Source organism: Alligator mississippiensis, chromosome 11 (assembly GCF_030867095.1).
Source record: "Alligator mississippiensis isolate rAllMis1 chromosome 11, rAllMis1, whole genome shotgun sequence".
Classification (NCBI taxonomy): Eukaryota; Metazoa; Chordata; order Crocodylia; family Alligatoridae; genus Alligator; species Alligator mississippiensis.
The window spans coordinates 10,125,923-10,198,011 of NC_081834.1; the positions used below are offsets into that span (position 1 = coordinate 10,125,923).

At 41.0% G+C, this 72,089-nt stretch overlaps 1 long non-coding RNA gene across 2 annotated transcripts; it reads left to right on the top strand.

Annotated features, from left to right (window-relative positions):
- The first annotated feature begins 4,982 nt into the window (after positions 1-4,982).
- LOC132243972 (uncharacterized) lies at positions 4,983-35,811 on the top strand. Of its 2 annotated transcripts, none has more exons than XR_009455541.1 (3): positions 4,983-5,062; positions 28,303-28,496; positions 33,165-35,811. It is a non-coding gene; the product is annotated as an uncharacterized LOC132243972 (long non-coding RNA). The 2 variants fall into 2 exon arrangements; XR_009455540.1 differs by having other exon boundaries at positions 28,303-28,492.
- Positions 35,812-72,089: the final 36,278 nt, after the last annotated feature.

Genomic DNA, 72,089 nt, shown 5'->3' on the forward strand with positions numbered 1-72,089 from the left:
ACAAAATTAAACAAAACTAAACTGGCCTAGTTATTTCCATTTTTTCTCTCAAAACATATATTCCAGATCTCTGTTCATTTTTGTTGCTCTCTCCAGAACTCTCTCCAGTTGACCAGCAACTTTCTTGAACCATGGTGCCCCAAACTGGACAGTACTCCAGCTGGGGCCTTCCTTACCTGTGCTGGTATGTCATCACACATGTATATTTATTTGCTTTATTGATATTTTTTTGATTTAATGTAAGCTCACTCAGACCTTTAGCACAAACTTTGCCCCCTCCACCCCCATGTTGCAAGTACTTTCACTACCAGCAAGCAGATGCTTATTCACATACAGTGCTATCTCTTCTGAATAATGTCTGCACACTGGTTCAGCAGTACAGGTGGGATTTTTGCATTCCAGCAGCTTTGCGGGATAATTTTTCTAACTTCTTAGGTGGACAAAGTTCTCTTCAACTCTTGGTGTTGCAACACAATGCTAGAGACAAATCTCAAATATAAGCAGTGCTCAATCCATTTGCAGTTATGAATATTTATTTCCATTGCTGTAGCCCTAGGATCCCAAGTATAACTGGTTGTGGTTTACAAAATAGTACATACCTCAAGGTACCAGCATGGCTTATGAATGCTGTGATACTGGGGCATATGGAGTCTCCCACAGGAGTGCAGGGGTGGCCCTCCATGTACTTGGTGGTGAATCTGAAAGTGGACTGGAAGTACTTCTGGTCCACTTCCACATCTGCCTTGGAGTGCTCTGGGGGCCGGCTTGGCGATCGGCCATGGGGGGACCCCGAGTGTCCCCCCCAGACCCAGGAGACACCAGCTGCCGAGCTGAGGGGCCCCCTGTGTGCTCTCCGGTGGATGTGGAAGTGGACTGGAAGTGCTTCTGGTCCACCTCCGGGTTCGCTGCCAAGCACATGGAGGACCCCCTGCACTTCTGTGGGACACTCCATGCACTCCAGCATCGCAGCACCCATGAGCCCCTGCTACTTAGAGGTATGTAGAAAAAACATTTAAAGCTGCATCTACGTCCGAATCGCCAAATCTTTCCGAATCTCTCCGAATCGATTTGGAGGGCTCTGATTCAATTCGGAGAGATTAAGGAGTCCTCTGATTCAATCGGGATTTGGAGATTTGGATGCTGAATCTCCGCTGAATCAAATCAGGTACCGAAGCGTTGCACAGCCCTAGTACTTACATTTACTTGGGCTATGCTTGTCCTTAGCATGCCTGTAATGGCAGGTGGCAAAAGTGAGTTGCATAATTCGAACTGTCTCAGCTTTGTACCAGCTGAGTATTTACCTACTCAAAGGGACATCCTTAGCTGTCTTTTTTGAGGGAGCATTATAAATTTAGTGGTTCTGAGGCCAAGAACTTGAACCTGAATTGCAAAACTTGGCCTGTAATGTGAAGAATATGTTTCCAAGAGAGACTTTGTACTGGAGTTGTTCATTTCTGATATCCTGGTATCCCCTTGCTAGATTCTCAGATATGCTTTACATCACAGCAGAGGACTATAAAGATGATAAAACATATCCTGATTCATGGCATAGGCTGTTGGAGAGAGATGGGGGAATTCTGTCTGCTCTTAACTGCTTGTGCTACATACCCTCTTATTCTTTCATGTGATTCGTGTAAATGGAAGGGGGCTTAGTTTCACTCTGGACAGCAGATTAAAAATAAGGTCAAAATACAGATCACTTTTGCCTTTACACATTAGGTTGATTTCTGAGGGCATAGTTTTGTAGATTATATATCTGCAAATGGATAAAGTGTTGGATTGATTCAAACCCTCCATCAATTCAGTAGTTAATTCCACCTGTGTGCCTTTAGTTAGGATGTCTCAATATTTTGACCTTGTCGAACTCTGAGTGCAGGGGAAAATAAATGCTATGGGCCTAGAAAGAGGACATCAGTTTGATGGGAGAAGAAACCCCTCTAGACCTGAATCTTGAGTGCAGTCTGTGGCCTTAGGTGATGTGAGTTTAGTAGTGTCTGCTCAGTCTCCAGTGGACAATAGTCTGTGCCATAAAATGACTACATGCATAATATGGCATATTTGTCAGCCTCTGCTTCAGTGAAACCTAGATCAGAGCAGTTTATATTCATCTTGGGACCATCCCCAGTAAGATAGTACTGTTTGGCTAGGAGATATCCTGGCCATTTCATTTTATTCCACCTTTCTTTCTTATGTTTTTCCCCTCTGTACTTCTTTCCCCTATGCATAACTGAATTAGGAGAGTTTAAAATGTCTATAACTTTTCTAAAGAAGACAAGCAGTAAAAATGATCGGCATTCATCAGATACTTTGACAATTTAATTAAAGGGATGTTCAACACAACACGTACACGTGGAACTAAATAAATGAGGTCCACATCATTTTTCCCTCCACTCTTTAATGCTCAGTTCTTAAGCAAAATTACACTCATAAAATGTAAAGAGTCCACTGTAAAAATCAGATCTATAAGGAACTGTGCATGGGGAAAAAATTATGCTGTATATCTGGCACTAGTAAGGTTTCCCCCTCATGTTACCATGCTCAAAAAGCTTGCAAGGTATTTCACCACTACCATTTCAATTTAGGGTGTGTAGGCAACACACACATCAGCACACAGAAGACAGTCAGCGAGAGAGAGAAAGAGATTGTGTCACACCCTCTAAATTCAGGTGGCCTCAAGCTGTGCCATATAATCCCAGCCTCAATTAAACTTTCCAAGGTCAGTGGTGTTCTATCAGGTCAGACATAAATAAGTCAGGTGAAAGTCCTAGGGCACAGAAAAGCCATATTTATTCTTTATCCACAGTTCATAGCTATCAAATGAAGCCTAACACAGAGAGCGGGAGAGAGAGAAGGGCTCTCAAAAGCTCTCCACTCAAAAGTGCAACCTTTGTTGCAAAACAAAAATCCCTGTTTAGTATATGAATAAATACAGGGCCCTGCAAGACAAGTGGAAGAATTTTTACTTTAGGGACACTATTTTGCATGACAACTTACTGGAAGTTAAAATATTTTGTCCAATCATTTCAATGTGCTTTTTCTTCTTAAAATGAAGGTGCTTTTCATCACTCTTAAATCAAGTTGTGTTTGTCACTGAGCCGGTGCAACAGAGTATGAATCCAGATGCCAACACAAACTTCCCCGGCATTCACTTGTATACATTTCAGATCCTGGTTCAGACTCTAATGAAAACAGGCCTTCATTACTCAGTTTATTCAGCCTATATATATCAGGTTCAAATTTTCTTAGATTTCAGGGAGGTTAAGGATGGTTATGCCAGACTAGTTTTATTCTTAAATAATAATAATAAGGGGTCTAATCCAGAGTTTAATGAAGACCATGGAAAAACTCTTGTTGATGTCAGTGGGCTTCACGTCAGGCCCAGGAAGAACGATTTACAGCCAGAAAAACCTGACTCAGTTTAGTTTGATGCTGTTCTGGTGAAAAGTCCAAAAATAGACCTTACCTCTCAGACAAGTGCATTTTTTAAAATGATCATAAATGTAAGTACAGTAATTGGAGATTTACACAATGCAGCAACAGTGAGCAAAAACTATTTCCCAGTGGAAAATACTGTACTGTATTTAACAAAACTGACAAAAAAATCACGAGCGTATTGCTTTGCCCCTAAGGGCTCAACCCAGAAAACCTTATTCAAGATGTGTTACTCCCATTGCCTTTCAGAATTGGACCTGTATAGATTTCCAGAGTGAAATCTAGAGGTTTTGTTCAGTTCTGAGCAGAATGACTATATCCCAATATATATTGGCATTGCTCCATTGACTTGATTAGTTTTGCTTATGTACACTAAAAGCTTGAGACACTAACTCTGCTGGGATATTCCTAGTGTATATTTTTGCATTCTTCTTGTTCTCTTAATGTCTTTTTTGTCAAATACAATTTATATAGGGAGAGATATATGATAATATACATCTATTTGTCTTTTAATCACTTACAGTTTTTTCCAGATTTTTTTTCCCCAGAATTTTTTTTTAAACTGTTTTTAAGGTTTATAGCTGGTTAAAAAATAACAAAAAACCCAAACAATGTTGGTGACTAAAAGTGCCAAGTCTCATTTGCTAGGGAATGATAGGGTCACATTATTTATTATTCATGAGTAGCCAGACTACCAATGAATATTTATACATATAGTTCTTAATCACTGACTTTTTAGAAATTTTAGCATGAATGGTTTCATCTGAAAATTTATTCTAAAAATGTGTTATTAATTGCTCACTCTTTGCCTGTGTAAAAACTTTCAATCGTCCCATCAAATAAAACAATACCAGTTGAGATTTAGGTGATCGCTTGCATACTATAAAGGACCAGTACTGAGTGAACAGTTTCCAGACAGTGCAAAGTATTAGTCCAAATGGTTATGAAACCTTGGCTAACAAGAACAACTGTGAAAACCCAGTTTTGTCCTCAAACAAGTTGCTTACCAAAAAATAAGGCTGTGTTTATAATGCATAGTCAAAATGCTGCATAAGTTACCCAGACACTTATCATTTAAAGATAATGTTAACAAGTGCATGCATTAGAGAGAACGAAAGGAAAGAGGTATCATGTTTAAAAAAATATATCAGCTTTCAGTTGTAGTTTATATGTATTCACACTAGAACCTTTTGGGAAGTTGTGTTTGCACTCCATGGAGCTGGTATCCATTAGCATACGTGCTAAAGGTCTGCAGTTTTATGCCACTGGTTTTGTCCCACCTGAAAGTATATGGGAAACCTTGACAAATGTTTCTGAAGGTTTTATATATGTTCCTTATCCCAAGCCTAGAGTGCAGTCCACATAATGTAAGGGAATAATAATAAAAGAATGAAGATCAGATGTCCAGTGCTATAGATGAGATGTGAAAAAAGGGCGCTGCAACAATACAAAGGCTTCTGTTTAGACTTTAACCAAACACCACATTTCAAAGGGGAGGGGAGAGGAAAGAAAGCTTATTAAACATCTTCTCTTTGTTTCCACTGTGTTTCCCCGGCTATACCTCGGTCCACACACTTCAGCAGTGCGTGCATCACAGTGACCCCTTCTGGCAGAATTTTCTAATTAGAAGGTAAGAGCCTGTTTAAAGGGACTGATATCCCAGCTTGATATTTTTCCTTTTTTAGGAGAAAAAACAATGTTATGTACAAAAAGGCCCAACCTAGTAGCTGCAAAATTGACAGTCTCAAGGTTTCTGTATGCATATATAGTTCCTAGTGCTAACTCTTTCCTCTCCAAAGCATTCATTCTTGACTGCTGGCAGGTTGCAAAGCCCGTGCAAAACTCTTGCATCAGGAAAGTCTCATTCCTTATTTAACACCTGTTTTGATAATTTACAGTCATCCCCACCATACTAAAGACACTAATTAAGAGATACAAGCCAGGTGTTTCCAGGTCCAAGTTAGATTAGTTAAACATCCAGGGTTATTAATTAACTTGGAAAGAAAAGGAGAGGGTGGTGCGGAAGAGAGCGTACGTTGTAATGTTCCATATGGGAGTCGTGCCTGTTTGAGTTTCCTGGTACTCCATTTATTCAGGCTCAATCCCTGAAATCAGTGGCTGATTAACTAAGGGCATGAACATGAACATCTCTTCCAAGGAGGTTTTCAACCTAGCCTTTTCAAAGCAAGCCATTGGTAGGTAAATCGAACATCTCCCCAAAGACTCATTCCTGCAGAGAGGATCAGAAAGGGAGGGAAATACATTCACACACACAAACAGGCAGAAAACATGGGGAAATGTAATGCATGGCCAGGAATAGGGAATAGGGCCACTTTGCTTGTCTTCTGGAGTGTCACTGAAATGCTGTGAGTGATGTTGGGCAGCCTTCACCTTGGTCTCCCTACCATTAAGATATGAATTATACTTTATGCTTGGTGGAGCAAAGAGCAAAAGTAAAATTGGTCCCAAGTCACCTTTTTCTCCCCAATCCTAGGTGGGCAAGGGTCTGAAATAGCCCCTAAGGGGTGTTCAAAGTGATGCGTGGTGCAGCAGATCCATAGGGACGGCTATGCAAGTCAAGAATCATTCTTCTTCTTTCCCCTTTCCCCCATAACGCAACACCTGCATGGCAGTTGAATGGGTAGTTTGTGGTGCACAGTTTGTTCTTCTGGGTGCATTCTCAGATGGCCTTTTTAATTTAACTTCCCACCTGCTTTTATCACTGAGCCAATGTAAAGCAGCTGGAATCTGAACCACTGTCTTGAATTTGCTTTGAGATCCTCAGGAAGAAGGTGCCAGGTGGAGAGAAAGAGAGATTATTTCTGATTACTTCTAAGAATAATACTTAACAATTCTTTTTCAGCATTCAAAGGACACTGCTTAAAACTCATGGGAGAGATTCTTATAAGTGTTTAATATATACTTTATATATGGGGGGAAACACCATATTTAGCATTATTGATCAAAATTGAAGGCCACTTCCCTGTTATTTGCATTTGCAGACCAGCAATGATCCAAAAGCGTTTTCAATGTGGGGGAGTGGTACAGGAATTGCTACAGTGTTTGAAGCTAATATTTTGGTTTACATCCTTCCTCAGTAAAAATCTAATAACTCAAAAGTACAAGGATCTTATTTTCTTGCCTATTTTCTGACTTTCTCTCTCACAAAAAAAGTCAACATGGGAGATTTCTCTAACGCAGCACATTAGTGGAACATCTACAATATCCAACATTGTAAATTATTCTAGAGCACATTCAGGACTCTATCTTCTAATTTATCAGTGTGTGAATTTTCAAACCAACAGTAAACAGGGTGAGTCAGATCCTTGGACATTTATTGGGTTGTGTTGTACTGCTGAAGCAGCATGAGAGGCTAGGTAGCTCTAACATAACTTCAACACAGGAAAATCCTTGAATAGCATACGCCCAACAGTCCCAGATCTTTTCCATCCATTCCCAAACCACGCAGCATAGAGGATATGCGCATGCCTAACAAAACATTATGCTCTGGTGAGTCTTAACCAACCAATGGGGGCACCAGTGTAATTTAGATCAGACTTTAGGCTGCTCTAAAGAAAGCTAAGAGCTGAATTGGCTCCTGGATTGAGTTCAATACTATATTTTCTCCTAGTTACAAATTTATTGCCAATTATGGCAAAAATGACCGAAAGATCTAGTCGTTTCTATTTAGGGTGAAAGGCAGGGCACTAAACTATTGTACAAAAACAAAACTATATACTCAGTTTCTTATATGTTTCCTCCTGCTTTGGGGCAATGTACACCATGAAAAATATTATTTTCACTTCTATTGCCCCTAAAAACTTTTTTGTTATCTTAATTTCCTCCTGCATGGGAGGCACAAAACATATAAGGACTTTGGGGATACAGGCATTCCCTGAGTATTTTGGACCTGACCCAAAGACCACTGAAGTCCAGAAGATTCTTCACAAAGTCCCTTTATAAACCAAATTCTTCTCAGGAAGGACAGAACAATTTCCCCATGGCTTCAGAGACCATCAGTATGTCTACACTTCTATTTAGGCCCAATTTTAGGCTGGCTCTCTAACCCTAATTCAATATGCATTAAGATTCTCCTAGCTAGCTTTCCCCAAAAGCTTTCCTGAACATCAGAGCCTGATCTTTCCCATAACCCTTTCCTCCCAGTAATGTGCTCTGTTAGGAGTTGCTACTATTGATTGCTGTGACCAATTTGATGCATCCATGTATGGGTAGGTATGGGGAAGGTGTTAGAGTAGAATAATCAATAAAGTTTTTTATAGCTTTCAGTATGAAGAATTAATTTGCCCGTTTGGTGCTTAAATATTACAATGATGGGTAGGTACTATAGAAAATTTAAGAGATGGATAGATTGGTTTGTGGGTATGTTCAACTCTGGCTTTCAATCAGTTTTTGGAGCACTATTTGTGATAGTTGGATAGTATCGTGCTGATGCCGGTGGCCAATCTTGCTGGCCATAGTCAACCCATGACTGACCATGGACCGTTGCTGCAGTGATTAAGGGACAGAACTGCCGTGTTTGCTGTTCAGTGTCTCACCAGTTCCTAAAAGACAGGAGTCATTTGATGATGGTGGTTAAGTGGATGTCAGCACCATGAGATTATAAATGTGGTGCCTCTCCAGAATCTGTCTTTTTCCTTTGTTGTTCACCATATCCAGGACACCATACTTTCTACCACTTATTTTCTCGCTCTATAATACACTCTTTACTTTGAAGGAATGCTCCTATCTATTTACCAGATGTTATTTGTTTATAATCATATAAGTAACGGTATTATTAACTAACATTATTTATTTTGCCACGTTATGAACATAAGGAGTTGTTTGCATAATAGAGATTCCTTTGAGTGGGACACATCCGGAATGTCTGTTTAACATAAAAGTACAATTCTGACAACTGAGAAAAGCAGTTCTAAGGTTGCTGAACCTATGCAGGGGCTTTGCATGGATAGACCCTCACATTTGCATGCAGCCCGAACAAAATTAAGCATAAATAATCAAATCCCAGCCTCAGTGTAGTTGCTGGAGTTTTGCTTTTGACTTCAGTAGGACCAAGATTTTGCCCCAGGATCAGAGAGTAAATTTGGTCACGTGAGTAATTTTTTTATCATACTCCCAGCTGTTACAAAATGATCTTATGTTCAAATGACCATTACATATCTTTAAATTAATAGCAACCCAGACACTAATTGCCAGCTCACGTAAATCTCTGTATTCTCTGTACATGTGTATAAAATATGTTTGAAGAATATACATTTAAACAAAATTATGTGGCTTAGTTTCCCTTCTTCCCAGCAATACAATACTTCACGGTACATTGACAGAATAAGAATATGAGTTTATTAAGTTTACTTAGAAAACTATTCAGTGATCTGTGTGAGCTCTTTGAGCTATGTCAACATTTTCTTGAAAGATATCTGAGATTATTTGATGTTTACTTTTTTAAGTACAGTATTTGTAAGTAAAAGTGCACAAGAACATTTTATTACATTTTAAATGTAATTCCAGCTCCCAAGGTGCTGTCTATATAAATCTGAACAAACCTACGAAATCACTATCTATATTAGATCAGCAAATCCTCTCAGCCCCAGAACTGGTCACTGTGTTAAGAATAAGAGGTAAAAGTGAAATTCCTTGGTAATAAAACTTCTGAGCCTTGACAACTGTGAGGTAATGCCATTTCTTGCAGCATTGCCTAGACCTTTCAAAGTACACTAGTCTTTATTATATGCCTTCCCTCTGCCCCGAAACCTCCATTTCTAAAGTGCATATCTCACAGGTAACTAGTATATAATGCATTTTTCAATCGGCCTCTTAATTCACTCGGTGCAGTACAAAATCTTGAACAAACCAAGGGGATGTGAAATATAGAATAAAGGTGTGGATTACACAATATTTCTGGCCTGGTTTTTTAACTCTTCCTCTAACTTGAATTACAATAGGAGGATGGGATTTTCAGAAGTTCTCAGTGTTGGTCTAACTCTCCCCTTGTGACTTTACCAAGACCACCTCTCAGTGCTTTTGACAGTCTCACACCTTCACGCTTTTGGGGATTAGTGTCTTCTTCCAGCAAACTCTGCTCAGTTCTTTCATCAGACCAACCAGGATGAATAACTGACTTTTTTAGTTTAACCACATCTGCAATGAGTCTTATCTACCTGCTAAGGGACAATACCAGTCGTGGTGACAAGTACAATCAGCCCAACCTGCATGTGCTTCCTTACTAACCATGAATGGTTCAATTTGGGGCCCCGGTCTAAACGTGGATTTTATAGGGATCCTGTCTAAATCCCACACTTAAAAAATAGAGAAGTGCTTGAGACACAAATAGCAGGTCTTCAGCATCTCCATGCTATACCTGGAAATGACCAAGATGCATGCCTCATCCCTCCCTCCCCCACTCATTCCTGCCTGTTCACTCACATCCCAGAAATCAAGCAATACTCAACCAGTACAAGTAGGCCTGAGACAGAGAGTCTATAGACATTCAAAAAGCCTGAGGCAAAATCAAACTAAGTGACATGGTTTTCTGTAAGTGGTGTAGTTTAGATCTATAGCAAACAGAACATACATTCACCCTTTGGTGGGGCAAATTTTAGATCAGGTTCTGCCATTTTTAAACTAGGCTATACGTGCCAGACTTTTGTTCTGCTACTGGTTTCCAATCACTTATACTGGTAAAAGTGTAATGTCTGTACCTGACCTAAGAGTAATTCTGGGATGTGCAGTTAAGGCCACTTTAAGCCGATCTACTACCGCATGCATGAGATCTTTGCTGAGTGGGAGTGAGTTGGTAAGATGTGCTTCTCATCCATGATCCTAGACAAGTCCTGCAAATGAATCTGTACCATGAGCTCCAAACAGATTCCAACTGGCAGAGAATAGGAATGTATTGTCGTTTTTATTATTTATTAAACCAAGACACCGAGGCCACTTTGAGGGCCCCATTACACTGGACAACCACATAACAAGAAGACAAATTGCTTTCAGTTGTGGAGTTCAGGGGGCTACTCAAAAGTCTTATAACAAGTGAACAGACACCATACAGATCTGAACTCTCTCAGAGTTTGGATCTGGGCCCAGCTGTATAAAACAAACTAACGCATAATACATATGGAAACATCTTGGCAGTGCATATTGATCTAAACTGACTGAATGATGGGTAACCAATTACATATTTTGGAATGGGCAAACTGATCTGAAGATTTTCCTCCAAGTCAAACCAAATGGAAAGCAGTTTTTGGAGTTTGAAAACATTTATTCCATTATTTTTTTTCGTATACATTTATAATAGCCTCTTTGCTTCTTGCTCTCAGCTGAAATCATACATACTACCAAATCACATTAATTCAAAGCAGAGGTCCCACATGATAGAGCCAGTACTTTGGGATTTCTAGACCAATTTTCTAGTCACAATGGCTTCAATAAATCTGGATCATCAACCCAATCGAGAGTCCCTGTCTTTGAGGGTATGTCACATATACACTTAGGATATGTTAACGGCATGTAAAACATAAGTAGGGACCTGCTTAAATCAGAGCGAGACAAAGGGGTTTTTTGGTGGCCTGTTCATGGCATGCAGAACTAATTTCATAGGAATTTTGCAGCAGCACCATCCCACAGTCCTGACTGATGGAGAGCCCCTGTCCTTTGGTGCTGATTGGTGGAGAGGCCCTGGGTATGGAGGAGGAGCCACCATCTTGATTGCTGGCTGCCCTTCATGCCTCCCCACCCCTTGGGACTGATTGGTGGAGAGGTCCTGGCAGGGGAAGGAAGGATGAGGAGGAGGAAGGACCACCTTGCCAGCCAGTCCCTTCCCCTTCGAGCAGTGATGACTGCTGGCTCCCACTGGGGAACCAGCGTTTTATTTTTATTATGTTTTTCATTGTTATTAATTTAGTGATTTTGTGGACAATATTGGATTTTGTGGTTTTGCAAAATGTGCAAAACTGGAAATCAAGTAGGTCCCTAAACATAAGTGTCCATGCATGCAATCAGCTGGTAAATTTTATCTCCATCTTACTAAGACCATATTCTATCACCCTGACTTCATGGATTAGTACCTTATTCTGTGCCTAGTTTTATTGATTCAGCTTGAGAAAGCATGGCAGTGACTATCCCTTGCATGCTTTCTGCATACCAATATACTCCTGGCTCCAAGGACCAAATTCTATCCCAAGACTCACTTGTACCTATCCTAGCTGCACTCGCATTGTAGCAGTTATGACTTGTTGTGGCAGGAGTATCTCCAGATTGTATTATGTAGCATGTATTCAGCTATTGTCGGATTGCTCCACAGAAATAATATAAGAAAGTTGTGGACCACATGGCACTAATGGGATCCAGCAGCAGGGGGAAACTTCAAAACTCTCCCAAGTTTGGCTCCCATGCCTCCTTCCACCTGCCACCAGTGACAGAGACTCAGCTTGCTCTGGGTGCCTGGACTAGGTACTCTTGGGCTGGACAGTACCGGGCATCTGGTGGGGAGGTTGGGCTCCAGGCATGGGAGTTGCACATTCTCTGAGGTGTACATATGAGCTGCAGCAGTGCTAGGGTTAGTATCTGGGGAGGCAGCAGGCATGCACAGCTGGCTTCAGCCTTTCCGGAGCGGGCTGAGGTCATAGTAAGCATTACCGTGCAACTGCTCTGAACACGTCCTAACTTTTAGTACGGCATGGTAATGCTTGCTACAATCTCAGATGAAACATGTCCTGGGTGATGAAGCCCTGAGATTTGTCCATTGCTACAGCACTGATTAAGAAAAAATCTCCGTGTTCCCGCACACTATTGTGCCATTCCCCTTGAAGTTATTGGGAATGGTGCGAGGGAACCTTGGGATAGAATTTGGTCCTTGGTATGCAGAAAGCATGAAAGGAATTGCCAGCACGCCCTCAGGGTAAGAGTCTCATGATTTCAATGGGTCTCATGCTGAATCAATGGGACTACTCACAAAATAAGGTACTAATCCATGAAGTCAGGGTGATACAATAAGGTTTTAGTGAGATGGAGATTAAATTTACCAACTCTTCCTTGGAAAAAGTACTAGAGTACTCCAGAGCAATTACTTACCCCCTACAACCTCAATGCTGCAGTCTTAAATGTGACTATTGTTGAATAATGTAAATGTCTTGAGGATAAATCCTTCCAGGACTAAGAGTTCTGCTAAGTTAAATACATATATTTGCTTCAGTAGTGTCTCCCTTTCAGATGATTTTGTTATGTCACAGATATTTAGCACTGCAACCCATCAGGGTGATATTTGATACCAGAAGTTCTGCAATAAACAGGAAAATAGAATTTCAAGAGAAAGGGGAAAAAAAAGGCAGTAAAACAAAGGCTAGCACAACAATTGTTTTAACATATGCTTGATCCAACCAAAACAGGCATAATTCAATTTACAACTGCCCAGAGAAAAAGGACCTCTTTCCCATAAAATATTTTATTTTGCATTTAACCTAATTAATTGTAATCATGTTGAAATGCTCCTTACTACTGCTGCTGCCTCTGATTCATTGGTGACCTGTGAAAGGCAGCAACACATGCTTATTGTTAAAAAAGAACAGAAGGATCATCTATCGCTCACATGAAAGACAGAGACAAAATAACCAATCTGTAATGCAGATTTATTAATAGTCATTCACTGGTTTTCACTGAAATACTCTTCACGTAACCTTGACTTTATTAAGTAGTCCTTAAGGTGCATTTTGAAGACAGATAATGAGTTTGGGGAATAGTCTTTTCTACATCAAGCTAATCTTTAACAGCTTGGAAGGGAACTCACAGAAACTTTTCCACTTTAAGTGACATAGCCACGTTCAAATCAAGCCTTTTAAAATGTCATTTTAATAGGAAGAGTTTATGTTTTTTTATAGCAACGATTTGTGCAGGGAAATGATATAAATAAAAGGGATAGAAAAAGTTATTGAGGTTTTAATAGTATTAATGGGGCCAGGGGAGCTAGTCTTAGAGAAGTAAGAATTCTACTGTATGCAGTTGAGTGGCACTTTGTATCTTGATTAATAAAGGACAAGCCAGCCCTTCCTTGGAAAAATAAATAGTTTCATTCACAGGAGCTGTCTCTTTAAAAGGGAGGGACAATCTGAAGGGAGAGGTTTTGAATGGCATTTCATTGTTGAGCCCGCACATGCCACATTGTCAGGGCTTCTATGGAGAGAAGCTTGCAAGAACCTCTCTGACCCTTTGCCGATGCAAAAAACAGTTGTGTGTGTGAGAGAGAGGGGGGGAGGGTGCAGCCGAACAAAAAAGGCACTAAAAAGAAAACTAAGTGAGACCCACCCTTTTTTTAATGAGACAGCTCATGTTGTCCCATGATTACATTCCCCTCCGTTTCTCCTATGTCCTAGAGAATAAGTTGACGTTTCCCACTTCATTGCAAAAATACCCGTCCTTACCCCTCAGTCCCCAAGCACGAGCTGCATGGTCTGCTGATGGCAGCATCAGAACTAAGTGTTGGGCTTTAGGATGAGGTCTGTGTGTTTTCTGCTACCGATGTCATCTAACTTACCTCCTTTTTTTGTTGCTTTCTTTTATTTTATTTGGGCAGCCTGGATTCCAGCTCCCATCTGTACACACATTTTGCTTTTCTGACTAACTGGAGGCCTCCATCACAGGCTCAACCTTTGTCATTTAGCATCCAAAATGTCTAAGACTAAGGTCTTGACTCAGAGACCATAAACTATATGCAGAATAGACCACAGATTCCTCTGGTAAGATTAAACAAGACTTTCCGAGAACCCCAGTGATTATATCCTAACCCTGAGTGACAGGTAACAAATACCAGTGGTACTTGAGCATTAACCAATATATATATATCTTTTTTTCACCCAAGACTGCTTTGTGTTCAAGGCTATATTAACTAATATCTTTTGTGCTATAAAGGGATCTGTACAAAATCCTGTGGTTTCATTTTGCAAGAGTTTACAGGCATATTTGCTCGTGTTCAGACATTCACCAACCTTTAGCTTTGGGTTTTGAATGATCACCAAAGTCGAGAGCAAAACTCGGTCGGATGTGTTGAGTATCCCCTGGTATGGAACCGCAGCTGCAGTTCTCACATGCTTTTGTGCACAAACCCATAAATCGGCCTGGGTTTGCTTGAATGGTTGCTGAACTTTAGCTAAACCTTTTGATGAACCTAGTCAGGATTTGGGGAGTTTGTAATGAAATCTAGCACCAGGTGAGTTTCCCCTGGCAAACATTTTGCCCAGTGATAGAGCCAGGAATATATTTATAATTGGAAAGAAGCATTTAAGTCAACCGATCCATTAACAAGTCCCAAGCACTCACTGGCCAGTACTAAATTTCTGCTCAATTTATTACTGATCACTGCAGCTTGGTAGAAGCTATCAATGCAATTTTGCTAGTGAACAGAGAATGAATTTTCTTAAATGCTAACTCGAAAATCCATCAAGAAGAGGGAAGCCAGGATTCAGCATTTTAACTTTTTTTTTGAAAGAACAAGAGAATTAATTTGCAAATGCACCATTCTCTGCTCTTTTGTCAATAGAAAAGTTGTTTTGCTAATGGTTATCTGTCTTCAAGTCCTTGACCTGCTTGTAAACACATTTCTGCAGGAAAACCCTGGGCCATGGCCTCGGGCCCTTACGTCAACAACAAGAGATAAGTGACCAAAACTTAACCTGATCTGGCCTGGAGTGCCCTCTACTGCCCCTTGACCAAATACTTTCCTAATCTGTGTCCTTCTAAATGGAACAGATTGTGTGTAGGGGCCAGACACTAGGAAGAAGCATTACCTGGAATTAAATCAATTTTCTTAGCTCTACTTTCTCCTCCTCCTCATCTCTATGGCAAAAAAAAGCTCAGTCAAAACTTGTAAGTGGTTCGGGGGCAGCAATCGGTGGTTTTGGTGTGAGGAGGGGGGAGTGTAACTCTACTTTTTGAATGCTCCGTCCCACCCCCATCCCGTCCCCTCCTCACTCAATAACCAGACCGTTGCTGGCTGACAACAACTGATTGGAGCAACCACTGCAGCAATCCGTCATGCTGTGTTTAATGCACCACCTTCCAAGACATGTAACAAATGCGGTAAAACTAAACTCACTTATCAAGTTGCTTTTAAAAGCCATTTGTTTATCCCTTGGGATTTGTGCTGGATTCCTATGGCCCAAGCACAAATTTTGACTCAAATAGGATTCTTGATGGTTGTTAAATCCAAAGCATGGCCCAGATTCTGCTGTTGTGCTCTGGGAACACCAACGTCCTCTGCTAGCTTTAAACCTGACAGGTCAGGCCTTTGCAGACTCATTCCAGCCTTATTGGGCTAAAGCCACAGTAATCCAGTGATGAGGAGGATGTGGTTAGGCCTCCACAGTTCTTGGCTGCTTTAATGGTCCCTTAAGGCCTGGGTGAAAGCAGACAGAAGGATGCCATGCTCCGAATAAGGGAAACAGCACCGACACAAAGTTGTTCCAGAAATGCAGGGAGCATTTTTGTACCCCTTATCTGTCCTCAGATATATATAAAGGAAAAGTCAAGTTGCTAGCTGGGAAGTTCACATTATTGGGAAATCCTATGGAAGTGTATGTTGCAGGAAAGAGAACAATGCAATCCTATATATAGTAGGTTAAAATACAGTTGCTTTTTACAAGGGATGCCTTCACCCTGTTGTTATAATGGTCCCTTCTGATCTTAGCCCCACATCCAAAGAAGGATTTAGGTGCCTTCCTTTTAGGCCCTTGAAGTGGATTGCAAAGGCCCATTAAGCACCAAGGCTTCCTATACAATGCACAGGGCAAGAGAGCTGCTTCAGAAGGATCATCCAAAAATAAGCATGCAAGTATATCTAAAATCCTGCTCCTGAAGTGCCCGAGTCAGGGATGCAAGAGAGGTTCCCGTTATCCGCTCAGGACAGAGAGCCAGGAATGCACTCCTGAGGGTAGCTACCTCCAAGGTGGAGCTGCCACTTTGTGCCTTTTAATATCCTACTAAAAGCACTCACCTAGGAAGTTGGAAACCTGTGTTCTTTGCCCTCAGCTTGAAGCGAATCAAACCTATATCTAACATCTAGGAGTGTCCTACCCACTGGGCTGGGATGAGATGGTTGGGTTCACTCTAGACCTCCTATTGAGGCTGGGCTTCTGTATAGGAAAGAACACAAGCTTCATGGGGCCCTAGGGAAAAGACACCGGAGGAAGCACAACTCTGCTGCTGTGCTTTGTCCTAGACTTATAGCTGTTGGTGTGTATTAAGGCCAGGTACAGAGATTCAAAAAGCCTGAGGAGGAATTCATCTAATTTACATGGGTTTCTGTAAGTGGCTTAGGTTAGATCAGTAGCAAACAGAACACATGTTCACCCTTTGGTGGTGAAGGGGCACGCAGGCTGGGCCAGCAGGTTGGGTGTATTCTTGCACGCCTCCTAGCAGACCCCATAGACTCACTAGGCTGCTGGAGACTCGAGAGTGCAGCCAAGCACCTGGGCCACCCCTGATTGGTTGCATAGGTGAGCATGCCCCCAACCCCTTGCTGGTTTGGCCCGTGCCTCACCTGTTTCTGAAGTTTCCAGAGGCATCTGCCTGCTTAGCTTGGCTTGGGCGCTCAGTGGTGCTTCCTCCCCTGCCCTGTACCGCATATTCCCATCCCCTAATACTCTGGGACTCTGTAGCAGCAGGCCAAAAAAACTTTGCAACACCCCAGGTGCCTTCCATTTTGCTTTCAAGACTTTGAGGTGCAGTTTCTGAGAAACCTCTGCACCCATCTCCTTTAAACTTGGCAGACTTCATCAAACAAATGACAGTGTTTTAGGCATTTTCATGATTCCCCATTATAGCTTATGGGCAAAATGTCTAAACTAGTCAAAAAAGCAAAAGAGTTTTGAAGAAACGAAACAGGACAGTGCTTCAAAATGAAATGAAACACTGTCCCTTTGAAATGGCAAAACAGACATCGAAACAAAATGATGGTGTTTCACACAGCCCTGGTATGCAGGACCCAGAGTTGCCATCCATGGGGCTGTGCCTGCCCATGGGGGCACAGGGATCCCTGACTGGGTGTGCAGGAGCTAGGGCTGTGGTCCATGGGGCTACACCTGAGCATGGGGGATCTCCTGAGTTCCATGTCATGTCTATATGTACATCATGGGGTGCACCATAATGGGGGGATGGGGCATGGCCCAGGGATGTGGGTGCCCAAGTCATGGGGCTCATGCAGGGGACAGATACCTCCCTTATCCCCTGCCCCCTCTCCATCCCCCCACTGTCTGCCTGAGGCTGACCGATCACTGGAGGTAGGAAGTGGGGCTACAGAAAGGGTCTGTGCTGATTTGGCTCTGGGAGAGCTCAGGGGCCCACTGGGCACTCGGCCAGAGCTGCTGAGAGTAGGCCAAGTACAAGCATGTCTCCCTGCAAAGAGAGTTGTAGGGGGCCACAAAGGAGCCTGGGATATTGGAAGACAGCAAACAAATTTGAATCAATAGATCTGGTACAGAAGTTCGATACACCTCACTAACCTAATTGATTAAGTTTGAGTGCACATTGATCCAGCTTTATCCTAGACCAGGTTCCTCCATTTTTAGACCAGTCTATGTGCAACAAACTTCTGTACGGTTATGGGTTTTGACCGGTTTCCAGTCACTTAGACAGTTTATGTGTAATGCCTGTACCTGGCCTTAGTGTGCTGAAAACATTCCCACTGGAGCAGGCCTCTCAGGGCACCTAGGTGCTGCTATACCCAGTGCCCAAGTCCTAGTGGAGCTTAGGGAACAGGAGAGTGCCAAGCAACTTAGGGCAAAGCAAGTATGATCGTGCACAGGTGAAACTGCTGGGACTTTAGGAAGTTTCCAGTAAAAAAAGAAGGGATGACATCTATCTGGTTTAGTGACTTGCAGAGTTAGGTAGTCAATGAAAAGCATTTTTCTTTTTTTGGGCCACAGTTCTGGATTTGTCACCTGACATCTGTCTAAGTCTCGTTTTAGGCTCCTAGGTTCTTATTTGAATAACGTCCTTCATTATCTATATGTTGTTTCTTCAGGTGTTTTTATCAGTTCGTAGAATGCAATAGAAGGCACAAAATTCTTTAAAAACTATTCAAAAGTGTACATGAAACACTAGTTTCTTTGAATAATAAGAAACTGAAAAAGTAAGTGACTTACAAAAGGACAATGACAGAGTCAGTACCAGAGTTGAAATTAAGATTTAGGGTTTCTTGATTCCTCCTAGTCCTAAAATCTTTGTCCTCCGTGAGCTGGATTGGAGTGTGTTAATAAAAAATAAATCTTGAATGATCCAGAGTTTATATCTCTAGCAGATCACTGGATGTGAAAACTGCAAATGACAGAGTGAAAACTACTTCAGGGTCCATTTTTACAATAAAATGGGTACATCTTAAGGAAGCGGGTTTTGGTCAAGTGAAAATAGACTGCAGCACAACAGGGCTGAGGGAGAGGAATCCTTCACCCCAGTGGATATTGCAGGGTCTGGTGCTGTCACCTGTATGTTAATAGGAATTCTTGGGGAGTATTAAAGATAACACATTACTGTTCATCCTCAAGCCTAATGGTACATAGGTAAAGTGCATAAAGACCTTACCCCTCTGTGGTGGGCATGCCCATCCTCCTTTCTTCTGATGAAATCCATCATATGTAATATTTATGCCCTATGCTGGGGAAGGCCAGGAGAGAGTCCTTCACAGGGGGTTCTCCACTTTCTGGTCCTGAGTATATCTGCAATGCATGAGTCATATGCTTTCCTTGATCTTAGCATAAACTGATGCAGCCTTATTAAAGAGGATAGGGATGTACTTATTTCCACTGGTAAATAATTTGGTTCATAATCTCTAACAGGATTTGGATCTTGTTAGGTGAATAAAGTAATTATCGACCAGAAAGAAGGCTTTCTCTGGTGCCATGAATAGGTGAACCATCACAAGCCGTGCCTTTATAGAGAACAGACTATAAATGAAACGAGAAGAGGACACACAACAACATTTCTTTGTTGTTAAAAAAGAGGATCTTCATCAGGGACTGTAAATAGATTTGCTGGCCATCCCAAGATATTTCTCTGTGCGATTCACAGAGTCAATAATGGGACCTTTCTAGGAAACATGGGACTTTTCCTGTGAACAGAATATTTGGCTGGTAAAATATACAGTAAATGTTAAAACAATAAAAAAGATCTAAATTGGAGACACTTTCTTGGTCAGCAAAACTTGCCCATTATTTCCCAGTTTGCTGAATCTGTAGTTTTTAGCATTTTTTTAAACTGTGACTTTTCAGATTCTTGAGGGTAGTGGAGATAATCTTCATATTTATAAGGACACACTGTCAGCTTGCTTTTCATAATTTATAAACTCTTTTTTTTTATTCCCTGTCCCTGTTGGAAACCTGAAACCGACATGTTTCCTTAATAGAGCTGGGGGGAAATGCTGCTTTTTTTTTTGCTTGGGAGATGATTTCTTAGAAATAAGCTATTTGTGCTTCATGCAAAGGAGTAGGATCCCAGTTGAAATTAAAGCTGTAGGGTCTGTTTGGCAAGTGTGAGCAAGTGTTACTTTGCAGATTTTAATTTGCATTTGCACACATTAAATCATCAACTAGATCTCATAACATGTCTTTAGAACATGGAGTGTGATGTAGAGGCCTCACATTTTCCTTCTTCTTGGTTTCCTTTCTTTCAGGCACCCCCACCGACCTCTCTGTAATACTGTCATCAGCAAAGAGTCCCTTGTAGCATAGCTTTCTTCTCTCCATCTACTCTCCTAGGTTTTGGAAGCACCTGTCTTGTGCATCACCATGCCATGCTGTAGATGACAAGAATCTCCAATTCCAAGGATTATTTGAAAGAACTAAAAGTGGTTTGATGTCCTCTTTGCCTCATACAACTTCCCTGGTTCTACTTTTCCCAATGAAGTTTACAATCTGCAGTTCTTCTCTGCCTTCTTGAATACTGTTGTAACGCTGATGGCCAATAGCACTTTTGCTTCATCTACATTTAGGCAGAAGTTGGCAGTCTTTCCCCTCTGATGCATATCTCAGTACTTGAGCAGTCATAAACAATAATTAGAAAATGGAAACAAAATATTGTGAATATTTTTTAATGATTTTCCACTACCCCATTTCCTGACCAGCTCTAGTCATCATGACTTCCAAGTTAGTACAGTGTGCCCCAGAAGGCATTCATCTTTGAAGACCTTTTGGAGTATTTTGGTGGAACAGCATCATTAGCCATGAGACATACATCATACTAGCTTCTCGTAGCCTGCACTGATTCTGTTTGCTTCCAGAGGCATTTCATGATGTTTGATTTATAAACTTCATGTGCTTTGGCTACTGAGCACACCAGAAACCATCTCTCTGTCTTATCACAGAAGATGAAATCTGCTTGGGAAATTCTGCTAATGGTGCTCGATTTTGAATTCTGGAAACTAAATGGAGAGCGGTCCCAGTGGAAGATCATCAGCTCTATCACTCATTTTCCCTGTTGGTTCACTGAAGTCCAGATTTGATCTTTAGGTCATGATATACAACTCATCGGTAATGAAGTGATGATATGATGATTTACACTAAAGCATTGCTTGGGGAGATAGTTGATATTTATCAAAATGTTTTTATCCTTTGACATTTGCAACACTGGCAAGTACTCAAACCAAATACATGCTACTTAACCAACTTCTAAATGGGTGAATTTCATTCTTTTTCAAGTTGGCTGCACTTTGGCAAACTACAGCAACAAAAAATTAAGTAGGTTGAGAGGACCCTTACCATGGGTGGAGTTTATGATGACCCATCCTGTAAGCACAAAGTTTGTGAGCAAATTTAAGGACAGAAATATATGTGCATGTAAAAGTTAACTTATGATTCTTCCTGGTATCACATGCCCAAACTCTACTGTCAACTCTTTTGCAGGATTACAGCAGATTTGGACCCTATTGACTAAGTATTAACCCTTTTATGTAAACCATGCACTGTAGAGAAGGAGGACGATAGATGCTGCTAGTGGCTTAGAGGCTTTGGTTCAGTGGCATCTGAATATCGGCATTGGTTCAAAGGATCAAAGGGTGTCTCTGACTCTTAGCCATGCTAATTAATGGAAGAAGTGGTATTTGGTCTTCATTACACACTTAAAAAAGTCAAGTGTTTTGTCCAGTGGTAAAGCACTGAACGAAGCTGGTGAAAGTAACAGAGCTGTCTCCATTAGTCTTTTAACAGCACTTCAAGAGCATGGAGCCACTTATGATGTCACGCTTAGGCAGCATTTTCTTAAAAGTTAAATGTCTGATAAATGCCAATAGAGCCTGATCTGAATTCCTAATAGGATTCTCGATGAAACGGGCCCTTTCAAAGGTATCCAATATTCATGCCACAAAAGCAAATGCAGTAAAGATCTCTGTGGGTTTTTCCAGCCGCCCCTTCTTTTTGTTAGGGGTTGCTAGTCCCTCGGGCCCATTGAACTGATACTGATTCTCAGACCTCTCACAGGCTTCACGTTCACCCTCAGTACTATGTCCTTTTCAATATCTCTGGGTCACTACAAGGGTTAATAGGGGGTCAATGGTCAGGACTTGGAGCAACAGTCTCAACTTTAGGTCCAGAGCAGTGAAGGGCAAGCGAGGCTACGAGGTTGTTTTTGGAGACATTCCTGCATTAGCTGTTTTACTGGCTCTCGAAAAGGAGAACATAAACCTCTCTCCCGAATCCTTAACAATCCCTTCTAATCTCTGATCATGTCTTTGACACATTCAAATACTGCTTACATTTGAAAAGGAAATCACTGGTTACAATAGGCTTTGCACACACACACAAGGCCACACTTTTTAGTGTGTACACAAATGTCATATAAACCTCTCTTTGTATATCTTTACATAGCTGTATAATCACGTTATATATGTTATAACAATGCAGATATATTCTGAGACTTCTATGAAAATCACAGCATAAATGTGTGTGTGGCTGCATAGATACTAGGATTATTTATATATGTGTCTGTATGGCTAGATGTGCATGTGCACATGTATGTGTTTGACACATGCGTGTTTATACACACTTTTTATACACACACACATCAATAAAAATGTATGTGTGTGTATGCACCTTTTAAACTGATATACTATGATCTATTCCCAAGCTGATAGCAGTATGATTTTTATCATGGCTTCACTGTAGAACATGACAGCATGTATGAACATTGGGTATTCAAACAGTGAAATGTGTAAAGCTACTTTCCTATAATTGGTCCCAGGGCAAGAGGCTGATCTCATGTATAAAAGCCTCCAGATATGCTCTTGGTATGGTTTCTAATTAGGAAACCAGAAAAGAACTGAACTTTGGAAACTGTGATGAGTCCATGCCTTTAAAAAAAAAAAAAAAGAAATAATCACTTTGACCTTGAACTCCAAAAGGCCCTGAAATCAACTGATTTTACTCTTTAAGCTCCTTAACAAGCATGGGGATTAGAGGCGAGCTGTGTAGAACGGTTCATATTAGATATAAACGATAACGGACAATAGAAATTCATCCATGAGCTCAGCAGAGGCATCCTGTGCAAATTCCATTTCCCCAAGATACTGTGATACCATGTTACAATGTTATATATACAGTTGATAACAATATGACTTCATCAGTTAGGATGAGCCAGAAGAAAGCTCAATAGAAACAGAGCAAATTCCACTTAAAGAAACGTCCGATACTGTGCCAGTCTGTTTAAGCCTGTTTAAATAACTACAACCATGTGTACCAAAAAGGGCAACTATAATTAACAGTCAACCTGATATTATGAAGAAATCATTTGTTTAGCAATGTATTTCAAATGTGATGAAATCTCCCTGCCTGATAAAGGAATAAAACCTGTGGAAGGAATACATTAACTACATGTTTCATTGGCCTCCAATCTGTCCAGAACTAAATAAGGAAGGATGTTGCTTCAGAACAGACTTTCTCTGATTGGTTTCATTTTGGCAAGGAATTTGCTGAGATATTATTTTATTCTTTTTTGGTCTCTTTTTCAGAAAGAAGGGTTGAAATCTAGTTCACCTTACAGAGGGAGAGAATCTCATCACCTCTTGAAACAGGAAAGAGCAGCACTTTTTCAAGGGAAAGATGGGTATAGGTGTTGAAGAATCACACACTAGTGCAGAAGGGATGAGGTTGCTGTGGTTTTGTGTGTGAATTAGCATTTTATGTTTCAGCAACGAGTACGTCAGAATATGCTCCCTCTTCCTGCACAAGTATTTGGAAAGTAAATATTAGACCTAACTGGCATCTGTTCCCAGTCTAAATAGGAAGCAGATTTGTTGTTTTGCAAACCATGATCTAGAATAGTGATACCCAATCTGCCAGCCCTACAAGCTGGATAAGTGGCACGGGGTCATCCCACATGTGGCTGGCATGTGGGGTCAGTCTGTGGGTGCAATCCAACACACTGGTCCTCCCCTGTGCACCCAGATCCAGCTGAGGACTGTCACACTCTGGTGCATGTGGCCATTTTATCTGTCCTGCTGGGCTCTTCGTGAGTCCTGAAATTTGGCAACATGTGAGAGGTAATTAATGCTGCTATCACTCTCCCATTGCCAAGTTTTTGGACTCTTGGGGCATCCCAAGGGTTGGATGACACAGCTCTGTGGACCAGATCTGGCCTATGGGCTGGGGTTTGAGCACCCACGATCTAGGGTCTGCATCCCATCTATAATCATGTACAGAAAGAAACAATAATTTCTTTTGGGGCTTTGCCCTAGACTAAGGTCTTCCAGGACAACCCCCTAGTTCCTAAGAGGACCTCACAAATCACTTCCCTTCTAAAAATTAAGACAACGAAAGGAACATAAAGCCCCCGAGTTTGTAACTTTGTTGAAGTGTCTCTTCAATCTCTATGTAGGTTTATGTATGATAGATGTATGATGCGGCAAGACAGGCTGCAGTGTGCTAGTACTGCTAGCGAGTGGAAGATTTAATATTTACAGGTTGTAACTGAAATCATTTTCTTCCTTTGGCTTCATGGACTATTTTTTTCCATTTCAGTTTGTGATGCCTACAAGACCTATTAGAGCCAACCTAGAGTATTTTTATCCAACACAGAGAGAGGTGTAGAGTTACCAGCTGGCACCCAAAATATATTTGTATGAGAATTTTGGTTTAAAAAGACCAGAATCGCCATACTTTCATGAGAATCTCCAGGTTTCCCATGACACATTGGAAAGAACCAAACAACATTTTGAAAAAAAAAAAAAATCAACATTTTGATCTCTCATTAGAGGTAACAAATTCCTCCACAAACGTGCCTATGCTCAACAACATCCTCCTTTATTTAACTCGGAACAGATTGAACAACCTCAGTGAATTCTTTCTTCCTACTCTTTTTCAGATTATGGGAGTGAAGCTGTCACATATTTTGTAAAGTGCTCTTTTTTATAACAGAAGATTGAGTTACATCAAGTGTGATAGACTCCTGTAGCAGCCGTGTGTTCTTAGCGGGGACATTCCATTACCATGCCAAGTTATTTTTAATTCTATCTAGATTTTTCTTTTAAACCAGCACATAAAAGAAAGCTATCGAGTTGCTCGATCAATGTTAGTTTATTATTGCTTACCCAAGTGTTTAATAAACCCACCCCAACCCTGGACATAGCTTTAAATACTTCATTGACTGTAACAAAGCAGCTTTTTCCTCTCAGACCAAAGTGGCTGTATAAACTATAATTAAGCACTAATTATGAGCTCTACTGGTCAGATAACAGAAGGTAAGGTCCATTATGTAACTGACAGAACCAGCAATTAAAGGGGATTGTTGTTGTCAGAAAATGGCATCAAAAAAACAAAGGAAAAAATTTGGGTGGGAAAGATTAAAAGAGGATTTTGGAATCGACCAGGGTATATTTTGCTTTGTTTTTGAGTTTAGGGAGATTATTCCTTCCGTGTTCATGAAGTTATAAAGCAGATGCGATGAGATCTTACCAGTGAACTCACATTATTGAAAAACACTGAAGTGGGAATGTCATATTTTCCGGATTTTGATTAGCTGCCCCAGATGATAAGGGACAGAAGCAAGTGCTCTCCGTCTATAATTTGAGTTGAATGTTTAAAGGAAAAATAGAAAAGAAAAGGGATTTTATGAAACTATTTATGAATTCTAATTTTATTTGAATTTTTTTCTGCTGGAGTGGGAACTCATTTTGTTCATGAGGTCAAGAGGTAGGAAGTGAAATTGAAGGAGAATGGAGGACCATCTCAGTCCTGAGGAAGGGTGTAGTGCAATTCTCCTTTCACTTGCATCATTCATTTCATGTGCATTCTCCTTTCACTTGCATCATTTTTACACAAGGGCAACTCTACCATTGCTCCTGATTATATTACATTAAGTGAGAGCAGAATTAGGCAGTTTAAATGTTCTTTACAGGACTGGTTGAATGCTTTCAATTGAAACAGCTTTTTGATGCAAAAGCAGCATCAAATTAAAAAAAAAAAACTTCCCGAGAAATGCCTACTTTCTGCAGAAAATTTTGATTTGATGTTATTAGAAAAAAAGTGCCTAGAAACCCAAAATATTTGTTTGGGTTGGGTTTTTTTTAAATGGAAATGTCTAGAGGTGAACAATTCCAGCCAACTCTAGTGACTAGTAATATAACGTTAACTATATAGTGCTTGCTCGCTTACACATAACACATCCCATCAGAGAAGTAAGGAGGGACATACATAGGACTGAACAGGTCTCTTGGACAAGTGAATGCATTAGCAAACAATCAAATAACCAATAGAATCCAGTGGGCCCTATTCAATTCAGATTCAGATTCAGCCTGAATTAGGGACAGTGATTTGATTAATTGATTTGGATGACTGTCCCTGATTCGATTCGGCTGAATCTGAATCTGAAGATTTGACGCTGATACTCCGAATCAGAGATTCGGACATAGACACAGCTGTAAGAGTTTTTTCTACGTACCTTGAGGTAGCAGGCATGGCTTGTGAATGCTGCGATTCTGGGGCATATGGAGCATCCCACAGGAGCACAGGGGTCCCTCCATGTGCTCCGCGGTGAACCCAGAAATGGACTGGGGGCCCTCCTGTGCCCTCCTGGCTCAGTGATCAGCAGGCACAGCTCATGATCACTTTGATACTGAGGTGTGTGGAGCATCCCACAGGAAAGCGGGTGCCCTCCCGCGTGCATGGCAGTGAATCTGAAAGTGGACCAGAAGTACTTCTGGTCCACTTCCGGGTCTGTCAGGGAGCATGCGGGGGGGCCCCCGCACCTCCTTGGCATGGTGATTGGCCACAGGGGGACCCTGGGTTCCCCCCGCCCCCAGAACCAGGAGGCACCAGTTGCTGAGCTGTGGGGGCAAAGGGCCCCCCCCTGCACACTCCCTGGAAGACCCGGAAGTGGACTGGAAGTGCTTCTGGTCCACTTCTGGGTCTGCTGCCGAATGCACTAGGGAGCCTTCCATGCTTCTGTGGGATACTCCGTGCACCCCAGCATCACAGCACTCATGAGCTCCTGCTACCTAGAGGTATGTAGAAAAAATATTTAAAGCTGTGTCTATGTCTGAATCTCTGAATATTTCTGAATCTCTCTGAATCATTTTGGAGGGTTCTGATTCGATTTGGAGAGATTAAAGGGCTCTCTGATTTGATTGGGATCTAATCACATTCTTTAGATCTTGCACTGCAGCTGGATGGAACTGTAGCAGCTGGATGGCAGTAGAATGTTTGGGGGTCTATACATGTGCTCCGGGGGTGAGGGGGGCGGGGTTGGACAGGACATTTTAATTAGAGCAGCTCCTAGACAGAAGCTCTAATTAAAATGCCTCAGCATAGCTTGTATGAAGTGTTCCGCATTTTAAAGTGGCTGCAGGAGCACTTTAAGTAAAAACTTATTCAATAAGTTATTGTTAAAACGCCCCCATGGCCATTTTGAAACACAGGATATTTAATACATGCAATGGTGAGGCACACTGGAGTGTTCTAATTAGAATGCCTCAGGAGACTTATCTGCTTTGACACATTCTAATTAGAACAGATTGGAGCACGTGTAGAGGCACCCTTTCATTCCATGCAACTGGTGCAAATGATTTCCCTTCCCTCCCGTGGAACTTGGCAGATCCAACAGCCATAAAAGTTCACAGATGTTACCAACTTAATGGTTTGACTGTCCAGGATCTGGAACAGACTTCCTCCTGAGGTGGTATAATCACCTACACTGGAAATCTTCAAAAAAACATCTGCACACTCACCTGGCTGGGGTCATCTGACCCCAGCAGTCTTTCCTGCCCAAACTCAGGGAGGGTTGGACCTGATGATCTTGTGAGGTCCCTTCCAGCCTGTAATATCTATGAATATATGAATATTTCTCAATGTTTCTTTCTGGTGCAGGTAAGGCTACCCTTTAGGCTGGGCCTAAAGATATAATATAGACTATGGTATATATAGATTCATAGAGTCAGAAGGGACCTCAGTAGGCCATCTAGTCTGACCCCCTGCCTCTGGCAGGCAAGAAAAGAGTCACCAACCCTGGGGTCATGTGTTCCCAGCCAAGTGCCTGTCCAGTCTCTTCTTGAAGACCCCCAAGAATGGGGTGAGCATCATCTCCCTTGGGAGCCCATTCAAGATTCTGGCAACCCTGACCGTCAAGAACTTTTTTCCTAATGTCCAGCCTAAACCTTCTCTCTAGTAGCTTATGGCCATTGTTACTTGTCATTCCAGGGGGTGCCCTGGTGAACAGATTGTTACCTACTTCATGTTGCTCTCTGCTTATGAATTTGTATGCTGCCACAAGGTCCCCTCTCAGCCTTCTCTTGGAGAGGCTGAAGAGGTTAAGGTCCCTTAGCCTTTCCTTGTACGGCCTTCCTTGCGGGCCTCTAATCAGGTGCATGGCTCTTCTTTGGACCCTTTCCAGGTTGTCCACATCCTGATTGAACTGTGCTGTCCAGAACTGAACACAGTACTCCAGCTGCGGTCTGACCAGTGCTGCCTAGAGGGGGAGAATCACTTCCCTGGACCTGTTTGTGAAGCACCTATGGATGCATGACAAGGCATGATTGGCTCTGCTGACTGCTTCATCACATTGGCGACTCACGTTCAAGCCTGTAGGTATGATGGCAGTTCTTCCTCCCTAGATGCAGCACCTTGCACTTGTCCTTATTGAATTGCATCCTGTTGCTCTCTGCCCACTTCCCCAACCTGTCTAGGTTGGCCTGGATCTGGTTCCTCCTCTCGAGAGTGTTAGCTGCATCCCATAATTTTGTGTCATTCATGAATTTGGACAGGGTGCTTCCCACCCCCTCATCCAGATCACTGATGAAGATGTTGAACAGCACCGGTCCGAGAACTGAGCTCTGAGGGACTCCATTGCCCACATCTTTCCAGGTTGACACTGACCTGTCCAACACCACCCTCTGAGTGAGACCCTCCAGCCAATTTGCTATCCAGTTTACCGTGTAATCACCCAAAGCAAATCCCCTCAGTTTATTTATAAGGATGGTATGGGATATCCTTGAGGATACCTTGAGGTCCAGGTTGATAAGATCCACCTGGACTCCTGCATTTAAACAATTGCTGTCCTTGTCATAAAAGGATACTAGATTAGTAAGGCAGGACCTACCTGCTAAAAACCCATGTTGGTTACCCCTCTGCATCACATTAGCCAGCAGGCTCCCACAGATGTGCTCCTTGATAATTTTTTCTAGGATTTTCCCAGGGATAGTGGTAAGGCTAACTGGTCTATAGTTCCCCAGGTCCTCCTTCCTCCCCTTCTTAAAGATTGGGACAATGTTAGCCCTCTTCCAAACCTCCAGAAACTGACCCAAGCACCATGAGGGCTCATACATCCTTGCCAGTGGATCATCTATGACCCCCGCTAATTCCTTCATTACCCATGGGTGGACTCCCTCTGGTCCCGGTGATTTGAATATGTCCAGTTCCTCAAAGTGTCTTTTTACCATGTTGGCATTGACCATTGGTCTGCTGATGTTTCCGTTGTTGGTGTCCATGATGTATGTTGAGGGTTCATCTAGATTCCCATTTAAGAAGACAGAGGCAAAAAAAAAACATTGAAGAGCTCTGCCTTGTCCCTGCTATCTGTCACTAAGCCCCCCTGCCTGTCCTGTATGGGTCCTAAGCTACCCTGCACCCTCTTTTTGCTTCCGACGTACCTAAAGAAGGACTTTTTATTGTCCTTAATCCCTGACAATATATATAATATTTGACTGCAACTTCATAATCAATGTGTCTAATTCTTCCATCTCATCAGTGCAAACCAGGAGTAATTCTACTGAAATCACTGTAAGGAAGGTAATCAGGCCTAGTAACTCACATTTTTCATCAAGCTTTATTCTACTTTGTTTCTGCTTGTTACTCAAAATGGAACAATAAGGATTATTTGGAGTGACTTGGGTATTCATTTTTTACTAATCAATTTGCAGACATCCTACAAAAACAAATGGGTCCAGTTGGCAATTTTCCACAAATGCTCACCCATTTCCCAAAGATTTCCAATGAGCATGCATGCACTTTATAGGAGCTCAGCCTGCAAAAGGATATATTTAATAGTTTATAACTGTCCCAATGACAGCAAGTTCTAATTTAAAACTCCAGTGTAATACTTGTTAGGAAGTTTTAATATCAAAAGGGCAGCCAAGGTCTTCCATGAGAAATTTCTAGACAGTGAAAGAAACTAATCCTTTTTAGTGATGTTTGGCTTCTCCTCTGCAGTAGCTGATCTCTGATTTCATATTTTATATCCATGGTTTGTTAATGAAATTTTCTCCTTTAAAGACTAACCAGGCGGATAGAAAAAATTAGCTGATACTTTGCAGTAAACGTTTGAAGTGAAATTCAAGCAGCAGCCCCAGGCTCACAGTATGTAAAACCTAACTACCAAAGTTTTAGTGTTGGGGGGAAGCTAATCTATTTTTCTTTCTCGAGGGACCTGTGCTGTATTAAATTCTTTGGTTGAGGGGAAACAGCCAAATTGGCATTAGAACTAACTTAGCAATTTGCATCTTTTGAAAAAGGATTAGGACATTTCAAATGTTCGTAGGCCCTGAGTGCCAGTTGGCACTGCAACGGGCCTGTAACCTCACCCAGTTATAGTATTCACTGCCATGGATTTACCTTTGCTGGTTACAATTGCTTCAAAGGAAAAGAGAAAGGGAAAGGCATGGCTGTTGGCAAAAGGCAGCAAGAGGTTTTCAGCCCACATGTGATGGCATCACTGCTGTTTATAGAGTACATGAAGAAGGAAAGATTTGTTCTAACCTCATCTTCATGTTTACTCTTCAAGCTCTTTCTTGCTTATCTTGACTGATCCTAGTTAGAGGCAGTATTAATAATAATAGTTGCAAATGCCCTGATTACTGCTATGGAAGACCAATGAACTTAAAAAGGTAATGATGAACTTCATGGTACTTCTGGGGTACGAGTACAGGTATGAATATAGCTAGGTAATCTAGATCTCTGTACCCTGAATAGCCCTTCTGAGGAAGATACAGTCTCATTGGGTGCATCTACATGAGATGTGTTAATACACATTAGCCTAATTTAATGCACATTATAGGCACATGTTTACATGTGCACACCTTTAATGCACATTAAAATAGTGAACTTAGGCTAATTGCACCTAAATTTGATACCTGCAAGTGCAAGGTGCAGGTATCAAATTTAGGCATGATTAGTTAAAGCGCATGAATGCACATGTAGGCATGACCTGGCACTAAGCCAGGTCTGCCCAGCCACTAGGAACACATGGCAGGGCTGCAGGGACTTGGCACTAACTTCAGTGCCAAGTGCACTAACTTTAGTGCCAAGTCCCTGCACATGTAGACACCTGCCAATAATAGCTTAATATGCATTAGCTTAATGCGCATTAAATTTAGTCACACTTAAATGCATGTGTAGACGGGCCCATTTATACCTTTCTAACACCAGAGTATTAAGTCAACTGTTTTGCAATGTCGATGTAAATAATGAGAAGCTGGTCCTTTATTTTTACAGAGGTTAAGGTTTATCTTCACTTTTTCCTTCTTACATTATAGACTTCAGATATTCGAAGTCTATGAATGGAAGAATGGCTTATACAAGATCTCCCAGTGTTAGCTCAGCAGGCACCTTCTTGATTAAACTCCTGAAGTCAGTAAGATTGAGCTTTGTTAGATATCAAAAGAAAGCAAGACTTTCCCAGAGAACATATGTATCCTATAAACCCCAAGTGAGAACCTGTGGAGATGGCCAGCAAAGGGACCTCAGCTATAGACAATGAGCATACCATCAAATATCCTGCTCAAGAATTATTTAGGATCAACAGCACCATCACTTTTATGCAGAAACCAAGGTGTTAAGATATTTCAGGGAGCTCAGGGTAAAAAGGACATTCTGCAATAGCTACAGTCATGATGATAGATCCATAAAGACAAAGTTCACAGGACTCTGTAAAAGTAGAGGTCCCTGAGCCATTAAGAAATGATGAGTACATTCATTTGGAGTATCAGTTTTATAGGAAATAAAGATCTATGAGATGTTTGCTTATTTTGGGCACACTATTTCCATTTCTAGTGCATATTGAGTATTATATTATCATTAAGTCATTATAGTATATTATTTTAGTGCATGTTGAGTATTATAATAATATTTGAATATAAACCTTATGCATATAGGATTTATATGGAAGGTACATAAATAAACCACCTATTTGATTGCCTTTTATTGCTGCTGCAATATTGTGAAGTCCTATAAAGTGCTCTAAACACTTCTTTTCAAATCTGAATAGTCATATTGGGCCACTGCAATCAGTGGAATGGCACCTGCTCAAACATGGCCTCTTATGTGAACCATGGCCGTGCTGATTCCTGCTTAGTGATTGAGCTTAGGATACCAAATGTGTTGTTTGCAAACTCTCCCCAGTTACAGAGGGACACAGTGCCAGAGAGTAAAACAACAGAGGTGTGTTGTGTTGCACTGCACAGGCACAAAGGACAAGGTGAAACTACTTCAAGTGAGTCACAGAAAGCTCTGTCTTCCCTGTGACACACACACACACACACATACATACATATGTCACCGGGAAGACAGAACTTACATATATATTTGTGCCAGGAACTTCATTCAAGAGCTCATTTCGATAAAACTAGACACCCTGGTGTCAAGTGAATAGGAAGCAGTGGGAGGTCAGTGTGGCTCAGTACCATGGGAGAAGGACATAGCTACAAACATAACTATACACAATGTGTATATTATGCCCATATCTATGATGCTATAGGCAATGCAGGGACCCCAAATCCTCCAAATATATTTCTACTGTTTTAGAACTTAAAAGATTCAAATTAAACTCCCCAATTACTTGAAACTATCCTGAATTATTTGGGAGGCAAGGGAAGGACCCAGCAGGGAGTGAAAAATGTAATAACGACAAGTTTGGTGCCTAAAGGGAAGGCAGGAATGAAATCAGAAAGATCCAACGGGGCCAGGTGAGTAAAGAGTCAGCCAAGCAAGGGAATGTTATATACCTGGAGGCAGTGCAATATGCTGGCAAGAAGCCACAGTGCTGGGGGGAGAGAGAGAGAGAGTGTGTGCCTGTGCATGGCTGTGTGGGGGGGGGGGAAGAAACACCTTAATGGGTACTGTACTTTTCCTTTATGCCAGCACGCAGAGACTAGTCCCTTTCTCCCAGCCGACATAGCTGCAGCGACAGAAGAAATCTCGCAAAAAAAGTACAACCGGAGCTTTCAGCTTGCCAATTTTCACTGAAAAGCCTTGCCCTTACAGGCCTCCGAGTCCAAAGGAAGCAGAAGACACCCAGGCCCTCCGAGGATCCGGGCTTTGAAACCAAAAGCATCAGGATGTGAGGAAGCCAAGCCCTAGACTGAGCTTTAGCCGATGCAGCTGGGGAGCAGACACTAAAGGACTGTAGCGATGTCGTTTTCATTAGTCCGTGAAGAACAACTTCAAAAACAAGGTTTAGATTTGCTATTGGCTATTTAATAGGGGATTAGTCAAAGGGAATAAACTGGCAGCAGGTTTAGATGGATGTGACTATAGGGACAAGGGCTTAACATGATGTGCTTCAAAATGACACTTGCCTGTTGCCAGGCAGATGCAGCTTGTCCTACCTGTTGCCCCATGCTGTGATACAAAAGGTGGTGGGCACTCTGGAAAACCTGAAGATAGAAAAAAAAAAAATACCCTTGCAAGCTGGCAGCAATTCAGATCACTCCACAAGGAGAGCTGAACAGGACGGATGGCGTGTCTGAAGCCATCCCTCCCTCTCTGGGCCCAGGGAGATGGGATTTTTCTTGTAAGCAATGCAGTCAGAGAGCAAATCAGAGCTTCTGAGCAGCAGGAGCTCTGTTCTCTTTCCCTTGGGCTCCACTTGTGAAAATCATCAAATACTAACATGCTAACTGCAGCAGTTTCTAATTTTTCCTTCCAGTGTACATGGAATCATAGAAATCAGAGACATATGAGGCTGGTTAGGTCACCTTTTCTTTTTCAGGCAGGCTTGTTCCTTATGTTTCACTTAGTCCTGATGCTTTAGCCACTCTTGCTTTAGAGTCTCAAAAGCTCAGAGGATGCATGCAAGCTTTGACGGCTCAACCTTACCTGCTCTTTGGCCCCTAATTGGGCAGGGGTGGGGGGATGAGACAGTCTTCCACACTCCTGATTAGTTTAAGAGCTGGCTGGGACCCCAGTCTCTGACTTGTTGCCAGCACCCTCTTCATTACACAGGACAAATGCCACTAAGAGAAAGGGTTCAACCCTAATGAAGAGAGTTGATTTGCTACAGGTTAACTGGTTAGTTCAGGGTCAATCAGGTGGATCAGCTGTCCTTGATAAGAGGCCCGCAGGTAGGGCTGGAAAACATTATAAGGAGTAGGCTGGAGTCAGCATAGCTGGTTGGTGGTGAGACTGGGAGACAGGCCTGAGGGCCTATAGGAGTCTAGGAGTATAGCTTGCTAGGGAATCAAAATCAAGTTACAAGCTAGCTTGAAACCAGCCTGACTGCGTAGCTTAGAGAAAGGCAAAGGGAGCATCCGCTATATAAATACAGGGGAGAATGCAGGCTTATTTGGCAAATGACAGCCAGAATGGCTTTCAGGAGTATGCATTAGCTAGGAAGTGATTTAGAGTGTGCACGTGAGAGAGGAATAAGATGAATAATTTGGAGCAGCATTGCAGAGTTTACAACAGTCACTTTATTCTTGCATTATTACCGTTAACTGCCACAAAACAACTGCTGTGTATGTTCACTGGTTTAAAGGGCCAGGGGATGTCAAATTTTCCCCTGATTCTGAGCTTTGCTCTGCACAAAGTGCAAGGAGGGGGCTATTATGGAGCCAGGTCCCCCATTCTGTGGGCTGGCCTCATTATCTATTAGAGCTGCCTAGGGACAGCTAAATGTGATCTTAAAGCGATCCAAGCATTGCACCATAGAGCTGAGTGCTTGCCCCTCCTTGCTACTGAGAGAGGTGGTTGGGTGGTATTAGCACAGCCAGGCTTTACCCCAGAGGGAGTTTCCTCTTTGTCCTTAATCAGGTATAGCCCAATACCAGCCCATTGATGCTGCAGAGCCATGCCCATAATGTAGCTCACACTTCTGACATGGTGAGACTACTCTCAGCAGGCAGGTTAGCTAGTTTAAAGCCATTTCATATACATGCACATGAGCTCCTGTGGCACCCTTTGTGTACTGTGCAGTGTAAATGCCCAGTCCTCTCATCTTCTTACTTTTTTTTGAAGACCTCATCTCCTTCCATTCTTTTAGAAATAATGGGAGGGCTCTTCCACTTGACTGGCCTGTCTACCTAGAAATGCATCGGTCACAACAATAATTTCTTTCACACAAGTATGATAGCAGAAGTTCAGTTCATGGTACAACTGTCCACCACATCTTGGCCTAGGTTTCCATTTAAAGTAACGCCTAGGTTTGTTTCTTTTTGTGGCGCCTGGAAATTGGAGTGGTTTCATGAATCAGAAAGACAGTGAAGGCTTGAACAACTTGAAAACTGGGGAAGTTGCTGCCCTTTGCCTGCTGCTACAAGGTTCTTATGGTCCTCTGGCCTGACATTAAAACATGCCAACTCTTACATTTGTAACCATTGTGTAAAAAGCTGTTATTGCCCTTAAAACTAGTCATTGGAGTTGAAAGATAAATATTATTCTGTATCTTATTGAATAAAATATATTATATCACAGGTGATGGAGACAGATTGACTCAATAAATTCTGATACTGTATTCTGAGGAAAAGTGGCAATAAAAATGCTGATGACTCGACACAGGGAGAATATTGAATGTCATTAACATGTTATTTCCTCTGTTCTGATATCACTGTCATGTTCTTCCTACTGTTCTAATCTCTATCAGTTGCCTTATTTTTTTTCCGTTTTGCTTGTCTGAATGAGAAAAATGGCATTTTTTTTTTTATTGCTTGGAATTCCCCACTACTTGAGAAATGATTACAGATAGGGTGGAATATCTTAAACTACAGAAATTAAAACAAGCTTTGATATTTAGCAATACGATAATGCTTAGGCTAGAGTGGAATGCTCAAAGAACTGTTGCCAATATCTAATTGACTATAATGACAAATCCAGAGCTATCGCTGTGGTAGTAATAACAACACATTGATCTTTTATAGTATGTGCCATCAGTAAATCTCATCACATTTTGCAAACGTTGTCACTATCATTGTTCCCATTTTCCATATGGGGAAACTGAAGCTCGGAAAGGAGATATGACTTGGCAAAGATCATTCAAGGGTCCTATAGCAGAGTCAAGGACAGAACCAGGTCACCCTGTCCTGCTGTCACTATGGTAGATCACTACTGCATACTGTGGCCGCTTCATTGGTGTGAAAATCATATCATATTTATTTAGGTTCTTATGCTGTACCATTGGGAGCCAAAATTCAGATGCATTTCAGCTGCTCTTATTGGAAACTGCTTGGATATAGGGATGGGCAAGAAATAAAATAATGATTATTTGTGTGTTGGCACATGCATCTATCTACCTATCTATATTAGCAGGAAGTATGAATTAGTGGCCAGGCAGGCAGTTAAAATGAGGCTGTAATCAAGCAGTATATCTGTGTGGATTATTTGGCACTGAATAATATCAGTTAGAGGTGGAAAGAGGTCATCCTGTCTATTCACTAGGAGTAATCAGTACTTTTTTTTCCAGAACCAGGTTTACGTGACTGCCGGGATGGTCACTACTGCTATTAGAAGATCATCCCACAGACCATTAAAGTACGGTGTCAAAAAGTTTTCAGAAATTGAGTCCTAAGTTAATTCCACGGTTGTATATTCCGCTTGAATTATTTTGGTGCTTGAATGCAAGTACTTCAGGTATGGTGGATAATTTCTTAACAACTGGTTGTCACTATTGCTTAGTAGAACGGGACATTTTAAGTGCCTGCATAATAGGTGTTGACATATTAGGATTATTGTGCTATATTGGTATAACACGTGGTTAAGTTCTCGCACAACCCCAACAACAAAAATTATGATTGGTGAAACATCTTGAATGTGGATGGGTAACACAGATTAGTAGGTATCTGTTAAAAAGTACACTAGTGTTTCACACTTTAGTAACTTTCCTGCCTGTATGTGATAGGGAGATGGGTTGCTTTGTCATACAGTATTTAAAATTGTAGTTAGAGACCTGTTACAATTACATCCTTACTTTACTACTGACTTTCAAGTCACTACAGGCCCAATCCAATGCCCATATTAATGGATCAGAATCTTTCAAGCAAATTGACATTGGTCCAACCTCTTCACATCCTTGTGCCTCTATTTATTCAGGGGTAAAATGGGAATAATAATCACCATCTTTGTAGAGTGTCTTGGAGATTCTCAGAGGAAGGTGGCTATAGAAATGTCAATCACTTTTATTATTTTAATCACTGTTTCACTCATCTTTGAAATGACAGTTCATTGTACGACACACACACACTGGCTAATGTTATTTAAAGGAAAAAGAAAGTTTTCTTCCTAATCAAGTTTAATTTTCCTTTTCTTGACCACACCTTTCAGAATATTTTCCAACTCTAAAAATACCTTTACGGAATTTGAAGTGAAATTTGGTATTGTTCCTCATTATTATTTATTTTTTTTTAATTACTCCAGGCCAGGAACTGCACCACACAGTCACTGTAGTGACAAGAAAAAGAGAGATATTTGCACCATTTTGGCATCACGTCATTATTAACGTGCAAGTGATTCCCCTTTTTCTTAAAACATAAAGAGTACAATTGAATTTTGCAAGGCAGGACTCTTAATCTCCATGATCAGATTCTTCACGGCAGGGAGGGGGTGGAAAACTTTCTCTCTCGCTCTGTCTCTTCATGGCGCATGGTCCCAGCTGTATGACTCCGTTCATGAATATGCATGAAATCAGATATGACATTGCCCTGCTCCCATTAATAATCTTGTCATCTGACTTGTGCAGCATAAAGCTTCAGCCCGTGGCTCCTCATAGCAAATGCAGCCTGAAGGAAAGGGGGGGGGGGGGTGCAGAAAAAAGGCCATGCCTTTTTTTTATTGGGATTAAGTGCTTGAAAATTTTGGCAGGGGGTTGCCAGGAGAGTAAGGGGAGGGAGGGAAAGAGAGAGAGAGAGGGAGACAGGGACAGAGAGACGAGAAATCTTCTATGAATGCTTTGGCTTGTTAGAAGCCCAAAGCGGTGGGTGTAATGGTATGCGAGCTGACCTTGAATATAGCCACTGTGGGTTGCCCCAGCTTTTTTGTAAAAGAAGCATTTGCAGCAGAGGTTTGGATTTCAGGCTTTCCAGTCATCAATCATCTCGGCCTATTCTCCTCTTTGACAGCTCAGTACAAGGCCTGACATTTGACACCCAAGACCCCGGGACTTACGCACAGGCACAAGCTGAGGCCCTGGGGGAGGAGGTGGAGGAGAAAAAAAAAAGCAAGAGATTTTTTTTTTTTTTTTAAAGAAGCCACAAAATAAAGAAGATACAAAACAAATTGTGACTGTAATAGGAATTGATCTAACAGGAGAACATCACATTGAGTTCTGTTCTCTGCATTGTGAGCTTCATGTTGATAAGGCTGATCTAAAGAGCCGGGCGAGAGATGGCAAGTGTGGAACGATAGGGACAGAGATGTGACCCGGTCCAAAATGGTCCTGTCTGGATCTTTTGAGCCCATTGCCATCATTGCACGTTCATCTTTGCAAACATTAGGAGCATCTGCTGTGCTAGAGGTCTACTGAGCTCTAATACCACTACTCTGACTACATTATGAATCTGAAATTTAGGCCAAGTTTGCCCATTATTTCACTGAGGATTCAAGGACCTGTCGGAGAACCTTGAGTGAGGCCAGAGTGGGTCTTGAGGAACCCCAGGTTTGTTCATGAGAGTAAGTTACCCCTGCTAGGGTTTATTTGAATCTGAAAAAACAACAATAACCCTGAATGACAAGAACTGTGAAAGAAGATAAATGGTTTGAATAAAACACTACAGTCTGAAACGGGCAGGTTTTGCCTAGTTACAATCTCTTGGCTAGAGATTTGTGGCCTATGCACTATTTGTGCATAAATGTCTAACTCCAAGGGGCCTCTGATGCTAGGAGTTACTCCTGTCTTTCTGGGGGGTGCTAGTGGGGTAGAAATTGGGATTTAGGTTAAAGATGTATCTAAATCTACATGTGTTTCTCATCCAGGTTGTAGCCATATTGAGCTAGAGGAAAAGGCAATCAGGACTCATAGTAGAGATGATATCTTTTATTAGACCAACAAGATTTTTGCAAAAATGAAAGACTTTTTTTTTTGCAAAAATCTTGTTGGTCTAATAAAAGATAGCATCTCTACTGAGAGTCCTGATTGCTTAAATCTATACGTTATCCAGCCCCTACCATTTATTCCAGTTCGATAAGAAGAAAAAGCTGGGACTTTCACAGTCACCGAAACACACAGGGCGCATCTACAGGTGACACTACATTGCTGTAGCGACATGCTATGGCAACAGCAGGCACAAATGTGATGCCAACGCTACACCACTGTAATGATGAGCTACCTCTCTGCTGTGCATCACTACAGTGACGTAGCTGCTAAAATGAACCATGCACCACCAGGATGGTGCAGTTACTGGACCATTATTTAGCACTTCTTAGAGCAAGTACTAAATGGTGGCACAGTAACAACTGTGCCATGGCGGGCACGTGTAGATGTGCCCATATGGAACCAAATCTTTTAAAAGCTCCATAGAACGGCATTATACCCTCTCGTTCGCAAACACAGGGCTGGGTTACCTGAATGCAGAGTGAATCAAAAGTGGCTGGAGTTTGCCATAAGTGAATGTCTGAATGGGGGAAATTTTCACCATTACAAAGCTGGTCTGAAATAGTAGACACACATCCTTGATGTACAGGAAGGTTGTGAGTGAGAACTTGGGAGAGGAGAAAAGGAAAAGCATGAAGGTGAAATGGACTCTGTTGCACCTAGTTTTCTGTTGCTTGGTGTTAAATTTGCCTTGCATTTTTAACCATCATTAGAGGCAGGAAATTAAAAATCCCTGCTCTGCACAACACCTAAAATCACATCCAAAGTTTAGAGCCAGCCTGTGACTTCCCTTGATGTAAGAGGTCAGGTTAAATAGTGTGGGTAGTTATAAAAAATGCTGGACTGGCTTTCCACAGAAAGGAGCTTATATGGAAAAATGTAGTTCTTCTCTTCATTAATTTCCCACAAATAAACTTTGATTTGTTATGTCTTTTCTTTGTGATTCAAAATTATTCGTTGAATATTTTATGCAAATACATTTCAGTCTATCAATGCTCATAAGCTATTTGCTCTGACTTTTGCTTTGACTATTCTCTATTTGTAATCCAATGGTCACATTGTCTGACTAGTCCCCTACATCACATGGTGGTGCTTCTGTGCATTGGTTGGACAGGCACAATGCTTATTCCTGGGAAGGGGGATTGGAGAAGTCTTTTCTGGAATAAATATCCTTACAAAAACTTATTCATTAAGGATATTTGCAAGACTCTTGCTGTCTGTAAATAAAAGCCATCACTTATAAGGATGTTTATGGAAACTAAAAAGGTCATGAATGATGTCAAAGTGAATTAATAGCTTTTATTTGAATGAATGTTTGTGAATACTGTTTTGCAGCTCTGCTCAGAACTAATAATTATATTTGTAGTTATGCATAAAATAAGGACAATCCAGGCTCATTGTTTGGGACATAAATTGCCTGCAGAGATATGGAAGAATGTTTCCCTTCCCCCCAACCTTGTGTATGGAAGGGGCTAACTGCACTGTACATGCTAGAGGTTGCCTTCCTCTGAAGTATCAGGGTTTAGCCACTGCTGGAGGCAGGATGCTGAACTTGATGGAGCAATGGGCTGATTCAATATGGCAATTCCTTTGTTCCTATATTTTCAAACTCGCTCCTGTGTGCATATGTACAAGTAGATGATGTATCAGTTACTCTGCCATATACTTGTGCATATAAAAGGGTCCAAGGCCATTTCGTAATTTGTGTAGGTATACCTATTATGTTGTATTGTACTATATATTTTCACATGAAGCAAGGGTTCGGTATTTTTTCTCCCCCAGCCTGTACCTGTGTGACCCTACATCTTTAACAGACCAGCCTTGCACATTCTTTTTAACCACCAATTCTTTTAAATCCATGTCATTCAATGTTACATGCCTCTTCTATTTTCCTACCTTCTCATTTGGCAGTCAGGGTAAAGGGGAGGGTTAGAGGGTAAACATTTGTGTTTTAGGAAAGCTAGTGCTTCTTTCACTTGGAGGTTTTCAGGCCCTAGGAAAATCCCATGCAGCTCTTCCCTATATTCCAAATCTGACACTTAAGTCTTTCTTTTCCCCTTGCATTTGAAATGAGGAATTTGCAATATTAGAAATGAAAAGCCTTAATCTATTGGGAAATCCTTTGATCCATAAAATAAAAGAGTTTTACTCATCTGTTAGCTTTCGAAACAGACTTATTCTCAGTTTAGTTGAAAAGACCTGAAGACAGAAGTTTGAAAATGTCACACTGGTGGAATTGATTTGTTTTAATGAAATGAACGAGGTGCCATAGCAGCACGTAATCAGGGACTGAAAGTGGCCGCAAAACTAAGATCTTCTTTCTCCTTAGAAAACTTTTCCCAAGAGAATACTATTTATTGGCTAATTTTTTTTGGCTTCTGATTATGCAGAAGGTCAGACAAGGTGATTATAATGGTTTCTTTTGGCCTCAAAAACTATGAATCTATTACTCTAATAAAATTCTGGGCTAATATCTCCACCAGATTTTCTAACATATTATTAGGCTGCTGTGGTTTGTGGGTTAAGCCCTAACATAGTTTTCATTGAAGTCAGTGGAAACATGCCCAACTCAGTTGTGCAAAATCTGGCAAATAATGGACGGCCATGCCATGCACAGACATGAAGGTGGCTAATGCCGTTTCTAAGTCTCATGTATGGGCCTCTTTATGATTTTGCACCCAAAGCAGGAGAAACTTGACAATTTTGCTTTATGCTTTTGAGGTTGATTTGAAACCAAAATTCAAAGTGAAACAGTGGATGACTTGAAAGTGGACTAAGAATGCCCTGTCTAGAAAGGACTGAATATATATATATAGATATATAGCTATATAGAGATATATATAAATATAAAACTGGCATCCAGAATAGTATGGTCAGAACTAGTGAAAATAAGAAGTACATAAAAAAAATATGGGAAAGTGAATGGAAAGTCTTATAGTAGGCAGAAATATTGTATATGTACATGTACATACAAATAAATACAGCATAGGATGAGACACACTAAATATTTAAAATTCTATTACAATTATGTCATAACTATTTTAATTTTTTTAACTTATCAATTAGTTAGTACCCAACAGCTTTGAACAAGACTCTGATGTAGCTTCCTTATGCAATTTATACTCTAAAGAAATCTCTTCCGTTATGCCTAGCAAGTCAGATGCGTCTACCGATAAACACTTGGACACCAAAAAAGAACAACAATAAATCCTTGCTTTTTTCCAATTATTCTGCAGGCAAACAAGACTAATGATAATAGTGAGTATTATTAATAACAACCATAACAATTATTATCACTGTTTACAATAATATTGCTCCTAATAATATCTACAATTAAAGATTGAGGTCCTATTTTTCTAACTGCTGCACAGTCAAGCAGTAGAAAAATAGACCCGTGTTGGAGACCAGATCTGAAACAAAATATATAGGAAAGATAAACTTGATTAATTGGTAAACAGACTGATATGGCTTAGTCCTCTCTTCTTTCTTCTGTCATATTCAGTCATCAAACTAACCGAGAAGATGTCTGGCTTCATTCAAAGTATCTCCTCCTTTTCTGTTGTGCATGGGTGGGCATCGCATGATGCTAAATAGGGTATTTTGACTGCTCAGATCTGTACCTTGGGGCTCACCAGATCTGAGGACAGAACTAGCGCCTACTCATTTCACTTGCATAGATGCAAAGCTTCTAGCACAAATGCTACTCGGCCATTTCTGTGTCTGGAGTGGATGTGAAGACACATTGCAGAGTTGGGAGGGGGGTGGGGGGGAAGACAACAAACTTCCAAGCCTTCACAGAGCAAGCCCCCCTCCCCTAGCCTATGAGATTAAAGCAATGGATTTTCAAGTAGTTCTTCAGAGTGACTAATTTATATGGATATCAAGGATTCAGTTGGAGAATTAAAAAAAAAAAGTAGCTAGGGGAAAATATGATGCTCTCTAAGTCCCAGTGGTATGCCACATTCATTTTACTAGAGAGTTTATTCTTTAGTACTTTCATGGATTGACATGAGGGAGGAATTCGCATGTCAGGACAGATAAAATCTCCCTCCTGCCAAAGGAGTCTATTCAGACATGCATGTTAGTAGGTTGATAACTTATTCTGTATTGCAGAGGACTCAAAGATAGACATTTCTCCTTTTATCTCCATCTCTGCGCTCCCTGCATACTAAAGATATGGGGAAACAGCAAGATACATCTTAACTAGCCCTCTCAGAGAAGAGAGACTTTTCCTAGTCCGTGCCAAGAGATGAAAACTTAAAGGAACGAGGTGTCACACAGCTTAATAGCAAATACATTAGCAATGTTTATGCGCATAATTTGATCCCAGTGTGAATATGTTTTAAAAAAAAATACAAACTGTGGCCTTGGCAATAGTTTTTGTCAAGAAAATTGCAAAATATTTCAAGACTGTTGTTTCATGTTGTTCTCCTGGCAGGATTGGGAATAGACAGCAAAGAAATGGAAAACAGGAATAATCATAATACTTAGATCTTTCATCTTTGAAACACTATGCAGGCATCAATAACTCCTCAGTGTGTCTCTTGGAAAGAGGTCTTCTCCCCATTCTAGAGAATATGAAACTGAGGCAAATAACTTAGTTATTTGGCCACAACCCCAGAAAGAATGACTCTCCAAACTGGGATTGGATTTCAGGAGTTCTGCTTGGACAACTGAATCATGCTTCAACTGCTCATATTTAGCCTATATGTTTTTGATGTTGTATCTAAATTTGTTAGGGATCAGTGAACCAATCAGATTAAGAACCACTCTGACCTTTTTCCTACCCTTTAATTTAAAACTAGTCTGAGTGCTAGCCCTACAATATTGTAAAACAAATAATGTGAAGGGACTTTGATTAAAACTTTAAATAATGCCTATGCATAAATACTTCAAACGTTTCAACGTTTGTGTGTATGCGTGTATAGATTATATACACTTTTTTATGACTCCAGGACCCAATTTTCAGCTTGTGGCTATTGATACAGTTACATGGATGTCAAGTGAATAATAAACATTTGTGACAGTTGAGGACATGGCCCCTGCCATCATGCCAGTGCTCGCACTGCAAGAGCTGAAATAATCTCTCGCCTCACTGAAAACGAAGCTACCAGAAACTTTGTGACAGACCCCTATTCTTACAGGGTTTGTTGACCAGTTAGGAGCTTCAAGTGGATGTCACATAAAAATGGGAATTGATGTGAACTGCCCTCCCCACCCCCCAACCCTCCCAACACAAGCATGGTGTCCATTACTGATATTTCTTCACCTTGACTCCTATTCCTCAATGTAGAATTGACATCATGGCAGAGACCTGCAGAATGATGCTTTCCCATGCCACCTTCCTGTGCCATCCCTATTATTCCAGTTGTTTTGATATTAGGAGCTGCATGAAAATGCTTCCATCCTGGGAAAAAAAAAATCATGAAATGCAAATGTCCAATGTGGATTTTTCTAGGCAATATTATAGTTCCAGGGAGCTTACTGGACTCTCAGCGACACATCATGGACCAAAATATCCTTGTGAGTAAAGGCCTGATCCACTTCCCATGGAAGTCCATGGATGGACATTCATTGACTCCAATGGCTTGTAGCAGGACTTGGTAGAAAAAAACCCAACTCATTGATGTAGACAGCCAAGGTGATCAGGTTCATTGTACTGCATTCTTCCCTCCGTATGAAGGTTATTGCCATTATTGATTTGGCTTGAAATTAGCTCAAATGTTCGGATACGTTACTCTTCATTCACACCCTTTTGCTTGCTGCTTTTTGCTATTGTTCTATAGTACTTAAGCTGAGAGATGTTCTAGAGACCACGTGAGCACAGTGTCCCCATTCAGGGGCATTTACAAAGACAGGAAGGGAGAGTAGATAAAATGGGAAGCAGTCTAGCTGGCAGTAATCTAGTTCATGCATCTTCTCAGTTCTACAAGCGCGTTGTTCCTCAGATTGCCTTATTTCTTAGGCAGTGTCACTGTGAGTATCAAACAAATAACCCTGCCTTCCAAGGAAGGATTGTGGTTTATCATCTTTCTGGAAGGAGGGATTCTGATGAGTTTGGTGTGAGAGCATGAATTGTTGCTTTTTTGATCATCTTTTTTGATTTGTAGCCAGTCCCCATTCGAAAAGACTTCCTTGTCCTTCTTCAACTAAGTATGGGTCATAATTTCATTGTCATTGAAATCTGTGCTTCTCATGAAAGAGGATTAGGTTTTCACCCCGAAAACTCACTGTCCATTGATATCTTCACCGTAAAAATAAACAAAACAGTTTATCTGATCCTAGGTGAAGTTGCCAGGAGATTTGTAAAACAATTTTGTTCTTGGACTGAGCCTCCCATTAAAGAGCTTGACTTGACTTGACCACAGTAATTTTAGAAAGCTGACCCTTCTCCCTTGCAATTTACACAGATTTTAGCGACTGCTCCATCATTTCCAGATGTGTATGTATGATCCAGGGCTCCGGAGGCAAATGAAGGCATTTCAAAGTCACACGGTATGACTTATGAAGTTTGATTGGTCAAGAGAGCTTTACTGAAATCCATGAGCGAGTATGGCACCTCACTAACTCAGGAGTCATTTTAAAATAAAATCTAAAGGTAAATGCATTTTATGGAGAGGCTTAAAACTTCTAAAATATAAATCTAAAATATTTATATGTAGGCTGCAATGGAACAGAAGTTATGACCTCATATGTGAATGTCTAAGGGTTTGTTTTCTTCCACCAGCCCACCTGGAATGACTTTAGCTTTCAGCTTTACCTCCGGCTGTACCCAGGTTAGCTTCTAGTGACTTATGACTCCATCAATCTGCACAGATATGCACTGTACTCCTTCAAGGGAAGTAGTTCATCTTCTATATGACTGCATCCCCACCTCTTCTAAAGTTCAAAGAACCTAGGACAATTGCTTATTTGAACTGGCTTTCAAAAAAGCACAGGAGACATTTTTCTCCACTTTCCCACATGCATCTAGAATCGTTGTGAACTTTGTTAGCAGACTCTTGTACACAAAACTTTCAGGGAATCCCATTCCCTGTGGAACTAGAAAAATCTAGTGATGATGGTGAAGAAATATTGAATGAACCTCGAACTGGAAATAGCACAATTTAGACCTTCCTTCTTAAAAGAAAGGAGCATATTTTTTTACTTTTCATTTCCCATGCATTAACAACTGTTCCCCATCTAACAGATAGTTTACTTGTCACTATTTGGATTTATGTTTATCTTCATTAAGTGGAATAATGTAAATCAGCCACAGGAAAGTCTAAAAATGACTGTGAATGGGAAGCATTCCAAGTATTCAACAGTTACTAGACAATATTGCTCTATTGACTAATTCTACCTGCTGTCATAGGGCTAGAAATCCCTGAAATAGAACAACGATCGTTCTTTAAACCACTATATACCTTTTTCAGTGATCTGTGACTTTACAAATATTAAGTGGACCCAGATCATCATTGTGAAGCTGAAAACCATCATTAAAATAGTCATTTTAGAGATAGATGAAAACAAAGAATCACCATGATTTTCTGTAGGTCACAAAGTGAACCCGATATAGAAATGGGAAGAGAAGAGAAGGCTCTGACTCCCAGTCCTGCGTTTTAGATGGCCCTTCATTCACTAGCAAGCAAAGACTGCCCAGATATTACTTATTAAACCTGGTTGAAAGACCATTTTTGATTTAACATATCCTGTTTTCCTATCAGTGAACAAAATTTGACATTTGAATGCATTCTTTATTCGTAATTGTCTGAATAAGTTTTGCAAACCAATCTCAGCCTACTACAGTCTAAAACAGAAGAAGAATGAATACAAGTCATGCAAGAACTTTTTTTTTTGCTTGCAAGAAAATATAGGACGCTCTTGCAAAGATCTGGTATTCCCCAAGTATTCCTATGAAGAAAAAAATCTTTGCACGCATGCTTGTGTAAAGCAAGCAATAAGGAGGCATGAACACAGGTGAAGGGGCAGTTCTGAATACAAATGGATGTTCTCAGGTGCTGTTTGTTCTACTGATTACACAGTTAGTAGGTGATGGTTTATAGAAGCAAGCAGTGAGGCAAGAAGTCTCTGATATTCAAAATAGTTTTTTTCCCCCACTGGTTCAATTTATTGCTTTCCCCAGCTTCATTCATTTTAGTGAAAAAATATCACTACCTTCTAGGACAGTATCCATTAAAAACAAACAAGCCTGTAGTTGTATACCTTATAGCCCCTCGAGTTGTCTTCCTCTGCAGTTATTCTATGCAAGACAACATGTGGACTATGATGTGATCATGGAAATAATTTTCCCAGATGGGCTCAACAGATCATACCCTACCTGCGCCTTGAATCTGTGGCCTACAAATAATACCATATGGTTAGTTTTTAAGCCAACTGAGCAAGTGTTTAATAAAGCACAGGCTGGGGGGATGCAGCCACTAAGCACTGGCTATAAATGTGACAGACCTAGAGGCATAGTACTTCAACCTTTTGTAGGCTGATTAAAACAAATGCATACAATATATCTTGATTATGCGATTTAACTTTTTTGCTTTTTCAGTGTTAACTTATCAAGCCATGGGCCTGAGTCATTGCCATATTATTCTACTTTTAAAATGGGATAGCTTTTGATTTTATAGTGACGGTAGATAGGTCACTGGTTTGGGATTAAGGAGACCTGCTTATGACACCGTCCTTCTGTGTGACCTTGGACAGGTCTCTTTACTCTGGCATTTTATCCTCCCATTTTTTTCTGCCTCATCTGTTCAGATTGTAAACTCATTGGGACAGATATTTTGTCTCCCAACAATGATATGCATAGTCCCTAAAACAGTGGTCTCCAACCTCTTTAAGTAGGAGATGACCTTTGGCATTTAAAAGCAACCCAAGATCTACCATGTGCCACTGCCAATCCCCCCCCCCCGCCCCAGACTCAGCAGGTAAGTTGGTGGGGATGGAAGTGGGGGGGGGGGGGCAGATCAAGGCAGAGAGATAAAAAATTCTTTGGGGGCGCACCTCCCCAGCAGGTAAGTCTCATCAGGCTGGGGCCCAACTTAACTTACCCTTGCTTCTTTCTCTGAGGCACTGTCCCTCACCATGGGGGACTCAATCTAGTCACCACCCCTTCCCTCCCCAACAGACTGACCAGCTGGGCTGGGGTGCACGTATGCATGCATGCAGGCACTCAGCCCCTGCACCCCAGCCTTGGATCGACTCCAAGAGGCTCCATATTCTACCACAAGAGGCTCCAAAATTTACTGGTAGATCGAGATCCAGTGGTTGGTGACTACTGGCCTAGAACCTCGCTAACCTGGGAGAAGAAGATGCAAATTATAGTAATTCAGAAGAGCTATGGATACCTCCACGTGGCAGAACACAGCGAATGAATTAGCTTGGGTATCTGAAGCACTACATTTTCATGATCCTTTACATGGGCTAATTCACCTGGAGAGTGTGTGTGTGTGTTGCTACAAAACTGGAAGAATTTAATGGTTAGCAGGTATCTCCCTTTTAATTATGTGGCTCAAAACTCCTTTTCTTTTCCCATCAACATAAAGTTACATTTCATAGATTCATAGATTCATAGATGTTAGGGTCGGAAGGGACCTCAATAGATCATCAAGTCCGACCCCCTGCATAAGCAGGAAAGAGTGCTGGGTCTAGATGACCCCAGCTAGACACTCGTCTAACCTCCTCTTGAAGACCCCCAGGGTAGGGGAGAGCACCACCTCCCTTGGGAGCCCGTTCCAGACCTTGGCCACTCGAACTGTGAAGAAGTTCTTCCTAATGTCCAGTCTAAATCTGCTCTCTGCTAGCTTGTGGCCATTGTTTCTTGTAACCCCCGGGGGCGCCTTGGTGAATAAATCCTCACCAATTCCCTTCTGTGCCCCCGTGATGAACTTATAGGCAGCCACAAGGTCGCCACAATTTCAAGCAGATGATCCAAAGATTTTTATTTGCTTATTTCAAAAAGGCAACACAATAACTGAACTCACTTTAGACTTTTGCATTTAAAAAGAAAAATACATTTTCATTGCATGGCAGCTAAAAAAACATTCAGAGCTCCAAAAAAAAATAGCCATCAAATTGCCATGTTTTGAATTACAGAATCCTATCTCTGGCATTTCTTTAAGACCTTGCTCTAAGGCCAAAACAGATATATTCTCCTTTCTTTGTATGTTTGTTTAAAAGCCTGCCAATATATCTGAAATCAGCACATAGTGAATGTTGATGCACTACCTTGTACAATTTACTTAGCTGGAAAATAAACAGTGAGTAGTTATTTTAGCAGCTAACGGATTGATACAGCTATTCATTTCTACCTTTATCTTTGTACCACACAAGCAGATGAGTGCAAATGCCCGACAGCATAGACACAAAGTTGATACGTATGTTATCAGTAGTCCATAGCTTTAGGGACAGACCTGGCATGGGTGTCGCTGTCACCTTTTGCATTCGAATATGAGATACAAGTTGTTTTAGCCTCTGCTTCAACTCATATTGACTCCTGACTTCTCGGTAACCTTCATAAGAACACCAGACCTATGAGATCATATGAAAACCCATATTATTATTATATTAAATACAATGGGTTCTTGAAATGTGGTCATGTTCATATTAAATGGAGACTATAAGGCTACTCGTGATTCAGGTAAGAATATTGCTGTTGGGAACATAAATACTCCGTTTATCTTAAAAACAAAACAAAAAACCCCAACAACGTTTGGATGCTTATCTTGCTGGGATCCTTTGACCCTAGCTGACTCCCTGCCCCTGGGGCAGGGGGCTGGACTTGATGATCTTCTGAGGTCCCTTCCAGCCCTAATGTCTATGAAATCTATGAAAAAAACCCCTCCTATTTGGTGGCTAGCATGTTGGAAAATGTTAAGTTGGCTTTGCTAATGGTTTTGTAGATTCAATAAAAGTTCAAAAATATTCAAAGATAATAATGCTGAAAAGTGTCTTTTGTTGAAAGCAAACATTTTCAGATATAGTTTCTCTCTTTTTTTTTTTTTTCTTAAGTAAATGCAAACATTTGGAGGAAAATATTTCCATTCTTGATGGACAAGGTGCTTTTGGTAAATCCAATATCTTTTATTAGACCAACTCAAATCATTGGAAAAATTCTTCTTAGCCAGCCTTTGAGCACAGACACCCTTCGTGAGGCTGATTAAGCATCTGCTGATGATCATTTTTAACAAAAATTTATTTTAATTTTTGCATCAAAACTCCCAAAGTTTTCATAAACGTTTCAACAGAAAAGTGGAAAGGCAAAATCTTTCTAAAGCTTCTACAGAACATATTAGCAGTTTTTGATTAGCCAGGTCTATTCGTTACCCCAGGCAGATATAGGGAGGATAAGGATGGCTCTTAAGAGAGAATCCAGGTTGAGCGGACCCACTAGCACGTACACAGGGGACTTACTGCTGTGGAGAGTTGAGTGTAATGTAAGGCATGTTCTCCACCCACAAATCTCAGTTCTGTTATCCCAAAAAGGTTCTTCTTTCTTTCCTTCTTTCTGTTTCAAAATACTGTAAAACTCCATAAATTTATGCCTGCACAAATATTTAGCAGGGCACTTTCATTTCAGTTGGGTTACAAACTGATATATGTTTTTGAATGAACACATTGGGAGTGTTATAATAAAGATTTTCCATCACATATTTTAGATGTTAATATTTATTTTTCATAATTTAGTGCAAAGGTTACTACTCTGGAACTCTTTTGAGCTCTTATCTATCATAATAGAATGTTATATGACTATAGACATTTGCCATTGATATAAAAGTGTCCTAATATAGTGTATTTATGCTACAGGTGTCCTTTATTACAATAGGATTTTTATATTACATCATTAAAAAGAGTATAAAAATAATGCAATGGCAAAATATAGATTTTTCTTATGTCTTTGGCCAAGTGGAATTTTAATATAAAAATAGTAAGTCACAAATAAAAAGCAATAAAGATTATAAGAAGAACCAGCTGATTGGGAAGACTGATTTAAAGTAACATGGGGATGCTAGTACACTTGGTATATTTAAAAAGGATCCTTCTCCATGTTTCTGATTATGGATGAGATTATTAGGGGGGGAGAAGCTGCCAGTTTTTTGCAGATGAAGCCACTCGTGCATATCAACAACCAGTGCCACAAACCACTTACTACAATGGAGCCACTGCTTGTTAACTGGTTTAAGTCTTCAATTGTGCACATGCTATATTGAGTCCAAACCCACTTGGTCTGAAATAGCCATTCCCAGCCATTGCTTCATATTTCTACAAATGTCACATCTCTTGAGATGCTTAATTGTTTTTTATATAAGATAAATATGCCTCACACTTGGTTGTTTCTTGGTCTGCCAGCTGGTGGGCATCAGGGGAGAAGGACATCTAGTCAATGGCTAGATTCACTGCACATGCATTATATACACTTTCCAGGGGAATGAGCTACCCGTGTGGACTATATTATAGGTAACAATCCTGTGTTGGTTGACCTAACACTGCTTTTACATAGCTAAAGTCTAGGTTCTGGCAATCTAGGCTCAAAAACACTCTCATTTTTTTTTTAAATACATGAACCAAAAGGTAGGATTTTAGTGGCTGAACCTGTAAGAGCTGTAGAAAGCTTCTTTGAAGCGGACAACCCTCTTGGAATAGCTTAAATTCATGAGGACCTCCATTCATGTGAATAAAACTTCCATTGACCTCTGGGAGAGCTCTGATGAGTGATTGTGTGATGGTTCTTTCAGGCATCCCCATCATATCGACACCACCTGGAAACTGCATTAGGGAGCATCACAGCATCCTGAAATGGATGCAATGTCACCGTCTTAGCAAGGTGCTGCGTGCACCCCAAAAGGCTCACTCTTGTGGGCAAGATTATTGGTGTGTCCCATGTCACACAAAGGTGGCTAGATTTTGTGTGTTTCTGGGGCTAACATCCCCCACCCCCGGGGCAGTCCTCAGGCAGTCCAGATACCCACTGTGCTCTAAGCCTCCCTTGGAGTTACAGTATCCCATTCTGGGCCAATGTGGAAGGAAGACTTTTAGTTTGCAAAGAGTCTAAAAGGATCTTAGCATGGTGAATAAACTGTAAATATTTGCTGATAGAAAGGCCAGAAGGTACTCTTATAACACGTCTATTTTAACTTTTCCTCTTACAGCCCCATAGTTGTCAAAAAAGGTTAATACAACAGCGAACATCTTAGAAGCTTTAACTTTAACTTGAAGTTCAAGGGATTCTTTATCAACCTAGCTAAGCTCCTTTTCCCCCTATCAAACATTCGTACAAGAAGCTCAATTTTGTGTCTATGGATTTATGGCTGTTTTACTTTTTTAACTGGTTCTACAGTGATAATATTTGCTCTGCCTTCATGATTTTTCCATAACAGTGTTTCACTGAGCATTATGGATGAGCACTTACGTAACTAGTGCTGCTGTACCCACCAAAATCTACTCTACACTGCCACTTTGCAATCTGCCCTAACTAGTAAAATTGTCTCACCTCCCCAAAAGATGACCTTGGGACTGCTATAATTTTCTGCTGCTGAAAAAGAGGATAAGAAGGAATGGGGAAGAAAAGGCGGGGAAAAAAACCAAAAAAAGTTATAAAGTTATAACATAATGAAACTTAGAAAAATAACATATTTTGAGTTTTGGCTTTCCTCCCCCCAAAATGGAAAACCTTGAATAAATTATTTTTGAACCACAAAAAGTTTCCGTATTAAAAAAGGACAATTGAGGAAGAAAAAAAACCCCACCAACCACATATTCCACAATAAAGGGTTATATGGTCTTGTGTTTTTCTCCAGCTAGTGCTTTGCCCTCTAGACGAAGAAGGATTTATCTCATACATTTAAAAAAAAAGTCACCTCTCTGTAACCTGCGGTTCATTCAATCCAGGCTTGGCGTAAATAATCAGTATGGAAAACACCAATTGGCTTTCAAGGGTTTCTGAATTTAGGGGGAATATACTGCTTGTATCTTACGGAACTCCTCTGGGGAGGAAAGAAAGAAGAAGGTGTGGTGATTTACACTGCCCTATTTATCAGATCTGCCAGCCTCTCAGACTCTGTCCACTTCGCTACCATCAGATGCTGTGAGACAAGCATATGGTGTTTACTATTATGACTGACATCTCTCTGGTTTTCCTCACTCCTCGAGAGAATCCCTCCTTGCCAAGTCAATTTGCAAGGGCTTGGATCTTTCCATGGCCCTTTGGTCTGGATCCAGAATATTCCTTACATTCCCTTGGCAAATATCGATGGAGGACAACCTATTTTTTCCCTGCATAATTACCATTCCACTAAGGGAAACTTGGATCCAAGGACTTGTATGACTGCCGGTCTGCATTTTTCTTCTGTGACTTATTCACCAGGGGCCGTGTCACTTCCAAAAACCATGTGCAGAAACCCTGTCGATGTGCCCTGTTGGTAAGAGTGGAGGGGGAAGGGTGGGCACTGAAATTGCCTTGATCCCTGGTGAAGTCCAATAGCAAAGCCTTGGCAAGGAGATATAGACAAGCGTTGGCATCGCTACTGCAGCTGATTAAGACTGAAATGAAGACGTGGTGCCAAGCAGAGGATTCGAATTTGCTGTAGGTTGTGAATCTGAAATGGGACTGGGCTTGGGAGGGGTAAGACAGGCTCAACAAATCTCTCCTCAGGCCACTGCTGCCACTTGGAAACATCTTACTAATCTAAATTAAAAATGAACCCTGCTTCCTTAAGAAAATGGCCCTTCCCTGCCCTCATTCTTTCTCTTTTTTCCTTTCTTCCTATAGATATTTTCCCCTTGACTTTGGTCTCATGTCTTGGTCTTCTCTATCACTCTGGACCCTACAAAGTCTTCTATGTGTATCTGAGAGGAAGGGATACTGGGCACTGGAGATTTCCTGCTTCATTTCTTTTGTCTCTCCATCCCTTTCTTTTGGGATCCTTCCTGTTTTTTTTCTCTTTCATCTCTTTAGACATTGCTCACTAGCCAATCTTGCCTTTCTGCACAGCTCACCTGATTCCCTCTCCGCCTGATGTTAGTGCAATCCCTCCTCTTCCCTCTTATCTCTCATACCATACTACCCATCATCATTTTCCTCAATTCTCCCTAATTGTTTTCCTCTTCCTCTCATCTCTTCTTCAGCTCTTCAGATGGTCTAAGTTGGTCTAAATACACCTGATTCCTATTCTTCCTAGGGAGACATTCCTGGGAGCCTCTTAACCTTACCAAGCTTGAACATGATCCCATTAGATTTCTGTCTACATCTACCATGTCTCCAGAACGGCTTCTTGCTTTCTAGACCATGCTTGTGCTCTTTTCCCTTGTCTAACTGTATTGACTTCAGTGGAATGAGTTCATAATGCCACTGAGAAACCAGAATCAGGCCCAGAGATGGTCTTTGATTGTGTGTAACAGAGCCCCCTTCTATTCAATATTAATACTGATAACTTGATTGATGAACTAGAGAGCTCTATAACGATTATGGATGATGTTACCCCGGGATTGCAAGCACTTTGGAGAGCAGGATTAGAATTCACAAGGACTTTGAAGTCCTAGAGAAGAGGTTCATAATCAACATGATGATATTCAAAAATCAACAAGAATAAAGTACTGTACTTGGGAAGGAGAAATCTATCAGCAAATAAAAAATGGGAAATAAGTGGTTAAGCAGCAGCCATACAAAAAGGATCTCTGGGATATTAGTAGATCACAAGCTGACCATAGTGCAACAGTTCAGTGTTGTTGCAAGGAAGACAAATAGGAGTCTTGGATGTATTAAAGCAGCAGTGTATAAAGGACATGGGGGACTCCTCATTCTGCCCTACTCGGTGTTGGTGTAGCCCTAGCTAGAATACAATGTCAAACTTTGGGCACCACACTTAAGAGATAAAGACACATTGGAAAGAGTCCTGATGGAAGCAACAGTTAAATGTTCAAAACCTGACCCATGAGGAAAGGTTGAAGGAACTGGGTTGGCTTAGGTTAGAAAAGACAAGACCAAGTGGGGGCATGACTAAAAGTCTTTCCAATATGACAAAATAAGGTTAGAAAGAGGACAGTGATCAATATTTTCCCTTGTCCAGTGAAGGCAGGGCAAGAGAAAATCAGTTTTAATTTGTAGGAAAGAAGATATAAGTTAGACAAGGAGGAAAGGGGGGGGGGGGTTGAAGGGGGTGGGATTTTTCTACCTAAAAGGATAACAAAGCACTAGGGATACCTAGGGAGCTTTTAAAAATACATCAGATAAAATTCTGCAAAGGATCCATGGAGAAAGGTACAATATATGTAAACTATTTTAGTAGAACAAGTGAATTCTTAAAGGGATAGATTCTTAGTTTAGGATTTATTGCCTACAGCTTGTGAGGAAGGCGGAAAGGAGCTAGATGCAACTCCATGAGCTTGGATGCAATCCTGGCAGGAATGTTTGCTGAAATGTATGACCATACTGCAGGATATGAATTAAAATTAACAATAAAAACAACCTGAATTTTCATGATAAATAAAAAAAGAAAAGAAATGATGCCCTTTCAGCTGAGAAATAGAAATACACCATGTGGCCTGCATATTCCATCAAAACCAATCACACATCTCGAATTCTGCCTTTTACCCATAACACAACTGAAGTGCAGCATGCATAGATGGGTTTAAAACTAGTGCCACCATGTCTCAGATTTCCCACCACCAGCAAAGGGCGAACGTGTGCTCTGTTCACTACTGATCTAAATTTTGCTGCTTACCAAATACTGACTAGCTTAAATCAATTCTACCTTGAGCCTTTTGAATGTCTGTGTCTAGCCCTAAAGATCAGCCCATGTATGCTCAATAGGTGGAAAACAGTTATTATAATGTTATTTTTACCAATGATTTTTGAATAGCAAATAAACTCAATGAAATCTTTAGTAGACGGCGTGTTAGCAAAAAATCAGGCGATGCGGCTCAGTTCAGAGAAGGGAGATATTCCAAGGGCAGCATCTTATTGCCTAAAGCAGCTGCCATTTGTATCTTTGAGAGGGGAAGCATCTCCTGGATACAGAAGTTAATGTGTTAGCCCAGCTCACCCATGAAGGCACTCACCTGTAGTCACTGAGTGCCTGATCCAAAACTTGTTGGCACTGGTAGGAAATGTCCCACGGACACAATGGGATTCAGACTGGGGTCATTATTCTTTCAGGCACCTGAAGATTTGCCTGCTTTTCCTGTGCATGCTAGCTGACAGTTTGCATTCTTTGCTGTGCTCTCCCTTTGAATGAATATTTGAATGAACAGATAGTTTAAGCACTGAAGAGACCCTTTGGTTTTATGAGCTGTGACACTAACTCCGGCTTTCACTGCAGGCTCCAGTGTTGTGTGGGGACTTCCCCAAATCAAGATGTATGAAATGATTCAGATTGTAAAGCGTTATTTGGGGGCTTCCCAATTACTCCCACAATACCTGTTTAGAGGAATCAGTAGCAGAAGGGGTTGTGTTTTTACTTGCTAATCAGGTGGCTTCCATGGGGACCAGGAGGTTTTGCTCAAATCACGACTCTGTGCATTTGGGATTTCTCCCGCTGTAGTTTCTGACACAGTCGGGCACCGAAGGAGTTAAGCAAACTTAATTTCAACCTCCGCAATGGTATTTGGCAAATGAGCTCTGCTGTGCTGCATGCCGCTCAGTTATTTATTTATTATTCTTACAGATCCAGTACAGCGACTTAATGGGTGAGCTGGGCTAACACATTAACTTCTGTATCCAGCTGGGCACAGATTTGCATCCTGCTGTCACTGGGCAGTGTGGGATCCAAGCTTGCTTGCTGGTTACGCTATAGTTCTCACACCCAGCTGAGCTGGAGCTTACCAGGGGATGCTTCCCCTCTCAAAGATACAAATGGCAGCTGCTTTAGGCAATAAGACGCTGGCCTTGGACTATCCCCATTCTCACAGAGAACATACTGTACTACGCTCACACCAGATGCTTATGGTGCATTCCCATCTTGTTTTCACTCCAGGAAGCATTGGCTGAAAAAGAACCGGGGGGGGGGGGGGGGGGATCAGTACATATTTTCTACAACAAGTATAAATTTTGATGCAGCCTTTAAAATCTGATATGAACCCATATTCTCCCACTCCAGACGCACTTTGCCGTCTTTCTCCTGAACTTCTCTGAGCCATTTCAGTCTAATAAAACCGAAATACTTAATTACTCAGAAAATACTGAGCTATTGCTTTTTTTCCTGCCTCTCTGTAGCAAAAAAATAAAAATAAAAATAAGGCGGGGGTGCAGGGAGAGATGGAAAGAATATTCAAAGCCGTGTTCTCCTTCATTAAACCATAAAGGAACCACGACAACAGCAACGACGACGACAAAAATCACCACGAAGCAAGAAAAACTTCTGACTTGCCACTGGAATTGCATTCAGCTCTCACACTTAGCCGAGTCCATTAAGAGTGGTGGGGCACGCTAATAATACATTCAAATGCGGAGGGCAACTTAAATAGCCTTCTTCTTTTTTTTTTTTTTTATTTTTTTTTTTTAATAGGAAGGTGAACCGCTTTTTGCGAAAGGTGTCCAAGCAGTTCGTCTTTGTTGTTGTTGTTCGAGACATGTACCAACACCAGACAAAAGGGGACACTGCGGCTTTAGAGCTTTCAGGACTGGGGGCTGAGGAGGAAAGGAGAGAAGAGCATGATTGATGGAGTTCTGGTTGGCTTATAAAGGGCAGCCGGGAGTGCAGGGAAATAATCAGGGAAAAGGGCGTCCCGTACTGGCTCTCTCAGAGGGGAGAAATGAATCCTGCACCTCTGCATTATTAAGTTGTCAGGCGGGCTGATGATGAAAATCTGAAGGTCAGGCATAACAAGAAGCACCTTATGGGGGGATCATGACCTTTCTGGAAGTGCTACACTCATGTTTATCTGCACCTAACCCTTATCCACAATTCTTCATTTGATAAGAACATTGGAAGAAGGGAAGGGGGGCGGGTGGTGGGGGGAGAAGGCCTCATCATATGTATAAGCAGTGAGTGAAATTAGGCTTCCTGTGAAACTGATTGTGGATGCTCAATTCACAGTGAAAGATAATAAACCAAAAGGACACACGAGGGATGCAGGCAGAAATTGTTCACTACAGTGGAACTCAATAAAGGGAACAAGAGCTTTCCTAAATGACAAATTTGGTCCAGCGGTGCTAAAATCAGGATTCTCTCTGGTAGCACTGCAGCAATTCGCTCTCGGCTCTACCACTTTTTATTTACTTTGGAAGGCCTAATAATGTTCAAGAGGAGCCTTTATTTATTTACTTATTTCTTTTATTTTTTGGCAATATTCATTCGTTAGCTGCTTGCTTTTAAACCAAAGCACCAAGGTGAAGGACAATCAAACAGTGTGCTCCAATTGATTTTTCCTCTTTAGTTTCCATATCAGAAATGAGCATAAATATAAATATATTCCAGGGTTAGACGCCTGTCCTACATGTGCCATATCGACTGCTTTAATAAATGTCATGACCCTTGCTGCACACATATGTACATGCGCGTGCACGCACACACACACACACACACACACACACACACTGCAATCAAATAGATACAATGAATGGCACAAATATAAACTTGCCAACAATGGCCGTAAAATTGGAAATGTTTAAAACCTAAAATTTATTCGAGTTATTCTCAAACCATCACACCAATCACCTTAATTTTGAGGTGGCTTCCCCCCCCCCCCTTTAATTTATAGTACCTTGATTTGGTTTTTCAAATGTACTGTTTTTAAAATATGACAAAATGTACTTGGGGCAAGCTGAATTCAAATGAGACATTATAATTCTCACAATATATTCAATGTTCATGGATAATCCTTTAAATTAACAATACAATATATATCACCCCTACTGCCATCAGAGGCTAATATACCCCCATTGAAAGCTGCACTAAGGAAAATTATGTCTGCTCTTGAAAAAGCATATAAGCTGCCAAAATATAACATGAAACTGGATTCCGATCCTCTAATTCTTGCACATAGAAGTAGTCTTATTAGTCCTGATTTTCCTTACACCAATGGACAATAATCTATTAACTTTAATGGGTTTACTAATATTCACTGATGTGAGGTTAGAATCTGTACTAGTGAGACTTCATATTTAAGGATTACTGAATCAGCAGGGAAAAGTAGATAATATACAAATTCATGAATGCTTCTGTTAGGTGAAAAGTATGATGTGTAACTCAACCACTGCCATTAAATTGACTCTTTAATGAAGAAGTGACATTGCAAAAATATGTCGTTATCGTTACAGCACACAGCGAACTTTCTGTATCACATAAAATAAGAGGTTTTCTATTTCTGTTGTCTAATTGGTTCAGCCAATGCATTTTAACACTGGCCTGTCACGTTTCTGCCAGTCTGTTAAACATACTGTGTTCTGTTAAAAATCTAAATGTAATAATAATACCTCACTGTCTTTTTAGTGCTCTTATTGTTTTCCAGTCTCAGTAGTCCTATTTTCACAACAGAGGAAAGTGAGATAGTCACTTCCCTCCCTGTATCTCAGCAGGTTACCTAACAGGCCAGTGATTTCCTGGCAGAGCCAGGAAACAAACTCAGGTCATTTGAGTTTTTATGCTGTATTCTTTAGGCACATATTATTTGGGGTACGGTTCAGTTTGGCCATCATCTTTCATTTCTAAAATGCCTATGTTGTTTAGTCCTCGAGTCCCAGAAAAAAAAACTGTTAATGTAGAAGATAGGTGAGTTAAGACAAAAAGTGGATGCATCCTTCTCCTTTCTGCTCCTATATATTTAGTCTTAAGGCTATGATGTGTTGGCCTGTTAATGGTTTTTGGAGGCACCTGAGCTGGGTCACAGAACATCAGCTTTGGCCATACCATATTGTCATTCATCCCTCCACCCCTACATGTGTGCCTGCCATCCTTTCTGTCATCCTTAAGTTGTTTAACTGGAGAAGTCACTAGGGTTTTTGGCGGGATACAGTAAACTATGCGATGTTCATACTAGCACCTTCTTGGCAATTAGGTAGACAGACCTGCTTTACTTAGTGGATAATTAATAGTGGGAAAACAAAACAAAATAGACTGAACTGCCATCCAAATGTTGAGTAAATCCCTAGTGGGCCCTTGTTCAGAATTTTAGAAATGGACCATTTTCCTTATGCAGTATCTTGTATGTGCCTGTACAATAGCGAGAACTTTAGATCTGATATAAAAGGTACAGACATACAACTAGAAGGACTCCCAGGCCATGTCTAGATGAGTGTGGCCATGTTCCACATGTTCCATGGTTCTCAGTGCTACAAGACAGCAGCGTGGAGGGGTTTTTTGACCCTTGGATGCCTGTGGAGAAAAAAATTGGATTTGTGCACATGGCAGCAGTGTGTGCTGCCCGAAGCCAGAGCCTGGCCAGCCAAAGCCACGCTCCACTGCCAGCCAGGCTCTGCATAGCAGGATTGCCACTGCTGCAGCCCTAGGAGGCCCCCAGCACCACAGGTAAGGTTGCTGGGGTCAGCACAGTGCCCTACCCCACCTGGGGTAACTTGCTGTGCTCCAGCGCACACACACCACAGGCCTTCCCCAGAGACAAGGTGCACCACCACTAGTTGTCCCCAGAAAGCCAAACATCCATGCACATCTGGAGATGGCCACAATGTGCAAAGATTTGCTCACATTTCCATGTAGCAAGCCAGGAAAAAGCTTATGGCCTACTTAGATTTCCCTGCACACTGGAGAATTTCCTGGTATAAATCATCACATGGGAAACAGGAATTCCCAGAAGTCTTCCTATACAGAGTGCTATTGAAAAACTACATGTTCAGTTTGGATTCCCAAAATGGTGTATTCACATCCAAATCTCCTTATTCCAAGAAAATGAAGTTGTGTTCGCTCAAATACATTTATTCAGCCAAATAGTTACAGTATTTTTTTTCTAAACAGAGTCCTGTAATGGGTGGGGTGTGAGTGAGAGGAGGGGAAACCCTTACAAATTACAGGCCAAATTGGAATCAGAATACAGATTGTAGTTATGTAGTTGATACATCAGATACCTAATCTTAGTTGCTCCAGAATGCAAATCTAGGTGATTTGTATTTTCATTTTCCTACTTACTGGTTGGCTTGATACTCTTTTGAGTGTGAAGGACCTGGTTTACAGCAGATGTATTCTGACTCTGCTCTAATACTCCCTAAAGCAGAAATCTGTGGGAAATACATTGTAGCGGGAGAAAAATAACTAAAGAATTTGGTGTGAAATCACAAAGACAAAAATCACTAATAGGAAGGTCTTCCAGAGGGCAGTGGCCCAGGATGGTGAAGTCATAGATGAGGCCTTCAACTCTGACGGGTCTAAGAAGTTCAGTAAATAATATTTATCTGAAGTGCCCAAAGGAAAATGGATGATGATTAACAATTAAACTGTTTTAACCTGTTTTTGGCTAAAATCCCATGGGCAAGTTCTTAACCTCACATAACACGTTTTTGTAGGCCAAGCCCAGCTTCCACTGGAGTCAGTGGAATGATTATGATTTACTTCAAAGGGATTTGGTTTGGGTCAGCCAGTATATCAGTAGTTGGGCTGGTCAGTACATCTGTCCATCCATCCATCTACCTATCTAAAGTTTGGAGGTATGTGATTATTTTCAGAAGTTTTCAAGTTTTTTTGTCACTGCTCTCTAACTAAAATAAGCCTATTTTTTGTTTAAACATGGGGGTTTTACAAAGTGTTAGTCCTTTACGTGAACTGATGCTTTTTATACTAGCCAAGAAACACTGTATAGGCTTAAAAATAACTCCCGGCAAAGAGGCGCCACCTACTATTCACAATGTTGTTTTTCAGTTGTACAGTGTTATTATTTAGCTTTAGGACAGACTATTTTTACCCTCCTTTTTATAAAGCTTACATTTCAGGGAGTGATAATCACATAAACTCAATGGAAATCCCAGTAGGTTGAAACTTGGCACCGAGGATGCCAGTCCAGGTGTGTGGTTCTCTTCAAAGCATGGTAGAAATCATGGTTGAGTTATAGAGGGTAAAAATACACAGATTGCTTTGCCAAGTTGCAGATAAAAATGGTTTGAGTTTGAAACATGACATTTTATAAGCAGACAGTTAATTCTTCATGGAAGCTAGTGCCTGTTTTGAACTTTGAATGGGGGAAGAGCCCTTTTATTCTGGAGATCTTTTATTTATTAGCTTCAATCAATATCTCCCTAAGAAAAAATAAAATAAGTAGTGGGCATGATTTCTAGATGGTATCCACTATCCCATGGTATTCCTATTCCTGCCCAGCAGAGCTCTTCTGAGAATTGGGCGGTTCATTACTCGTCTCTCACTATTTCACGTGTGCAGAGAAGGAAGATGATATGACTTGTGTAGCCTGAGATAGATAGGTGAGAAATCCTTGGGGTTGCCTTGTGTTAGACGCAGACGCACCTCAAGTCTCTTCTTTTTCAATGTTTCCCACTGCACTTGAATGCCATTTCGACTCCATACAATTTTGGCTTGAGTGCCAGCCTGCTCCCTCTCTGGGATCTTGCTTAGGATCATTACAATTTTAATAGTAATTTTTCTAGAAATCTGCTGGTGACTATGTGCTATGCTGCTTGCTACCAAGCAGACTCACACAGCGAGCGCTGCCTCTCTCTCCAGGAGACTTTACCCTTGCCATATTTTTGTTTAGTAACTCTCCTTTAATTGAGGAAAACATTAGCCCATTCACAAGGAAAATATATCATTGCTCTTTGTGCACAGAATAACATAGCAACATTTCATTCAAATCCCACATCCATTTCTTCCACGAAACTAAACAACAAAACAGCAAAGACAATTAAGAAATTAATATAAAAGGAAATATTGGACTATGCTCCTGGAACATAGATCGGCTCAGTAGGTTTCATCACGATGTTTGCAAAATGAGGCTCTGCTGAGGACAAGAGCGGTGACAAAATTATGTAATGAAAACCCAAGCTGCCGCTTTAGGCCATAAACCATTTCAAGAATCCAAGCTGCATTTGAGACACGTTTGGGGAAAAACTGTGAGAAGTACACACAAAACATGAGGGTTTGGGCTGCCCGCTGATGAAATGTTGGGTTCCTATGAACTTCAAAATCATTGAAAGGAAAAGCATTTAAAGTATCTTTAAAACTACAGGCTATATGAAGTTGGGATCCTTCTCCTTGCAATACTGAGAGGAACCAAGAAGTTAAACATTACTCTAAATGGTACCTGGATCTTGTGGTCCGACAGACCACTGCATGGGACCCTAAAATAACATTTTGATTCCTGATGCAACATTGATTGAAAAGGTTTGGGCCTTCTCTGCAACCAAGTCTGTCCAAGAAAGTATAAGATTTGGCACTGTATTTATTGGAGCTTTCAAATTGTTGGACTGTATCTTTTTACAGCACACCATTTCATAAACAGGGGCTTGCCAAATGATGACACACTCCTGACCTCATGTGCTAACACGAGGTCAGGAGTGTGTCATAATTTGTACTATGTTACTCTACGTAAAGAATAAACCAGTTTCTGGATCTTATATGAGAGGCATCTTCGATGAATTTAGCCAGTGCCTGCGGGTAGTTTCAGTAGTGTTTTTACTAGGCATTTATAATTGCTATGCAAAGTCCTTTACATTTTAATGGGACTTCAGTTTGAAAAGCCTTTGGTGTATTATTATCATGTTGGGGGATAGAACCTTTTCCATCTTGCCCATGATAAAGGCTTTAACTGGGAGAGTAATTCAGAATGGTGCCCCCATCTAAGGCTCTATTCAAAAGATTTTACGCTTGGTAACATCTGAGCCATAGCAGTTATAGATGACGTTTAGCATCTTAGCAGCTGCAGTCCTTAATCCTGATTCTGCTGCTTCCATATGAAGAGCTTCATGGTCACAGAACATCAGCTTTGGCAATCCCATATTGTCATTCATCCCTCCACCCCTACACGCGTGCCTGCCATATAGGAAAATGAGTTTACAACTGCCTATGCCTATGGGACTCCCAGTGGGATACAATGCCAGAGCTTTTACTTGGGGTGGATATACCTGAAAAGACTTGAAAGTTCAGTCAGATAAGCACATCCTTGGCTAAACTCTTTTGACCCTTATTTAGGTTTGTTTCTAGACAAGGGCAAAGGTTTGGGCCAGTTCTTGTTTACCCCAAGTGTCTTGTTTAACCGGAGTCTTTAATTGATCACTAAATCACGGACATACCTTGCTTAAGAAACTAGGCCTCTGTAGAGGAAAGCACTAAAGGGCATACTTAACTTTAAGCACATGAGTAGTTCCATTAACGGCAATGGGATTATTCACTTGCGTAAAGTTAATAGTGTACTTAAGTGCTTTGCTGCCTTAAGGATCAGGCTTTGCGGAGTTAAGGACAGACATATTTACTGTAAACGTGGCAAAAAGTGATCATGCCCCATCCAAACGTGTCACTGTTAGGACATTGTGCTGCTTTTGCATCACCCCCAAACCATTTTCCATAGCTCCTTCGTTTAGAAAGCAGAACCTGCAACATTTGTATTTGGACTTCAAATCCCTCCAAACTTGGAGTGTTTTGGATCCAGGATTTTAGCTGGGACTATTATAAATATGGGAGCTTTTGCAAAATCTGGATCTTGGTTTGGATCCTGGTCTGGAACACGCCCACAGATTGGAAGAAGCAGCAGAAATGGTTCAAATCAGGTTGGCTCATTGAGCTCATCTTTATTTCTGCTGGAATGAACCTGGTACATCAAGCTCAGATGAATATACTTTTAGGTATCTGTATTAAATTGATAATATCTGAGCACATCAACAGGGCGTAGGCTTGGCTGTCAATTGTTGTAGCTGTGTTGCAGCCACAGAATTATGACACCAGCTGAGGATTCGTCCCTATAGGAACAAATGTTCAGCATTGTGCTATAAATCTTACAGAATACATGGACTGTAGTGAATGGGGCCAAGTCTTACAGCCTGGGGCCTGCAATTGCAAATTTGGAATAATAATAATTAAAAAGAAACCCTTATTTTTCATGAAATGTGGATTTTCTGGGTGTACATTCAGGGTTTTATTACTGCTTCTACATAATAAAGTAATTGTGTAATTAGTAATACATTTGTCATTCCTTTACCAAGGAAAAAGTCAAACATGTGCCGTTTTTGTGTAAATCCTGACAGTGGTGATTTTTTTTCCCAGAGAATTATACCATTATATCATAAAAGTGTCAAGGCAGGAGTTTACTGTTCCTACTAATATTCTAAAATATTCTCTTAGGCTGACATCTCTGTCAATTAAAATTAAACAAAATTGCATTCTGCCATATACACTTCAAATAGGAAGCTTTCAAGTTTATGACTGTTCTTTGAATTGATTTTTAAGATGGCATCTGTAAAACTTGGCTCGTACAAGATGAGGTGGGATGTAGTTAAGGTTCAGTCAATTTTAAAAATGTTTTAAAGATCGTAAATTGACAACTGGAATAGACTGAACATCCTTGGGTTTGGGGGTTGGTTGGTTGTGGGTTTTTTGGGGGCTGCAGAATATAAATCCAGAGACTCTTTAAAACGGAGCTCTGGCACAGTGATAATTTTATGAAGACACGTTTCCTCCTCCCTTCAATATTTTTACAAAAAGTTACACAAACAAGAGGGCTTCTGCTGCTGTTTCCAGTTGCTCAGTCTCGCAGGATTTGGAATCCTTCTTCTCCTGGTGTTTCCCACAGAAAGAGAGTGAGAACGTGCTTTCTCACGGGACTGTATTTCTCATGGAAAATAATAGGGTTGCCGGCAGCAAGCGTTTTCAGCAGTGATACCCTGCCAATAAAGTCTTCGGGGAAATTATTGCCCTCAGTAAGATGAAGACTAGTAAATTGGAACCCCATCCCTACTTCACAAATATACATCTGGAGCAGGATTTTGCCTTTCTGTTATTCTCCAGTAACCCTGGCCCCAAGAAAATGCAATAGACAGTGAGGCGAAGTTTACATTTAACATTTTTTCCAGCATAGCCGTGTCAGCTGTAACTGTGACAAGAATCATACCCCGAACTGACACCTCTATTCCACTAAGAGCCTTAGTGTAGACACAGTCACACCGTCAGTTGGCCCTATACAAAGGCATGATGTAAGTTAACCTTTTTTTGCCTGTAAGGCATGTATCACTACTAGGAGGGTTTCTGGAGAACTAGACGGGCAAACCCACTTACTGTAGACAAGGCTGAATTCAAGTGCTCAAAATGTATGAGTCTGTAATGCAGACTTAAAAGGCCGTATCCTCAGGTGGAAGAAGTGAATGCAATGGAGATTTGCTTCCCTTTAAATCTGAGCCCTTGCTCTTGAGATGTATGCTATGAAGCTGCCGCGTAACTGCGTATAGTAAATGCTCGTCGTAGTTTACCCTAAACAGCAAATAGATTCTCAAAGAGCTATTAGCTCTTTTTTATCATCCTTCTGCAGCAACATTAAGGAGAAAAAGATTTAGTTATCAATTCAAGCAAATATGCCAAACCCACCCCAGGCCGGATCTGGGCCAGGGGGCTCCTCCTAAGTCAGATCCATGGGTCCAGTAGCAGTGGTGAGGGTCCAGTGGCAGCAGAGGTCCAAGAGCAGTGGAAGGGGTCCTTGCTCACCCCCCTGCCACCAACAGCCATGTCCACTGGGACCCAGGGGCTCTGAATTTTGTGGCAGGACCCATCCCTCTTACCCTTCCTCCACCTCCCCCAACTTTTGGTAGCCTGCCACTAGCCCAGCAGGCCAGATCTAGCTCACAGGCCTAATCTTTGACACCCAGACTCTAAATCCTTTTGCTTTTAGGCCTTTTTGCATGGTTCAGGGAAAATTTCTCCAAATTGTTTAGAGCTCTTAAATTGACTTGGTGGAGATGTCACCATAGCCCTTTCTAGTTACCAAAGGAGCCAGGAAGTATAAAGGAGTGAACATGGGTAAAGAAGTGGAACATAAATTACTTCAACTGTTTTGAAATGATCAACAACACATAACTAGTAGGTTTTTTTTAAGTGATACTTAATTCACATTAGCCTATTTAAATGCACATTAAGTAAAGAGCACAATTTTTAATGATGCCGTAATGCACATTGCAATAGGTAAATGAGCATTTAAGCACATGTGTAGACGCACCCACGACTGTGGCTCAATTTAGCTGGAAGTTCTGGGTGAAAGTTTAGGTCAGTACTTGCTTATCTAAGACAGCCTTCTATCTGAATCACAGGGTATCTGATTGAAGATAGCTTTGTAGCTATCACACGAGTCAGACATTCAGGGTTTTTAGCCTTGCTTTGCTATTTACTTTCCATGTGACCTTAAGGAGGTCACTTTGCCTCTTTTTGCACTCTCTATAAAATTTGCACGCTATTTGGGTTTTCTTTTTAATTGCAGCATTTTGAAATCCTTAGATAGAAAGGCAAGAAGAAGTTCAAATATTATTGTTTTTGAGGAGGCAGTGAAACCTTTTTCTTTTGCTTTGCATTTCTTACAAACCACTTTTTTTAAGGCCCCCATAGACTCTGTGCCTCCAAAGCCGTGAGGAACTATAATATTACACATGAAAATGCATTTTTTTTCATTTCAAGTGAAGCTTTTGGAAGATGATCTCCATGCTAAAGGGAATTAAAAGTAAAATAAAACCCCACAATATCACATCTCATTTTCCAAATGCAACAAGTCTCAATCTTTATAGTGACAAGCAAAGTCTGACCAGTCCTAACTTCTTAAAGAAACATTCTCTGGAAAAAAAATATCCAAAACTACTCTGATGGAAATGTTCATCGAAAGAAAATGCAGGTGCTAACCGCTTAGGACTTCATGTCAAGAGAAATATTTTCCCAGGGTCCCATGAGAGGAAAGGAGGGGCCACGAGGTGCTTGACCTAGTGAGTAGTGGAAAAAAACAGAGGTTGATGACAGAAAGACCTTAATTCATGCACTGTGAGCTTGAGTGATGTGTTTGCTTTAAACCTTCCATTTAAATTCAACCAGCAGCCAAAACCACAGATCAACAAATTTTTAGCACAAAGTGAAACTTGGGCTACTGGTCTGCTCAGTGCTCAAGTGATTTCTGAAGGAACGTTAAATACAAATTAATATTTGATTCTAGTTAACCATGTCAAAGGAGCTGGTAATTACAGCTAAGTAGCAACTTTGGGACGAAACCAGATAATTACTGCTGAAGGAGTAACATAAGCAAAATTAATATGATGGCAATTTCATTCATAGCTAACTTTAAAGACAGGCTTGTTCTGGTTTAGGTAACGTACCAACTTGAAATATTTGGAAAAAATAAAAGAATGCTATCCATCTTCAAGATAATAAGGGGAGACTCTTTCTAATCTGTCTAATATTATCATCATTACGCTAACCTGGCAAATCTTTAGCTACTGCAACTCCACTTACTTCAATAGACACTGGGTTACATCAGCTGAAGATGTGGCTTAATTAAGGTACAGAGCTATGCATCTCCAATTAAAAGAGTGCTAACGTAAAGAAATGTTACTTGTCCCAAGTTTCTTATAGACAAAAGAAACAAAACATGGTTCTTGATATTAGGCCCCTCAGGACGGGTGGAGGAATGGTTGATACTACCTATGGAGAAGGTTTCTGAGCCATCTTGCTATAATGGTCAGAACGCTACAGGGGCATATGCTCAACAACTAGATCTGGACAGGTTACAGGGGTGGGTGGATGAGAATAGGATGGGTTTCAAAAATGATAAGTGCAGGGTACTGCATCTGGGGAGGAAGAACCAGCAGCACACCTACAGGAACTCCCTTCTTGTCAGCACAGAGGCAGAAAAGGATCTTGGAGTCATTATTGAACAGGGGCCGCCAATGTGAGGACACGGTCAGGAAGGCTAACCGTACCTTGTCATACATCCACAGATGCATCACAAGCAGGGCCAAGGAAATGATCCTCCCCCTCTACGCAACACTGGTCAGGCCGCAGTTGGAGTACTGCATCCGGTTCTGGGCGCCGCACTTCAGGATGGATGTGGACAACATTGAGAGCATTCAGAGGAGGGCCACACACATGGTTAGGGGGCAGCAGGGCAGGCCTTATGAGGAGAGGCTATGGGACCTAAACCTGTTCAACCTCCACAAGAGAAGGCTGAGAAGGGTTCTGGTGGCCATCTATAAATTTGCCAAGGGGGACCAGCAGGCAATGGGAGAGTCCCTGTTCCCTGGAGCACAACTGGGAGTAACAAGGAATAACGTCCATAAATTGATGGAGAGTAGATTCAGGCTAGATAACAGGAGGCACTACTTCACAGTCAGGGCGGCTAGGATCTGGAACCAACTTCCAAGGGAAGTGGTGCTTGGTTCTATGCTGAGGGTCTTCAAAAGGAGGTTGGATGAACACCTAGCCGGGGTCGTTTGACCCCAGCATCTTTTCCTGCCATGGCAGGGGGTCAGACTTGATGATCTGCTCAGGTCCCTTCTGACCCTACCAACCATGAAGCTATGAAACAATGCACCATATTGCTATGCCAGATCAAACCCTACTTAGACACTGGAGCATGCATAGAATGGCAAGAGGTCCCTGTGAGTGGCATAATGGTATGCATTCACCATAAAGTCCCAACAAGCAGTTAAACCAAAGCTATATTCCTAATCTGCTAGGAGCTCACAGGTACCAAACAACTGATTCCTGCCTGAGGAAAGGAAAGGGGTACAAGACCTTCCATCTCACCCCTGAGCCTCTGAGTGAACCTAGAGGCAAGTATTTTTAGTGACATGGTTAAGGGGAGGCCCCTTCTCTAATTCAGACAGCAGCAGGCAGAGCAGAGTGAAGAACAGGTGTGCATTCAAAGGGCTTTCTTTCTTTCTTTTTTTTTTTCAGGTTGTGACCATAATGGATTCCAGAGTCCATATTAGTGCTGTGCCTTTGATTACTGATGAGGAAGGTGCCAGAAATTTGGTTTGGGTAAGTGGTTCAAAGTAGACAGCCTTTTTAAAAAAAACAAACCAATAGCACAGCTGTTGGAGAATAACTTATCTTGTCACATTTGGAGATTTTTCTTTTGGGCTCCAGGCCCCATGAACAAGTAAACTGTGAAACTGGCTGCACATTTTTCAGTTAAAGCCTTTTTATAAATGGAAAAAAAAAACGGGTGTTTGACAAAATGAAAAGTGACCACTTCCTTGAGCATTTTTGAAATACCACAAGGACTGAAGTTTTCATCACAACCCCCAAAATATTGGTGCTTGAGGCTTTATTTATTTAAGAAAATTTGGAATTTTCCACTGGAAAAAAAGAAATCCTTTCCCTATCAGCACTAGCGAACAAGGTGTTGCCAAGGACAGAGGCAGCGAGTTCGTGGGGGCCCAAGGGCCCTGGCCTCCCTCGGGAAGAGGGCTGTCACCTGAAAGGTGTAAAACTTTCCATGTGTCCATCATCTTAGGCCCCACCCCCAGCAAAAATAAAAGTCGGCGCCCTTGCCAGAGAGAAGAGCGCTTGAAGAAAGCGGTCATCCAAAGGGCTTTTTGTTTGTTACTCATACGTTTGGGTGCACATTTTGTGTGAAGTTTCTGTTTTTTGCTTAGTTTCATTTGATTCAACCATTTAGACATTTTATTGTTTATTATAAGGGAGTTTTTATGCTTCTGTGACGAGCAGTAGGAAATCACTGGGAAATAAATGAGTAGATATAAAGCTTCACAAAAGTGGAAATTGAGATATTAAGCTTTCCCAAGGAATCTGCTCTAAGTACATAAGTGCATAAGGTGACAAAATTACTGTAGTTAGGTCTTTTGTTTAATTTTCAAATAGCCAGTTAGGTATATTGCATTCAGAGGTGATTGCTTGTGGACTTTCCAGCCCTTCACCTCTAGGTCATCAGGTTCATTACTAGCCCATCTTGGAGATCAGTTTACTATCTGTTGTGAACAATTTATCTATGGAATTTATACTCCTTCTTTGTTCATGAATTTTCCACAGATGGACTTTGATTTTTACAAATATGTTCATCATTGAGAATTATTTGACAAACGGTTTACGTGGAACCTGTGACTTGACTATGGATTTATGCACCATGATTATTGCATTAAGTATTCCCGATTTAATAATTGCCTAGAACTGATGCCTAATTGATCACTAAAGGCACAGAGTTATGATACTGCTACTTCATTGTATGACTCCCAAACTGCAAAAAGCTTTTAAGATGGACTATAGCTGCTTTTGGTGAAAAGGTATGTGTACAAGGATGCACAATGCTGTCTTTGCAATGGGTTTTTATGGCAAAATCTTCATATAAAAGTGAATGTGAACTATATAAAGATCAAAAATACCAACAAAGCGGATTCAGGATTTTTAGTCATATGGATGTTAAATCATTTGGGTTTTATGGTGGTGTTTTTCCCATTCCTGAAATAAACTAAAGGCATCAACTGAAACTCCTTGGTGGCTTATACAAAATAAATTGATGGGTTCAGACCAATTCTTAATAGATATTATCCACATCTGGCAAAAACAGACACCATAAAAGGTATCTATTGATTTCTTTAGACTGCCAACAAGGTTCAGTCACAGGATGTGGGTATGTAGGTGCTACTGAATGACTTCCTGGTCTTTTTAGCCTGAGGCTGGCCACAACTGAATGGCAATTTGGGAAAAAGCTTGTGCTGTTTTAGTGCATTTTCACTAAGGATTTCAACCCCTGCATCTATTGTACTTTATCCGGGGCTAATTTCACTTAAATGAATTTGTTTTTAAAGTGATCAAAAGAATAAAACAAAATCACTCCTGAACAGAGAGGCAAGAAATGACTATACCTCATTTTGTAGTTCTAATGGCAAAGATCCCTGCATACAGTACACGAGCAAAACTTGGCTCATTTAATTACACCTGCACAGTATTTCAATAGCATGCCTTGCTGAGAGGTGCTTTTAAGAGTAAAGTGCTTTGAAATAAAGCTATTAAATGCATACAGAGTCATTG